Here is a 72,089-nt window from a genome sequence, read left to right as displayed (position 1 = left end):
CTTCTGTTCTAGTCCTCATGAAAATAACAAATTTGATAAAAAACAAATTATTAGATGCAACAAGAAATAATGAAAAAATGTTACTAATGGCGCACCAGAGGAGGGTGCGCCATTGCTGTCAGAAAAAAAGTTACTGATGGCGCACCAGAGGAGAGTGCGCCATTGCTATCAGAAAAAAAAACTTACTTATGGCGCACCGCTAGGTGGTGCGCCATTGCTATACCTCCCCCGACTAAAATCTCGGACCCAATCCCCGGCCGATCCCATCTCACATCTCTCAGCCCCTGCGCGCCAGTGCCCCGACGACCCACGACGCCGCCGCCCCTACGTGCGCCGCCGCCCCCGCGCCCCCACCACTGCAGCTCTTCCGCCGCCCAACCGACAGCAAGCCGCCACGGCCCCCAACCATCCCACCACCGGCGACCGCACGGGGTGCAGGACGACGACCGCCGCCGACCCGCAACCATCTCGCCGCCGCCCGTAAGCCCCCTCCTCCTCCGCTCGTCCTCCTCCGCCCGTAAGCTCCCTCCCCCTAGACTCTCTTATCTGTCTCCACCTTCTGTTCTTGCCTGTGAGGTGTTTGATTGAGTGCCAATTCAAACGATTGATGCAGCCGCGTCCACTGGAGCACCACGACCGTGTCTGTGACCTTGTCTCTGCTCCGCCGCCGTCTACGACCTCGTCTGCGACCGCATCCATCGAGGTGAGTTCTAGTCTGAAACTCTCAATGCTCAAGTCTGGAAGCATCATGGATTCAAGTGTTAGCTAGCTAGATGATAAGAGGGATGCATGAGAAGCTAGCTACACTGCCATGAACTTTGTTTTTCCTTTTGACAAACACTCTTGTTAACATCAGGAATTAAAAATGCAACATAGAACAAGATATATAGATAGCTGAAACAAAGAGGTGTGCTTTGAAAGAAAAAAATGTGCACGTGCAAGTGAGACTTGACATGTGCCAAGCTAGTAAACAAAATCTGTATATGTACATACTCTCATAAGGTTCTAAGAGATTTTATTATAAGCTTGATGTTCCTTGTCGTTGACTTATCACTGTTAAACAGAGACCTCTGAGCTGATACTCTGCATGTATGCACACAAACAATAATCCTATAGACAAAAAAATGCCATGATCCATACAGTATAAATTCCATGATGCATAGGCTATATTTGCCATGGGAGATGGCAATTTTGTTAGATCATGATCCAGAGATTAAAAAAAATGCATAGACTATAATTTCCTGGCATGATCAATAGAATAAAAATGTAGAATAAAAAATGCCATGATCCATACACTATAATTTTCATGATGCATAGACTATATTTGCCATGGCCCGGTGCAAAAGAAATTTGCCATGTTGCAAAAAGAAAAGAAATTTGCCATCGTGCATATAGTAAAAACAATGCCATGATCTGTAAAATACATTTGTCATTCTTTCTGTGTTTGTACAGACTTGCTAAACTATTGATGATTTTTTGTTGGGAGACATATTATATCTGGAATGGAAGCTCACATAAGTTGAGCTGATTTTTGTCCATATGAAAGCAAAGGACCATATGGTCTGTGGCTGGGTTTTGTCTCCGACCATTGTGTCGTGATGAATTTGCAGGTACCTTGAGAGGCCCTTGAGTTTGCCGGAATATCGATTAACTTCTGTTCCGGCAAATTTGGGTACTCCATATGTCCTATTTTCAGCAAAGGTCATGCTGAAATTTTCCGTGAATTCTAGCATGACTCTGCTAAAAATAGGACATATGGGGTACTTGCGACTAATGCATGGGCCGGGGTATCTTAGTACTTAGTTAAGTTGGATCAACTGCCCCGCCATTCTTGCTGCATTAAACCATAGGTGGCAATAGAGCCAAGTGATTAGTGCCAAAACCCTAAATGATGAAAACTTAACTTGGCTGCCCCGGATGCCTCGGTGTCGATGAGAACCTAAATGATGTACGCTTAGGCTTTTAGGGTGCCTCGGCATCGACAAACCCTAAATGATGAAAGCTTAGGCTTTTAGGGTGCCTCGGTGTCGACAAACCCTAAATGATGAGACCATGATCTTGTTCCTTGACAATAACCAACTTTTTGACCAAACTTTTTTCCTATTTAGAGCGAAACATGGCCCACAACGATGAGGCCGGTGGTTCGGGCGGCAAGCAATTCTGGGAGCTGTCCCAGGATATGTCGTCATCATCATCGGACGACGAAAGTCTCTCGGCGGAGTGCGACTGGTGCCACGACAATCGAGGTCTGTGCGACATGCCTCACCTGGACGATGATCGGGGCTTCAGCATTAAGCTCGAGGAGACCTTCGAAGTTGAAACGGTACACAACGACGACAAGTGTTATTTTCATAATTAAGCATGACTTCAACTATTTCAACATGTAATTTTCATCTTTTACAATTCGAGTATAGCTTATCCCATGCCATGCAAGACGCTATGTCTTGGAGAGGATGGATTTTGAAGAACATGAAATTTCTGAAACAAAGAAAATTCACCTAAGGACTCATCACGATGTGGACTTTGAAGTAAATCTATATAATTCTGAGAGCGTAACCCATTTTGGTTGCAAAAATTGGGAAGCATTTTGCAAGATGTATGGTTTTGATGAGGGTATGCTTATCACCATGGATCTTGGTAATCCTGACATCAACCAAGACAATATGGACATTTGGGTCCTTGTTGATACGCCTCCAGTTCTACCGCTATGTGAGTTTCTCAAACATAGTTATTAGCTAATTTATATTGTTTATTTCAAAATAGTTGACAGCTTATTTCCATTGACAGCTTATTTTTATTGTTCAAAGAATGTGCGGGAGATGGTAGACAAAACCCACTACACCGATGGCTCTGAATTAACAACTTACAAGGAGAAAAATTATCTGGTCGGATTTTGTACTAACATTGAAAATTACATTATCCACAAACAAACTCCTCAACATTATGGTAAATACGTGCCACTAGTGCATGTGTTCAACTACGGTAACTACCATGGAGATACCCTGGTAAGATTTTTACTATTACGACATCCGTGCATCTTTTGCATACTTCTAAAACTAGTACATCATTGCTAACTATGAAGTTATTACTATGTTTTTCAACAGATAATCCCAGAGAATTGTGTGCCTCATATGATGTATCTGAAAGTTAGTGTTAATGTTTTGAACATACAGCCAGGTCGTCCTACGAATCTCAACTGTCCATATGAGATTTCTAAAAGAAGTGGAGACATGAAAATCAAAGGATGGAAAAAATGTATGGACAGTCGTAAGGAGCTTCTTGGAAGCAAAAGGAAGCGAAGCGCAAGAATTGGAGACAGGATGTTCTCCATTCTCCATAATGGAGAGTCAGGGTCTATATTGTTTTATGCTATTTTAGCTTAAATAGGGTATTTAGGTCCTGCCTAATACTGATGATCATGTGCTGATGAACAATTAAGTAGGGTTGGTTCGAAGACTATCAAGATGATGATCGTATGACTTGTTATGAATAACGAGTAGAAGTTGTATGATGATGATTAGTAGGACTTGTTAGGATTAGTATTACTTCCGACAAACTCGATACTCGCGGTCTTGAGACTTGTAATGCTTTATCTTTGTTCGGTTTTTTGAATTCGGAGACTAATATGATGAATTGTATTCAGAGACTAATCTTCTATTGTATTCGATGAATCTGATGTTGCTGTGTGCTGCTGTCTATATTCTGTCTAATAATATATTTTGTAACCTGCGCAAAATCAGAAAAGAAAAAAAAACCAAATATTCATACTAATGGCGCATCACCACCAGGTGCGCCATTAGTATGCCAAAGGATACTAATGGCGCATCAACAGAGAATGCGCCATTAGTATGACAAAGCCATGCTTACGTATGGCCCCCCGCGAGGCACACTAATGGCGCATGCTGTTACATACTAATGGCGCACTAGTTGGTGCGCCATTAGTAAGATATACTAGTAGCGTGCTACTAATGGCGCACTGGTAATGCGCCATTAGTAGGCAAAACCAGTGCGCCATTAGTAGGCCTTTTCCTAGTAGTGATCGGCCGTCGACATAGCTACGGGCCCGGCGACCACGCCCGTGACAGGCGGCTAACGACGTCAGATCTATGCCGACGGCATATATATATATATGCTTTTTTTCATAGCTATATTTTATGTTTTCTTACATATTATTATTTGACTAACTTACATATAGCATGTGCTAATATAAGCATACATACATTATTTTCGGTTCTATACGGAAGGGTGTGACCCCCCACGGACGGCGCCGCCGCCGGCCGGCACCTGGAGTGGGGAACAGCCGCATCGGGTCTATAGGAAGGGGACTTTGCTCCCAAGTGTTTATATATATCAGATGACCTACCACAATCGGGTGGTGTTGTGGCATGTCCGAAGAAGCGGCACGCATCTCCGGGACGTGGCCCCCCTCACGGACGGTGCCGCTGCCGGCACCTGGATGGGGGAAACGGACGCGTCGGGTCTACACGAGGGAATGTAGCCGTGGGTTTGGCCCGGATGTTGCTCCCATGTGTCCCTCTGTGCTGACCTCACACAACCGGGTGGAGAGGTCCACTATTCAAAGCCCGTCCGTGGGAAGTCAAAGGACTAGATATCATGGTCAACCGCTCCAGGGTTAGGCGGAACGGGGGCCCTGGGGGTAGCAATGCCATCGGAGCGTCGCACCGGCCCCTCATACATGCTGGGTGGTTGAGGGAGTCCTGGATTAGGGGGTGTCCGGATGGCCGGACTATACCTTCGACCGGACTCCTGGACTATGAAGATACAAGATTGAAGACTTCGTCCCGTGTCCGGAAGGGACTTTCCTTGGCGTGGAAGGCAAGTTTGGCGATACGGATATGTAGATCTCCTACCATTGTAACAGACTCTGTGTAACCCTAGCCCTCTCCGGTGTCTATATAAACCGGAGAGTTTTAGTCCGTAGGACGAACAACAATCATACCATAGGCTAGCTTATAGGGTTTAGCCTCTCTGATCTCGTGGTAGATCTACTCTTGTACTACCCATATCATCAATATTAATCAAGCAGGACGTAGGGTTTTACCTCCATCAAGAGGGCCCGAACCTGGGTAAAACATCGTGTCCCCTGCCTCATGTTACCATCCGACCTAGACGCACAGTTCGGGACCCCCTACCCGAGATCCGCCGGTTTTGACACCGACAGTGGTGTTGTGGCATGTCCGAAGAGGCGGCACGCGTCTCCGGGACGTGGCCCCCCGCACGGACGGCGCCGCCGCCCGCACCTGGAGGGGGGGCAACGGACGCGTCGGGTCTACACGGAGGGGATGTAGTTGTGGGTTTGGCCCGGATGTTGCTCCCAGGTGTCCCTCTGTGCTACCTGACACAACCAGGTCGACAGGTCCATTGTTCAAAGCCTGTCCGTGGGAAGTCAAAGGGCAAGATATCATGGTCAACCGCTCCAGGTTAGGCGGGACGGGGACTCTAGAGGTAGCAATGCCACCGGAGCATCGCACCGGCCCCTCATACATCCGGGGTGGTGTTGTGGCATGTACGAAGAGGCGGCACGCGTCTCTGGGACATGGCCCCCCTCACGGACGGTGCTGCCACCGGCACTTGGAGGGGGGAAACGGACGCGTCGGGTCCACACGGAGGGGATGTAGCTGTGGGTTTTGGCCCGGATGTTACTCCCAGGTGTCCCTCTGTGCTGACCTGACACAATCGGGTGGAGAGGTCCACTTTTCAAAGCCCGTCCGTGGAAAGTCAAAGGGCTAGATCTTGTGGTCAACCGCTCTAGGGTTAGGAGGGACGGGGGCCCTGGTGGAAGCAATGCCACCGGAGCGTCGCACCGGCCCCTCATACATGCGGGGTGGTGTTGTGGCATGTCCGAAGAGGCGGCACGCGTCTCTGGGGCATGGCCCCCCTCACGGACGGTGCCACCGCCGGCACTTGGAGGGGTAATCGGACGCGCCGGGTCTACACGCAGGGGATGTAGCTGTGGGTTTCGCCCGGATGTTGCTCCCAGGTGTTCCTCTGTGCTGACCTGACACAACAAGGTGGAGAGGTCCACTGTTCAAAGCCCGTCAGTGGAAAGTCAAAGGGCTAGATATCATGGTCAACCGCTCCAGGGTTAGGCGGGACGGGGGCCCTAGGGGGTAGCAATGCCACCGGAGCGTCGCACCGGCCCCTCATACATGCGGGGTGGTGTTGTGGCATGTCCGAAGAGGCGACACGTGTCTCCGTGGCATGGTCCCCCTCATGGATGGTGCCGTCGCCGGCACCTGGAGGGGGCAAACTGACGCGTCGGGTCTACACGGAGGGGATGTAGCTGTGGGTTTGGCCCGGATGTTGTTCCTAGGTGTCCCTCTGTGCTGACCTGACACAACCGGGTGGAGAGGTCCACTGTTCAAAGCCCGTCCGTGGAAAGCTAAAGGGCTAGATCTCGTGGTCAACCGCTTCAGGGTTAGGCGGGACAGGGGCCCTGGGGGGGGGGGGTTAGCAATGCCACCGGAGCATTGCACCGGCCCCTCATACATGCGGGGTGGTATTGTGGCATGTCCAAAGAGGCGACACGCGTCTCCGGGGTGTGCCCCCCCTCACGGACGGTGCCGCCGCCGGCACCTGGAGGGGGGAAATGGACGCGTCGGTTCTACACGGAGGCGATGTAGCTAAGGGTTTGGCCCGGATGTTGCTCCCAGGTGTCCCTCTATGCTGACCTGACACAACCAGGAGGAGAGGTCCACTGTTCAAAGCCCGTCCGTGGAAAGTCAAAGGGATAGATCTCGTGGTCAAGCGCTCCAGGGTTAGGCGGGACGGGGGCCCTGGGGGAAGCAATGCCACCGGAGCGTCGCACCGGCCCCTCATACATGCGGGGTGGTGTTGTGGCATGTCCGAAGAGGCGGCACGCGTCTCTGGGGCATGGCCCCCCTCACGGACGGCGCTGCCACCGGCACTTGGAGGGGTAATCGGCCGCGCCGGGTCTACACGGAGGGGATGTAGCTGTGGGTTTGGCCCGGATGTTGCTCCCAGGTGTTCCTCTGTGCTGACCTGACACAACAAGGTGGAGAGGTCCACTGTTCAAAGCCTGTCCGTGGAAAGTCAAAGGGCTAGATATCATGGTCAACCGCTGCAGGGTTAGGCGGGACGGGGGCCCTAGGGGGGTAGCAATGCCACCGGAGCGTCGCACCGGCCCCTCATACATGCGGGGTGGTGTTGTGGCATGTCCGAAGAGGCGGCACGTGTCTCCGTGGCATGGTCCCCCTCACCGATGGTGCCGTCGCCGGCACCTGTTGGGGGCAAACTGACGCGTCGGGTCTACACGGAGGGGATGTAGCTGTGTGTTTCGCCCGGATGTTGCTCCCAGGTGTTCCTCTGTGCTGACCTGACACAACCAGGTGGGGAGGTCCACTGTTCAAAGCCCGTCCGTGGAAAGTCAAAGGGCTAGATATCACGGTCAACCGCTCCAGGGTTAGGCGGGACGGGGGCCCTAGGAGGGTAGCAATGCCACCGGAGCGTCGCACCGGCCCCTCATACATGCGGGGTGGTGTTGTGGCATGTCCGAAGAGGCGGCACGTGTCTCCGTGGCATGGTCCCCCTCACGGATGGTGCCGTCGCCGGCACCTGGAGGGGGCAAACGGACGCGTCGGGTCGACACGGAGGGGATGTAGCTGTGGGTTTGGCCCGGATGTTGCTCCTAGGTGTGCCTCTGTGCTGACCTGACACAACCGGGTGGAGAGGTCCACTGTTCAAAGCCCGTCCATGGAAAGTTAAAGGGCTAGATCTCGTGGTCAACCGCTCCAGGGTTAGGCGGGACGGGGGCCCTGGGGGAAGCAATGCCACCAGAGCGTCGCACCGGCGCCTCATACATGCGGGATGGTGTTGTGGCATGTCCAACGAGGCAGCACACGTCTCCGGGGCATGGCCCCCCTCATTGACGGCATCGCCGCCGCCACCTAGAGTGGGGAGACGGACGCGTCGGGTCTACACGGAGGGGACGGAGCTGTGTGGTTTGGTCCAGATGTGTCTCCCAGATGTCTGGGAGCGCCAACCATCTCCCTCCGACTGACTTGGATCCGCCGCCGCCCCCACCCCACCACCACGATCGACGACCCCTCCCCCTTCACTCACCTGACCAACTAAGCTCCAGATCGAGCACGCGAGGCGACGGTCATGGCGCTCCCGTACCCGCGACCAGGCCACGGCCTTGGCGGGCGAAGCTGCTCAAGTTCGGCGCCTCCCCTCCCCTCCCCTCCCCTCTGTGTTGTTCCGGGAGAGGATAAGCCGTCGGCATATCTCACCTTATCCATCCCGGGGCACACCCCGTCCACTCGTTTCCCTCTTCTCTCCCCGACCCCGATCCAGCTCGCCCGACCCCTGCTGTCGTCGCCGCCTCTACATTCAGCCCCGCCCCTGCCGCCGCTCACTCCACCCTGCCTCCCCCACCGCCGTCTCCACCTGCCGTCGCCACCGCCGTCTCCACCCCCGATCTCCCTGCCGTCCCCGCCGTCTGCACCCCTTCCTCCCCCGCCGCCGTCTCCACCCGCCGCCGCCCCCGGCCTCCCCGACCCCACCGCCTCCCCGGCCTGCCCCCGACCACGGCTCCTACCGGCCCGCGCGCCTGGTCCTCCCGTCCCTGGCCGCCCCTGCCTCAGCAGGCCATCCACAGCCGCCCCCTGCTCGCCCGCTGCACCGGCCGCCCCTGCCTCACCGTTCGCGGGCGCCTCGGTGAGCTTTTTTTCTTCATTTTTTTAATTTATTTACTGCTTGTTATGTGATAGATGCATGTTGTCTGGATGAATGGATGGATTGATGTATATTTGTTAGTTATAGCTTTGGTCAAGTTAGTGATGTTGTCAAATTTGAAAAACAAAATTGGTATATTTGAGATGTTGTCAAATAGCTCACTAGTAGAAAACAGGGCTATGGTCCAGGCCGGCTCAGCCCATTAGTCCTGGTTCAGCGTAGAACTGGGACTAATGTGGGCATTGGTCCCGGTTCGTGAGCCCAGGGGGCCGGCCGGGCCACGTGGGCCATTGGTCCCGGTTCGTCTGGACCTTTTGGTCCCGGTTGGTGGGACGAACCGGGACCAATGGGCCTCGCTCCTGGCCCACCACCATTGGTCCCGGTTGGTGGCCTGAACCGGGACCAAAGGCTCCCCTTTAGTCCCGGTTCTTGCCACAAACCGGGACCAATGAGGTGCCTATATATACCCTCGCCCGCGAGCAGAGCACTCCAGTGCTCTGTTTTTCTCTGGCCGGCGAGGGAAGGGGTTTGTGGTGCTCTAGCTCACCTCCTATGCACATGAGGTGTTCGATGGAATGCCCGAGCCACACTACTTTAACTTTCTCCTCTCGAAGCTCGACCTCCAAGCTCCATTTTCCTCGAGATTTGTCTAGATTTAGCAGTCCGTCACGCCCCGTCCCCGTCTTCACCGCCGTCGATCACCCGCGCTAATCTCATCACCGACACCACCGTGGTGAGCCTCTTGTTCTTATCTTCTTTCTGAAAGGAAAAATATTCTTACTTGTCTGTTTAGATAGATACTTGTATCATTTTCTTACATTTATTATTGCATCTTATATAGTGCGATGGTTTTGGTATCCGCCCCCGTCGGCCCTCGTCCTGTCTATGATTCGGATTTGGTATGTATATTATCTTCATAACTATTGGTTCATTTATTGTTTATGAAAATTATGCCGACCAACGTGACATGGATTTTATTTGTCTAGGATGTATGTGAATCGGAAATGCCAACAGACCCTATTGTCGAGAGGTTAAATTTAGTTGAAGAAGAAAACAATTTGTTGAAGGAAAAAATAAAAAAAAATGAGGAGGAGAAGATGATATTGGAGTTGCATGTTGCGGATGTCGTCGATGATCACAAGATCAAGATGGATGCAATGCGCTTGAAGATTAGAAAGATTAGAAAATATGCCATTCATACCGAGGCTTGGTATCATTATGCCGTTGGATCAGTTGTTACCTTGGTTGCGATTATGATCACATTTGTTTTCGCATTGAAATGTTTTACATAGTTTCAATGTATGGTTTAATTAATTAGATGCTCTGGAGAGCTATATCTTGTTAGATGAGAACTATGTATGCACTTTGGTTTTAATGTGATGATGAACTTCTATTAATTTGGACACTTAATTATATATAATGCACGCAGATGAACCGGCAATGGATGTACGGTGACAGACACACCCGCGAGTACATTAAGGGCGTGCATGAGTTTCTCGATGCGGCTGAGGCAAACAAGCAGAATGGTTTTATGTGTTGTCCATGCACTGAATGTGGGAATACGAGATCTAAGTCTAACCGGAAAATCCTTCACTCCCACCTGCTTTACAAGGGTTTCATGCCACACTATAATGTTTGGACGAGGCACGGAGAAATAGGGGTTATGATGGAAGACGGCGAAGAAGAAGAGTACGATGACAACTATGTGCCCCCTGAATACGGTGATGCTGCAACGGAGGGAGCTGGTGAAGATCAAGAGGAACCAGACGATGTGCCCAATGATGCTGCCACGGGTGAAGCTGCTGAATATCAAGAGGAACTGGACGATGTGCCCGATGATGATGATCTCCGCCGGGTCATTGTCGATGCAAGGACGCAATGCATTAGTCAAAAGGAGAAGCTGAAGTTCGATCGCATGTTAGAGGATCACAAAAAACGGTTATACCCCAATTGCGAAGATGGCAACACAAAGCTCGGTACCGTACTGGAATTGCTGCAGTGGAAGGCAGAGAATGCTGTGGCTGACAAAGGATTTGAGAAGCTACTGAAAATATTGAAGAAGAAGCTTCCAAACGATAACGAATTGCCTGACAGTACATACGCAGCAAAGAAGGTCGTATGCCCTCTAGGATTGGAGGTGGAGAAGATACATGCATGCCCTAATGACTGCATCCTCTACCGCGGTGCATACAAGGATCTGAACGCATGCCCGGTATGCGGTGCGTTGCGGTATAAGATCAGACGAGATGACCCTGGTGATGTTGACGGCGAGCCCCTCAGGAAGAGGGTTCCTGCGAAGGTGATGTGGTATGCTCCTATAATACCACGGTTGAAACGTCTGTTCAGAAACGAAGAGCATGCCAAGTTGATGCGATGGCACAGTGAGAACCGAAAGAAAGATGGGAAGTTGAGAGCACCCGCTGACGGGTCGCAGTGGAGAAAAATCGAGAGAAAGTACTGGGATGAGTTTGCAAAGGACCCAAGGAATGTATGGTTTGCTTTAAGCGCGGATGGCATTAATCCTTTCGGGGAGCAGAGCAGCAATCACAGCACCTGGCCCGTGACTCTATGTATGTATAACCTTCCTCCTTGGATGTGCATGAAGCGGAAGTTCATTATGATGCCAGTTCTCATCCAAGGCCCTAAGCAACCCGGCAACGAAATTGATGTGTACCTAAGGCCATTAGTTGAAGAACTTTTACAGCTGTGGAATGGAAATGGTGTACATACGTGGGATGAGCACAGACAGGAGGAATTTAACCTTAAGGCGTTGCTGTTCGTGACCATCAACGATTGGCCCGCTCTCAGTAACCTTTCAGACAGACAAACAAAGGATACCACGCATGCACGCACTGTTTAGATGACACTGAAAGTATATACCTGGACAAATGCAGGAAGAATGTGTACCTGGGCCATCGTCGATTTCTTCCGACCAACCATCAATGTCAAAAGAAAGGCAAGCATTTCAAAGGCGAGGCAGATCACCGGAAGAAGACCGCCATGCGCACCGGTGCTCACGTGCTTGCTATGGTCAATGATTTACACTACGTAATCTTTGGAAAGGGTCCTGGTGGACTAGCTGTTCTGAATGACGCTGAGGGACACGCACCCATGTGGAAGAAGAAATCTATATTTTGGGACCTACCCTACTGGAAAGACCTAGAGGTCCGCTCCTCAATCGACGTGATGCACGTGACGAAGAACCTTTGCGTGAACCTGCTAGGCTTCTTGGGCATGTATGGGAAGACAAAAGATACACCTGAGGCACGAGAGGACCTGCAACGTTTGCACGAAAAAGACGGCATGCCTTCGAAGCAGTATAAAGGTCCTGCCAGCTATGCTCTTACGAAAGAAGAGAAAGAAATCTTCTTTGAATGCCTGCTCAGTATGAAGGTCACGACTGGCTTCTCGTCGAATATAAAGGGAATAATAAATATGCCAGAGAAAAAGTTTCAGAACCTAAAGTCTCATGACTGCCACGTGATTATGACACAACTACTTCCGGTTGCATTGAGGGGGCTTCTACCGGAAAACGTTCGATTAGCCATTGTGAAGCTATGTGCATTCCTCAATGGAATCTCTCAGAAGGTGATCGATCCAGAAATCGTACCAAGGCTAAGGAGAGATGTGGCGCAATGTCTTGTCAGTTTCGAGCTGGTGTTCCCACCATCCTTCTTCAATATCATGACGCACGTCCTAGTTCATCTAGTCGACGAGATTGTCATCCTGGGGCCCGTATTTCTACACAATATGTTCCCTTTTGAGAGGCTCATGGGAGTCCTAAAGAAATATGTCCGTAACCGTGCTAGGCCAGAAGGAAGCATCTCCATGGGCCATCAAACAGAGGATGTTATCGGGTTTTGTGTTGACTTCATTCCTGGCCTTAACAAGATAGGTCTCCCTAAATCGCGGTATGAGGGGAGACTGACTGGAAAAGGCACTCTGGGAAGAGACTCAATAATATGCAGGGACGGATATTCTTGGTCTCAAGCACACTACACAGTTCTACAGAACTCTACCTTGGTGACCCCGTATGTCGATGAACACAAGAACAGTCTGCGCTCCAAACACCCGGAGCAGTGCGATGACTGGATTACATGTGAACACATCAGGACTTTCAGCAGTTGGTTGGAAACACGTCTCAGAGGTGACAACGCTGTTTGTGATGAGTTGTACTTGTTGTCCAGGGGACCATCTTTGACTGTGTTGACTTACAAAGGATACGAGATAAATGGGAATACATTTTACACGATCGCCCAAGATCAAAAGAGCACCAACCAAAACAGCGGTGTCCGCTTTGATGCAGCAACCGAGAGCGGAAAGGACACATATTATGGTTACATAGTGGACATATGGGTACTTGACTACGGACCTGATTTTAAGGTCCCTTTGTTTAAGTGCAAATGGGACAATCTGTTAGGCGGCGGGGTACAGGTAGACCCACAGTACGGAATGACGACAGTGGATCTGAAAAATCTTGGGTACACTGACGAACCGGTCGTCCTAGCCAATGATGTGGCACAGGTTATCTATGTGAAGGACATGTCTACCAAACCGAGAAAAAGAAAAGATAAGGAAGCGAATACATCATACGATGAGCCAAAGCGCCACACAGTTCTTTCAAGAAAAAGGGACATCCTGGGAGTGGACGGCAAGACAGACATGTCTGAAGATTATGAAAAGTTTCATGAAATTCCTCCCTTCAATGTCAAGGCTGACCCAAGCATCCTGATAAACAATGAAGATTATCCATGGTTACGGCGCAATAAGCAAATGACACAAGCGAAGAAAAAGTGAAGACTTTCTCCCACAATAAGCAAATGCTATGTGGGTGAAATTATGATACCATCCCAACTTTCAACTTTTTCAGAGTTCATTTGAAATACTTTCATGTCTTATGGTTCGAAACTTTGATACTTCGAAAGTGATTGTCCATTTTGTACACGAAGTGCATCAAGTTTTTGTCGTAACCCTCTCTACTTTTTGGAACATGCTATGTGGGTGAAATGATGATACCATGCCAACTTTCAACCTTTTCAGAGTTCATTTTGAAATGCTTTCCAATTTCAGAGTCATTTAGCTCAAAGAATGAATTAATAGCAAACAAAATGAACTACAAAACTTTTATGAAAATAAAAACAATCAATTAAAATATTATGTTATGATCAACTAAAATAAAAATATAATATTCTTCAATAGCAAAGAGAATATAATTTGTGTGACCTAAAATCAATAGTAAAGTTATTCTAATTTTAAATAGAAATAAACTAGTGATTCACAAACTAGTGAGTCATAAAAATAAATAGCAAAGAAGAAAAAATCACTAAAAAACTGTAAGTATTTAGTTTTAAGTATAAATAAAAAATAAATAGAAAAAAATTCTAATTTTATAGTAAAGTTATTCATAAACTAGTGATTCACACAAATTTTTAAAAATTCAAATTTAAACAATTTAAAATTTAAAACTAATGGCACTAACAGAAAATTTATAATTTTTGTGACCTAAAAGCAAAAAGAAATCACTAAAAAACTGTAAGTATTTAGTTTTAAGTAGAAATAAAAAAATAAAAACCAAAAAAATATAGAAATAAAAAAGAAAGAACCAAAAAAAATGCCACCTACTGGGCCTCCACGGCCTGAATACGACTAGAAACCCTACATGGGCCAGGATTCAGGCCCGCTGAAGGCCCAATAGGCCCACAGGCAATGCAGTGTCAAATTAGGCCCATAGGCCTGCTATTCAGAGGAGTTCGAGAGGGAGGAGGCAGCAGAGCTTATAAACCAGTGCCGGGCGCTGTCAACTGGCGATGTGGGACTAAACTTATGGGCGCGGGCAGCACAAGAGCATTGGTCCCGGTTGGCGGCAACAACCGGGACTAAAGGGAGCATTGGTCCCGGTTCGTGGCACCAACCGTGACCATTGCCCCCCTTTAGTCCCGGTTGGTGCCACCAACCGGGACCAAAAGGCCGCCGCTTCCCGCCCTTTGGGCTGCCGAAAATTGGCCTTTGGTACCGGTTGGTGGCACCAACCGGGACTAAAGGGGGGTAATGGTCCCGGTTTGTGCCACGAACCGGGACCACAGCCTTTTCTATATAAGCAGAGACTTAGCGTTTTTTCAGATTTCATCGCCAGTTCCCCGCCCCGACGACGCCGCCAGGCTGCCCGAGCTCGCCCCGACGACGCCGTCAGGCTGCCCCGCCGTCGCCGTCGCTTCGCCCGCGCCCTCGCCGTCGCCCGCGCCCTCGCCTTCGCCCGGGCCCCTGCCACGGCCCGCCCCTGCCCCGACGCGGCCGCCCCGGCCCGCCCCCGTCGCCGTCGCCCGCGCGCCGCCCCGGCCCGCCCTCGCCGTCGCCCGCGCCCCTGCCCCGACGCCATCCTCGCCGCCGACCTCTCCTTAGCTTGGTCCGGCCGCCGGCGCCATCCCCTTTGCAAATTTTTGTTCATATATAGATGATAGAGATCAAATGATGATTTTTTTGTTCATAGATGCATGACAGAAGATCAAATGATGATTTTTTTGTTCATAGATGATCATATGATTTTTTTTAGGTTATTTTCATTTGTAGAATTTTTTTATGTATCTAGGAATATTTTTGTTTATAGATGATAGATGATCAAATGATGAATATTTTTGTTCATAGATGATAGATGATCAAATGATGATTTTTTTTGTTCATAGATGATAGATGATCAAATGATGTTTTTTTTGTTCATAGATGATCATATGATTTTTTTTTGGTTATTTTCATTTGTAGAAATTTTTTATGTATCAAGGAATATTTTCGTTCATAGATGATAGATGATATATATGATGATGTTTTTTTTTCATATATGCATTTTTTCATATATATGATGATGTTAGTGGAGAGGAAAAAGTAAAATAAGGAAAAGGAAAATAAGTAGAGAAATAAGGAAAAGTAAAATGATGAATATTCTCCTCTTCTTTTTCTTCTTTTTTTTCTTCTTTTTTTTCTTCGACACATGGGGGGGGGGTCGAGAACGTCGGACATTCATGAGAGAGGCGAGGAAGAAGGGGAAGAAGAGGGAGAAGAAGAGGAGAGGAAGAACAGGAAGTCTTCTCCTCTATTCTTTCTTTTCTTCTTTTTTCTTCTTCATCTTCCTCTTTATTTTATCGGGAACGAGGGTTGTCGAGAGGTCGAGGAGCGGTAGAGGAGAAACCCTAAATAGAAAGTATCGTCGGTGTGAGATACATGTACCGTCGGTGTCGGACACTACACCCACATCCCACAAGTGGCGCGGGCTTCGACGCCCACGTCACTTGTGGGACGTGGATGTAGTGTCCGACACCGAAGGCCACATGTATCTCACACCCACGATACTTGCTAGCTATTTAGGGTTTCCTCTACCGAAAAGAAGAGGAGAAATAAATAAGAAGAAGAAAAAAGAAGAAAAAGAAGAGGAGAAGAAGAAAGGAATAGTGGAGAAGAAGAGAAAATAGAATATATTCCATTTTCTCTTTTCTCCACTATTCCTTTCTTCTTCTCCTCTTTTTTTCTTCTTTTCTTCTTCTTATTCTTCTTCTTCTTCTTATTCTTATTAGCCGGAAGTAGAGAGAGGTTTCCTAGTGTCAAAGTATTGAAGAAATCCATGCCTTCATCATTAGCCGGAAGTAACCAGGGCATGTTGGTACGATGTTCTGCAAAGTTGTTTTGGAATGGAGTCCCGGATAGAATAATCCGCATTTTGGTACCAATTCAGCAAAGGCCTTCCAAATAGCGATATTCGGAAGGCTCTTGCTGAACTTTGTACCAAAAGGCGGATTATCCTATCTGGGAGTCGGTTCCAGAACAACATTGAAGAGCTTCATACCATCATGCACATGTTACTTTCGCCTAATGATGAAGACATGGTTTTGTTGAATCCTGAGACACTAGGCAACCTCCCGACCCCTCGGCGATCCTATCGAACATGAGAGGAAGAAGAGGATAAAAAAAGAAGAGGAAGAAGAAAAAAAGAGGAGAAGAAAGAATAGAGGAGATATTCTCCTCTATTCTTTCTTCTCCTCTTATATTTCTTCTTCTTCCTCTTTTTTTTATCGGGAACGAGGGTCGTCGAGGGACAGAGATGTAGTGTCGTCGTTGTCGATATATACCCCCTCCCGATAGCTTACTATGATTAGGTAGCTAGTTCTACGTTTGTCACTAATATATCCATCTGTCATGTTTGAATAATAATTGCCATGTTGTAAATATTTGTAGAAACTATGGACGCCGCCCTAGACGAAGCAACAAAAGAAGCGTTGTTGAGGGACATAATCGCAGAAGGAAGTGATGGCATCTCGTTTTTTCTCAACGAAACTGATGGTCTGGAAGGAGAGGGTGAACAAGCTGGCTACGGTGACCTAATGCCGGTGCAAGAAGAAGAACATGAGGACGGCTCCGGTGACCCAATGCCGGTGCAAGAAGGAGACCGTGATGACGGCTCCGGTGATCGAACCGAGTCCGGCCAGGTATATATATTAGTTAAGCCTATGCTGACTAGCTGATTGATGCATTCATTGTTTTGGTATGTACACATATTAATTAAGTCTTTGTTCTTTTTTCTAGCCCTCCGAATCGAGCACAACTTCGGTAAAGAGACGAGGCCCGAAGAAAAAGTTGAGCTCGGATGAAAAGTTTGAGATCATAGCAATCGCGCCCGACGGCCAACCTATTGAACCCCTCCGGACAAAGAGCACATTTGTTGCTCAGTGCGGGGTTCTGGTTAGGGACAAGATCCCGATAAGCATCCAGCAATGGTTTAAGCCAGCTACAGAAGACCCTGAGGTGTCTTATGTCAATGATATGCAGAAAAATGATCTTTGGACTGAGCTGAAGTCAAATTTCACCCTACCGCCAGAGGATAATCCAGAGAACCCAGTTAAAGAGAAATTAATCAAGTCTTTTGCTCTGAAGAGGATGGCAGAACTATTCAAGAGGTGGAAGAAAGAGCTGAATAAGTTTGTCGAAAAAAATGAGACACCAGAATTCAAGGGCAGATATGAGAAGATCAGAGATCACTGGCCCGCATTTGTGGCCCACAAGACATCAGAAAAGAGTAAGAAGATGTCGGCGACAAACAAGCAAAATGCTGTGAAGAAGAAGCTTCACCATCGCACGGGGTCAGGTGGCTACCTCGTAGCCCGGCCTAAGTGGTCCAAGAGTGAGAATGATCTGGTTCATAAAGGGATCGAACCAGAGACAAATAACTGGCCAGACCGTTGCCGGACTTGGTTCTTCGGGGCTGGCGGAACCCTGGACCCTGAAACACGGAAGTGCATTTGGATGAACGATCAAATGGACGTACCAGTCAGTAAGCTTAAGCAGTATATCGAAGGAGCACAGGAAGGGACGTTCTTTCCAGACAGAGAGAACGACGAGCTCACAATGGCCCTCTGGAATCCTGAGCACCCTGGACGGACACGAGGCACGCCAGGCTCCGTTCCGTGGATAGTTGGGTTTCCGGACGCAGGCGGTTACAAATCCCATGAGAGGAGGAAAAAAGTGCAGCAGACCCAAATGCAGGCGCTGCAAGCAAGGGTGGACGCGATAGAGGAACGAGAAGCAAATCGCAGCAAACGTACTGCCGAAGCCTCCCCCGAAGCTACCCCGCCATCTCAGCGCAGAAGCAGCGTGGCTTGCACCGAGCTGCTTCAGCCGGAGCATGCCTTGACGGCTCCTGCCAGCTATCCCGTGGATGCTATCACGGAGTCTCAAAATTGCCACCTTATGACGCAACGGATGAATTTGAAGGTCAAGGCGGCTGTTGGCTCTGTTTTTCCTACTGAACCCGGCGCAACTTTTCACTGCCGGCCGATTCCAGAAGGATATGCTAGGGTGATGGTGGATGAGATAACGGAGGGATTTGAGGACCTCCAGCTTGACCACCCTACCGGTGAAGGGGAGACTCGGCTGGGGTCTGCTCTGAAGACTCCATGCCTATGGCGGAAGGAGCTCATCAACCTTCCGAACTGGACTCCACCGCCTCCTCCTCCGGCGAGTCAGGGCACTCCGCCTCCACCGCCTCCTCCTCCGGCGAGTGACGATCAGGGCCCTCGGCCGGCTCCTTCTCCGGCGCGCGGCGGCACTCCGCCTCCTTCTCCGCCTGCGCCGACGCGCCCGAGCAGCCAGCCTCCTCCTTATCCGCCTCGTCAGCAAGGGCGGAAGAGACCTGCCGCCGCTCCAGCTGCTCCGGCGCGTCGTTGTCCTTCTCCTCCGCCTCTTAAGCAAGTAAATAAGACAACCGCTACGTCTGCTCGGTCGGCGTCTAGCAGTATAACCAGAGGCGGGAGGACATACAGATTCGGTCCTTCTCTGATGACTCCAGAGAAGTTACCATACGAGAGGACCTAGGAGGAGAACGCCGAGATCGCGCGAGAAGAAGTGAAGAAATTCTTTGAAGGGGTGAAAGCAAAGAAACATCCACCTCCGGAGGAGAAGGTAGATCGGGTGAATGTGAAGCGCACTCTGGCTGCCCTGACAAAACCACCGAAGTATGATTCGCCGAAAGGAAACTATGACCGCATTATTGGAAAGGAATTTGCCGAAGCGGAGCGGTCGGGAAGTACTGTCAGTGATCAAAGGCTGAAAGAACGACGAGCTGGGAAACAAATTGCCCAGCTCGGCGAACAAGCGAAGCAATCGTGCCCCCCGCTCAAGGTGCCTAGCCACAACGTCGATAATGATCCGAGGATGGTGCCCGGTTATAGCAATCTTGCAGATTACCTGCCCGACGAAGTACATTATGAACCCATGGACGTGCAGATACAAAGATACGAGTACGGGAAGCCTCTCGTCAAAGATGAAAGATCTCTATCAACGATGATGCGAAGATTGCATGATTGGTACTTGAAAATCTGCAGAGACTCTGGGGGAGGAGTACTTTGTATGCGAGAGTTAAACCGGAGCATGACCTCGTTGGAATTGATCTGTTGCCTGTTCCATTTGAGGAGTTCTATCAGTTCTTCAATCAATTGGCCCTCGATAAAACAACGGTCGCTTGCTACTGTCTGTAAGTAGTACTACTTCTTTCATTAAGTTTCTCTATATAGCTTAGCTCTTTCATTGCATGTATTTATAATCATCCTCACTATATTATGCAGATTGAAGATCGTCGAATTGAAGAAAAGACAAGTCGGTGATATTGGGATCATTAACACATATCTCATAGATGCAACTCAGGTTAAACTTCATGCCGCAGATACCGAGGCCAACTTGCTACGATCGTTGGTAATAAATGAAAACAAAGATATAATACTCTTTCCTTACAACTTCAAGTGAGTGTTACTCTCTTGTGCGTATTCGGTTTCCCTTATATATATATTAGTCAAGGTTATAGTAATGTAAGTGATGAGTTATGCATGTGTGTGCAGTTACCACTATATTCTCCTAGAGATTAAGCTTGAGCTGGGACTAGTAATTGTCTTAGACTCAAAACGAAAAGATCCCCAGGACTATGCGGACATGACTCAAATGCTCGAGAAGTAAGTTAAATCGATCATTATCCACCATATCGACAACTTTGTTCATTTCCTGATATATCAAGTAATTGTTTTCTTTGTCTGGCAGGGTTTGGAAAAAATTCTCCAAAAAAGCTCCAAGACTCCCGAAGAAGCTGCAATTTAGACACCCGAAAGTAAGTACTATAGTAGCATGTTCCGCGCATCTCCTAGTGATTCAGGCGCTAGTTTCATCAATACCATTTAGTAATGTAATTGATGAGTTATGCATGTGTGTGCAGTTACCACTATATTCTCCTAGAGATTAAGCTTGAGCAGGGAGTAGTAACCGTCTTGGACTCTAAACGAAAAGATCCCAAGGAGTATGCGGACATGACTGAAATCCTCAAGAAGTAAGTTAAATCGATCATTATCCACCATATCAGCAACTTTGTTCATTTCCCGATATCAAGTAATTGTTTTCTTTATCCGGCAGGGTTTGGAGAAAATTCACCAAAACAGTTCCGGGACTGCCGAAGGAGCTGGAATTTAGACACCCGAAAGTAAGTACTATAGTAGCATGTTCCGCGCATCTCCTAGTGATTCAGGCGCTAGTTTCATCAATACCATTTAGCATTCTTGCTTATCAGTTTGATTGACCTCTATTTCTTGTAAAGTGGTTGTGGCAGGAACAAGGGAATGATTTCTGTGGATACTACATCTGCGAGTCCATCCGCCACACGACCTGTGAGCGGGGCGGGTACTCTAACGAACAATATGAAGTACGTAAGTAACAACATTCACAATTTTATTTTATTACCATCATTTGTGTTGAGTTTCATTCATTCATATATATATGTATTGACCCCTTCTTCAAATTAGATGTTTCGGAAGCGGGATGAACTCCTAGCACCAGCTCATGCGAGCAATTCAAGAGGAATTGGCGGCATTCTTTCTTGACCACGTGATCCCTAAAGACGGAGAATTCTATGTGGACCCTGAGTCCGTATGATTACATTTGTAGGAGATAATTATTGTATATATGTAGCCGGTAGTGTCAGATAGATATACGAGAACTTGTTGTTCGACCAATCTCTCGGAGAAGGAGAGGTGGTCGATATCACTTCTCTCTGTATATATGCATATATGTTCATGACGATCTTCTGTTTCTTTCGTTTGCTTACTAGCTAGCTAGCGTGTCTAGTCCTCTCTATATACGTATGTATAGTACGTAGCGTCGACCAAGCACGGACATAAGAGAGGACACTTCTCTCTATTAATTATAACTAGCTAACACAATATATGAAACACCTAAATTAACCCCGCAAAACCCCCAACCCCCCCCCTCCCTTTCAAAAAAAAACAAAAACCCCAGCCACAGAAGTGCTGACGCGTGGATGCCTATTGGTCCCGGTTGGTGCCACCATCCGGGACCAAAGGGTCTCCTGACTGGGCTCTGCGCAATGCCCACATGGAGGGCCTTTAGTCCCGGTTCTGGATTGAACCGGGACTAAAGGGGGGAGGTATTAGTACCGACACTTTAGTCCCGGTTCCGGAACCGGGACTAAAGGCCCTTACGAACCGGGACTATAGGCCCTTTTTCTACCAGTGGCTATAGTTTCATTTTGTGATGTTGACAAAATTGGTATCTGATGAGTAGTTATTTTATCATGATGATCTTGCTAAAAAATTGAAGAACGAAATTTGACACTTGATGGATTTGAAGTATCATGATGATCTAAAACCTTGACTAGATGTCATTAGCAATATGATTTTTTCATAGTTTGAAGTGTCGATGCTTTATGTGATGTGATGCCGTCAAATTTTTTGACTCGGTAAAATTTACAGGCTTTGTGGTTTTTCATCTCCCAGGAGCCTTCGTCGTCTGGGTTTGGTCCATGATCCTGTCGCTGCTCGACTACTTCCTCTACAGCGGAGGGTGAGCTACGAATCCACCTTCACCTCCTAGCCTCTTTTAACTAGATTAAATTTTCACGTCAAGTCGCGTAATCTAGGTCTCCCGTCCGAAAGGGTTGCATCGATAAATATGCATTCAACTGCATATTTATCACCGCAGCTCTTTCGGATTGTCCAGCGCTTTCCACGGACAGCCCGAGGATGTGTAGATTGGGTAAGTTGTTCATGCTCTACCCCGTTCCGAGAAAGGATTTCGGCGGCACCTCCCAGTTGTTCTCCGGATGCACATTCTCTCGGCATTTTGCCAAGACGTGTATTTGGAGAACAACGGGGAGGTGCTGCCGAAATTTTGTCCCAGAATGGGGTAGAGCATGGACAACGTACTCAATCTACACATTCTCGGGTGGGATTAGGACCCATCTTTACCTATTAGAGATGTAGGTGGACGTTTCTCGTCAACACTCTAAAAAACTAAAATATTGATGTGAGTAATTTAAATGAATCCTTAATTTTGTTGTGTGGCTTCCAATAAAGCAGAGATGGAAGATAATCAGTGGATGTATAATGGGTTTTTCCGTCGAAATCAAGTAACAACAGAGTGGGTCGAGAAAACTGATGTGTTTTTGAAAGAGATATTCCGTAGTCCAATGAGGATGGTGCCAGAATGCCCGTGTGCCAAATGTAAGAGACGTATCCGCAGAGATAAGAGTGAGATGACTAAGCACCTTCGCACGCATGAATTTATGCCCAACTTTAATATGCCGATAAACTTTGCCCAGTGGGACCGTGGTAGAGAGGAGGTGATACGACAACACGTCGCTGGTTATGAGGACGATGGGGTTAGAGACATGCTAGATGATGTCTTTGCTGCACAGCCGACACCTCCGTCAAATTCAGCGAATGAACCGGAGGAGCCGGAGGAAACCGCAAAGGCCTTCCTGGATATCTTGGCCTCTTCAAAGAAACCTCTCTATGAGGGTGCCAAGCTGTCTATGCTGGATGCCATCTCACAACTGATGGCAGTCAAGACTGAGTATGGTTGTAGCCGAGGTTGCTTCGAAGCATTTCTAGGAGTATGGGCTAACAGCCTGTCTGAGGGCCATGAACTGCCGAAAATCATGTACGCTACGAAGAAAATCATGAAGGCGCTCTTCATGGATTATGAGAAAATACATGTTTGTCCAAAGAAATGCCTTTTGTTTAGGCATGAGTACGCGGATGACAACTACTGTTGAAAGTGCGGTTCCTCTCGCTATATTGAGGTGGTCGATAAGCATGGTCAGAAGCAGCAGGCCATTAAATGCTTTTACATTTATTTGGGTTCTCTATGTTTGCTTTTGGTTATTGTTATCCATTGCACCCTCGTCGTTTTTTCTTTTTGATTGTCGGGAATAGTGTTTGGCGCATGGTGGCCAAAGATTATCGGCCAAAAACGTTTTTATTTGGTGGGAACACAATCGGAAAGCCATTACGGAGATCTGCGTGCGTCCACCGTTGTGCTATTTTCGTGACCATACTCATCTGAAGCATCACAGAGATCAGAGATCCGGATGGTTCACACATGGAGAAACACACCTAGGTTCACGCCCTCGGATCGAGATAATATTATACTTCCTGCTTTTCTGGATTGATTACTCTAGTCTTATACACTCTTCGTCCGAAAATACTTATCATGAAAATGGATACAAATGAATGCATTTAAATTAAAATATGTCTAGATACATCTATTTCTCGGACAAGTATTTCCGGGCAGACGGAGTATGAGAACTAAGGTTTGTGCCTAATACAGTAGACAATGGAGTCCCTGTCGTCTGCCACAAGCTGGCGATGCATTCCCCCGAGGACTCTGACGAGCAGGCCTGGGGCACCCCGTCGTTGATAGCCCTCTTATATCCTCTTTGCCTATATAACCAGGGGGCATGCCATCGCCCGTAGTGCCCGAGCACTTCAAGTATCTGCTTGTCTTTGATTTCTTCCCCCAAACAAGCTGTGGTTTATAACCGCGACCTTGTCGTTAACCGGCAGATTGGCCTTGATGAGATCCAGACTTTCCTGAAATAGGATATTTAAAACATGTATTAAGGTCTAAATGACCTCTAGCCTGGTGGGCAAAGTGGTCGCAACCGTTATGTGAGTGACGAGTAAGCTTAGGTGATATCTGACTTTATTTCTACCTAGGACATGAATTTATTTTGTTACTAGACAAAGCCCATTGAAGGGATGCCTCGAGAGTTATATTCTGTACCAGAACTAAACTCAAAGTGCTTCTGTACCGAACTTACATCCCATCTTTTTCGCCTGTGGTGGGAGCTCGCGCAATGGTTTCCCTTCGCATTACGGCCCTCATGATAGAAGATGAGCCGGGGGTGGGGGGAGTTACCAATGAGGGTTATATTTTACAGATAGAATTGTCTTGGTACTTCTAGAGTTCTGCTCTGGAACTCATGCCACTGTTGGTGTGACACTCCAATGATTAGGTTACCATTAGGGTGATGCCCTGATATCGGCTACGTTGTCAGAGCCATGATCCACCTTTCCCAATTTTTCAAAACTGTTGTTTTTGGACGATTTACGGCCGTCGGGGTGATACCACGACACATGCTACTTTCTCAGAGTTGTGCTCTGACTTCCGCAACTCGTCAATCTCTATCTGACGGATTGTTGCCATCAAGGTGATACCCCGACACTTGCAGATATATTCGAGTTGTACTCCGAGGTCTACGTTTACCAGAGTTGTTTCTCTGGTGCCTTATTACCATCACGGTTATGCCTGACATTCGAGGTCCCGTCAGAGGCGTGCTCCGTTACTGCAGGCCATTAGAGGTGTTTTGTGCCATATTTGCCTAGAGCAGATGAAAATCCCCAAGTGTAAAAAAATGTCATATCATTTTCCAATATGGAGGTGGTAAGTATGTATTGTCGATATCCGAGAAGATCTGAAGGTATGAATCATATTCTCTCAGGTTCCATTTGCCACTAATACATCCCTATGTACTCCAAACCTTTGCTTTACTGAGATTTACTAGTAAAAATTAATGTCCAAGTTTAAGAGAGAGAAAGGGTAGAGTAGTGGTGGTAGGTGTTGAGGAATTGTCCGTAGGAAATTGGCTTACTATACCGATAATCATGCATTGAAGTTTTGTATGTGGGTGAGGCATACGCTAGCATGCAGAAAATTCCGTTGACTAAGATGTCCTTATGAATGAAACCCTTAGTTAGCATAAAAAAATAATAAATAAATTATTAAGGTAAACCCAACCACAACCTTAAAGGTTATGGGTCTTCTTTACCCATATGCATTGACTCCTATACACGGGCTCTGTAATATATCTTACTCTAGCCATCTTAAGAAGATCATTGCAACATATTACTATAACATCTTAATATTTTAAAATTTGTATCGTCAATTATTTAAAAAGTATTAACTAAAATTTCCATGTGGTACTTGATCTTATCTAGTATTGACTACGATGAGAACCTTTTTGTAGTTTATTAACTATTAAATGAGAGGGAACAAAATGACTTTCTGAAATATTAATTTTGGATCTTATTTGAATTTTTAAATCGAAACAATTCCAACTCAAAATAAATAAAACGAGTGAATGTAATACAACTCCTTCAATATAAAAAATATGGAAGATGCTCTAAATATTATTTGGATTTTCATTTGCATTCAAATATATTTTGGGAATTATTTAGAACCCTAAATTAACTCTTAGGGAATATCTATAAAGCACATAATTATTTCTTGTATAAGAGAATAATTAACAGCCACAATTGACTGTTCACTTGGGCTGACCACTAAGAAACCAACAGGGCAGCGTCACTTGGTGGGTCAAGGTTTTCTCCTCTGGCTAGGGAGAGAGCCCCTCTGATATTGAATATCTCCTAGGCACTATTTTTCTGGATCATGTTTCCTCATTTTCATCATCGTTTTATTCCGCAAAGGAGATCCATAACTCCGAAATATCCACAAAAGAGAAGGGCTATTCAGAAACTTCTAGAGCAAGTTTGCGGCCAAAGGGCACCTCGAACCGAGCTCCTCAACTCCCACGCGGGGGAACTTGCGGCAGGGACGTGGCCTTATGCGTGGTGGCATTGTGGGGACCCTCCAGGTAGGCTTCTATCCCATGGGAACCTCTTCTGCATGGATCTCCATCCAACAGTGAGAAAGGAAGAGAGAAAAGAGGGAATAAGGAGAGAAGGAGAGTAGACGGCATGGATGTCGCATCTGGGACCATCCAACAGCCACAGAGTGTCATCCATGGGAGCCTTGTGTTGACAAACTAGAATGAGGCACACAGATAGCTCAGTAGGTTTACCGAGTGTCAAATTGGAGGTACTCAGCAAACAAATGGTTTTGCAGAGTGTATTTCATAAAACACTCCACGAACATGTTTTTTCTATTTTTTTCTTTCTATTATGACTTGAACAAATACCCTTTTTTTACCTTGCATAGCTCAATGCATTTTTTCTTGTAATATGGCACATATAAATTTTTAGGTGTTTCTGTAATTTTTGAATTGATTTAACATTTTTAATGATAAAATGCCTAATAATGCACTTAATGGCTTCAATATAGCAAACCATTCTGAAAAATGCCAAATTTTGACACGTCAAATGTCATGGCGAATGTTGCGTGTGGAAAAAATTTCAATGCCAACTGAAGAAACAATGGTCGCTTTCCACACATGGATGGTCCGTTCCTTCTCGAAAGCTAGTTTCTTCCTTATAGATGGTCTATTGTGTAAGCAGTCTATGCGACACCTTTTGTGAAACATCCTAAAATTTTGTACACAACCTCTACCAGTCATATCATGACACTATGTCAAGTTTGTGATATTAAAATGTCAACAAAAACCATGTTATTGCCCGAGTCTCGGCCACCTAGTGCTTAGGACTCCTCTTATTTGATTACATAAGTTCTAAACATACACTGAAGATCACGAATAAGATTTTTTAGCCAACTTTTGAGGATTATTGCATATACATGTGGTTTAAATTGTAATTAAATCAAATAAATGCCTAGAAATGCACTTGATGGCCTAAATATAGAAAACGGATCCTAGAAAATGACAAATTTTGACATGTCACATGTATTGGTGTGTGACGAGTCTGAAAATAATTCAAGGCCAACGGATGAAGCAGCAATCACTTCCCGTGTAAACTTGATCGGCTCCCTTGTGAACACTAGTTTCTTCACATGAGGTGGTCTGGCTTGTAAGAGCAGCTACATGAGATTTTTCTTCAAAATATGCCCACTTTTTATCACAACCTCTAGGGGTCATATTCTGATACCATTCCATGTAAAAATGATGTTCTCACTTCATTTGATTTTTTCAGAATTAAATAACCACTATGCCCCATGTTGGTGCCCGAGTCTCCGCCTCGCCCCCCCCCCCCCCCCCCCCCCCCCCCCCCCTATCGATTAGGGCTACCTTTATTTCCTTTCATAAGGCCTAAACACATAGATTAAGTACCACAAAAAAGATTTTAACCCATTTCTTGCTTATTTCATGTAGTTGTAACTGCAATTTGAATTATGTCCATTAAATATCTAGAAATAGACTTATGGCTGAAATATACCCAATGGACCTTGGAAAAATGCAAATGTTGACATCTTACATGCAATGGTTTGTCTTGAGTGTGGAAAATGTTTTAAAATCAACGGATGAAGTGCAACTGTTTGTATGGAAACTTGACCCGTTATGTAACGAAACCTTAGTTTATTCCTTGCAAATGGTCTAGTTTGTTGAATGTATACGTGAAAACTTTTTCCAAGCATTCTTGTTTTTCCCACAGCCTCTAGAGGCCAAATCATTGCACCATGTCAAGTTTCTTGATTTAAGGCTTCGTTCGAATTTTTGAGAATTAAACAACCACTAAGGTCTATGTTGGTTGTCAAATCTCATCCCCTTGATGATTGACACTCCGTTTCTTTCTTTATATAAAGCCTAAACATAGGCTAACTACAACCAATAGGAATTTTCAACACATTTATAAGTGTAGAAAGCCCAACGGATAAAGCAGCGGTCACTTTGCCTCCAAACCTAATAGAACAAGAAAGAAAGAAAAAAAGAAGGAAAGAAAGAAAGAAAAGAAAAGAAAAGAAAACTAAAAGAAAAGGAAGAAAGGAATAAAAATAGAGAATAAACAAAGAAAACATAAGATAAGAAAAGAAAGAAAGGAAAAGAAAAAGAGAAGAAAGCAATGAAGGGAAAGAAAAGAAAATAAAATGCTTTGCCGAGTGCTATTTGTCAGGCAGTTGCAAAGGGACGAGACTTGTCTGCTTCCCGCACGTGCGCCCACCCGTGCTCCCGTGTACGTGGTTTGATTTGATTGGAACAAAATAAGCCCCGGCCCCACCCCCTTAAAATCAGGGGGGAGATGATTAGATTAGAAAAAAAAAAGAAAAAAAGACAACCGTAGGATGAAGTGGGAGCACGGATGGGAGCATGGAGAGGGAGCAGGCAAGCCAGATCCGTCACAAAGGTGACCGCCCCGTGATCCTATCGTCAACCGCAAGGACACGTGTCAATCCTTGTCTTTGCACAGTGTCTTTTTTTTTCTACACTCAGTTCAGAATGGTCTTGCCGAATGTACATATTTTATCAAGTGTTTTTTATTAGCACTCTGATCAGGTGGTTGTTTGCCGCCGAATACTCAGTGATGGAACTCGCCTTACAAGGAGATTTGGTTTGTACAATTGTGGCATGCTAGGCTTTTCGTGCATGTTAAATGGGCAAACACCCGGTCTTACAAGAAGATGGAAATCACCTTACAAGGAGATTGGGTTTGGAGTGGTCCAATAATACTTCCTTTTCTTTTTCCCTTTCTGGGAAGACACTTTGCTTGTTAAATGGGCAAACACCCGGTCGTTTCCTTAAACTTTGGGGAAAAGGAATGGTGGGTTTTTTCTGGTAAGTGGATCACATACCTATGGTAGGTGCACCCCACAGTATCTAGCTACCACGCACAGTGTGCATGCTAGGATGCCGTACCAACCATGCACGTACCAACTTTATGATTGATGTCCCTCACAAAAAAACTTTATGATTGATGTGTTACAAATGCAATCAAAAAATCGATCTGATAGAAAAGACTAGGCAATACATTTATATGTCAACACTGCCCCTAACGTGTGGCTCCTCCCAGACCTAAACATGGAGCGAAAGTGGGCTGCAATTTAATTACGCCAGCCAGATATTGAACTCAAAAGTCTGTATAAAACTATATGCTTTGATCAACTCATCAAAGCGTATATTCCAACTCCTAGATGCTTGCACCAGTCCATAGATGGATCGCTGGAGCTTGCACACTTTGTTAGCACCTTTAGTATTGACAAAACCTTCTGGTTGCATCATATACAACTCTTCTTTAATAATTTCATTAAGGAATGTAGTTTTGATATCCATTTGCCAGATTTCATAAAATGCGGCAACTGGTAACATGATTCGGACAGACTTTTAAACATCGATACGAGTGAGAAATTCTCATCATAGTCAACACCTTGAACTTGTTGAAAACCATTTTCGACAATTCGAGCTTTGTAGATAGTAACACTACTATCAGCGTCCGTCTTCCTCTTGAAGATCCATTTATTCTGAATGGCTCATCGATCATCGGTCAAGTCAATCAAAGTCCATACTTTATTCTCATACATGGATCCCATCTCAGATTTCATGGTCTTAAGCCATTTCGCAGAAGCTGGGCTCATCATCACTTCCTCATAGTTCGTAGGTTCATCATGGTCTAATAAAATGACTTCCAGAACAGGATTACCGTACCACTCTGGTGCGGAATGTACTCTGGTTGACCTACGAGGTTTGGTAGTAACTTGATCTGAAGTTTCATGATCGTCATCATTAACTTCCTCACTAATTGGTCTAGGCATCACTGGAACTGATTTCAGTGATGAGCTACTTTCCAATTCGAGAGAAGGTACAATTACCTAATCAAGTTCTACTTTCCTCCCACTCACTTCTTTCGAGAGAAACTCCTTCTCTAGAAAGGATCCACTCTTAGCAACAAAGATCTTGCCTTCAGATCTGTGACAGAAGGTGTACCCAACAGTTTCTTTTAGGTATCCTATGAAGATGCACCCCTCCGATTTGGGTTTGAGCTTATCAAGTGAAACTTTTTCACATAAGCATCGCAACCCCAAACTTTAAGAAATGACAGCTTAGGTTTCTTGCCAAACCATAGTTCATACGGTGTCATCTCAACGGATTTAGATGGTGCCCTATTTAACGTGAATGCAGTTGTCTCTAATGCGTAACCCCAAAACGATAGTGGTAAATCGGTAAGAGACATCATAGATCGCACCATATCTAGTGAAGTACGGTTACAACGTTCAGACACACCATTATGCTGTGGTGTTCCAGGTGGCGTGAGTTGCGAAATATTCCACATTGTTTCAAATGAAGACCAAACTCATAATTCAAATATTCACCTCCACAATCAGATCGTAGAAACTTTATTTTCTTGTTACGATGATTTTCCACTTCACTCTCAAATTCTTTGAACTTTTCAAATGTTTCGGACATATATTTCATCAAGCAGATATACACATATCTTCTGAAATAATCTGTGAAGGTCAGAAAATAACGATACCCGTCGCGAGTCTCAACACTCATCGGACGCATACATCGGTATGTATTATTTCCAATAAGTCAGTTGCTCGCTCCATTGTTCCGGAGAACGGAGTCTTAGTCATCTTGCCCATGAGGCATGGTTCGCAAGCATCAAGTGATTCATAATCAAGTGATTCCAAAAGCCCATCAGCATGGAGTTTCTTCATGCGCTTTTATACCAATATGACCTAAACGGTGGTGCCATAAATAAGTTGCACTATAATTATTAACTTTGCATATTTTGGTTTCAATATTATGAATATGTTTATCACTGTGATCAAGATTCAGTAAACCATTCACATTGGATTTAAGACCATAGAAGGTTTTATTCATGTAAACAGAACAACAATTATTCTTTGACTTAAATGAATAATCGTATCGCAATAAACATGATCCAATCATATTTATGCTGAACGCAAATACCAAATAACATTTATTTAGTTCCAATACTAATCCTGAAGGTAGAGGGAGTATGCGATGGTGATCTTATCAATGTTGGAATCACTTCCAACACACATCGTCACCTCGCCCTCAACTAGTCTCTGTTCATTTTGTAACTCCTGTTTCAAGTTATTAATCATAGCAACTGAACCAGTATCAAATACCCAGGGGCTACTATGAACACTAGTAAAGTACACATCAATAACATGTATATCATATATACTTTTGTTCACTTTTCCATCCTTTTTATCCGCCAAGTATTTGGGGCAGTTCCGCTTCCAATGACCGTTTCCTTTGCAGTAGAAGCACTCAGTTTCAGACTTGGGTCTAGCTTTGGGCTTCTTCATGGGAGTGGCAACTTGTTTTCCATTCGTCTTGAATTTCCCTTTCTTTCCCTTGCCCTTTTACTTGAAACTAGTGGTCTTGTCAACCATCAACATTTGATGCTCTTCTTGATTTCTACCTTCGTCGATTTCAGCATCACGAAGAGCTCGGGAATCGTTTTCGTCATCCCATGCTTATTATAGTTCATCACGAAGTTCCGGTAACTTGGTGATAGTGACTAGAGAACTCTGTCAATCACTATCTTATCTCGAAGATAAACTCCCACTTGATTCAAGCAATTGTAGTACTCAGACATTCTGAGCACATGCTCACTGGAAGACATACTGATCCAAGGCCGGCGTGGACGCGATCACCTTGTAGCTCGAACGAGGCCGGCGCCCGTGGTCGAAGCAGGGGGCCGTCGGAAGCCATGCGCTGTGCGTTGGAGCGGTCGGGGAAGACGAGGCGCTCGCGAACGGGGCGGACCGCACCGGCCTTGCCCAGGCGATCATGCATCGAGCCATCCCCTCTCCATTTCCGCTGGTTTTAAGGGCACTCCCAGCCGTAGTGGCCGGGCCTTCTACAGATGATGCAGTGGAGCGGATCATGGCAGTCTAAACAGTGATGGTGGGTGCTCAAGCAGCGGAAGCAGAGGCCCTTAAATCTGCTGAGGAAGGCCTCACTCCCCGGGGGGAAGCCACGGCCGGACCGCGGTTCAGAGGCAGGCCCGCGACGGGGCGATGCTCGGACCGCAGCAGCCCGGGTTTCCCTTTTGCTCTTGCGGGAAAGGTGCATCTCCTAGACCCCTTGAATGTGGTCGGAGGCCTCTTGAATGTCGTCGGTGGCCAGATCTGGCGATGGGGACGGGGCCACTATGATGAATAGAAGGCGGGGATGCTAGAACGGTGTGTGTGTGTGTGTGTGTGTGTGTGTGCAGGCGTGGCCTTCCGGTCCGAGCGAGGGCGCGCCCTCGGGCCAGCATCCCGCCGCGGGATTTGCTGCGGCGTTTCCTCCACCTGCGCAGCAGGGGAGAGGGGCGTGGCAGGCACCTGGGACGGACCGGTGGATAGATCCAGTCCCGTGGCGGAGATGCATTGAAGGCTGGCCGGTGGCGACCCGGGATCCCGGGGAGAGACAGGGAGGGGCATGGTGAGGAGCGGCCGCCCCGGGGATGGGCAGTGGCTGGGGCGAGTGGCCGGTGCGGCTGGAGGGAGAGCGTGCGGCTGGAGGGAGCCAAAACCAATACTCGTGTTCGACGAGTAAGATAACAGTTGGTTGTTCCGGGCGGCATGGCGAAATCAGCGACTGGGAGACCCATTTATCGGCAGAGATGGCGGAGAGGATAGACGCCATCATTGAGTCCAGGTTTTCAGAGGTTCCAGTCTCCGTGTATAGATAGCGAGAGCAAGACGATGTAAGTTTGAAGGATTGGCGTGTGTGTTTTGGTCATGCATGCCTAGTTGTGTGTACAGAACTACTGATATCATATATCACTTACTAGATATTTCCATGTGGAGCTCTGGTAGACGATCAAGTATGTTTCTGCTATTTATTTAGATAGAAAAATACCAATACAGACGGAGATAGAAAAACACCAATACAGACGGAAACAGCCACATACAATACAGTCCCTCACTGAATTCACATGCATAACTATTCCAGGTTACATATCTAGCACAGCACGCACAATGATTGAGTAACAATATTACACCATGACCGGCTATACACGGAGGCCAGAACCCTTGAACCTGGCCTCGGTAATGGCGTCTATCCTCCCTGCCGTCTCTCGCGACAGATAGTTCTCCCAGTCCCCAACCTGGCCACGCCGGAAGAACCAACTATTCTCCGCCATGCTGACAACGAGCTCTGTCTTGCCATGCTTGGCCACGTCGAGCCCAGTCATGTGCTCAAACGAGCACAACCTTACGATGGCTTCTACCGCGCCAGCCTCTTCCTCCTCCATGCAGAACGGGCGGCCAACGAATTGCGCCAGCTTCCGCACGTGTGCCGCAGGGTCCCCAATCATCTCTTCGTACCTGAAGAAGAGAACCTTCTGAGGGTGCGCCTGATGAGCCCGCCAGTATCCGAGGACATGGTCCCAGTACGGCCCGAACAACGTCACACCATCACAGAAAAAATCGGCGGCGGTCTCAACTGAGAGCGCCTCCAACCCGTCCCTGGCCCTGAACTTGTTCACGAAGTTCCAGTGTGAGATCAAGGCGTCCTTGGGGTCACGGCACACGTACACGATTTTGCAGCCCATCGTCAGGACAGACCTTGGCAGCGACACCAACGGGGCATGCGCAGCGAAGAGCCTAGGGTCAGGAAGCCCGTCGAGGTTCGGGATCCTGTTCCGTATGTAGAGCTGGTACTCCAGGAGCTTGACGCACTCATGTGGGCCGAGTGAGTTGAGCGGGTGGTCGGGGCCGTCTGCGGGGTGCTCCCTTCTGTGCACCGTGGAGTAAAGCATTGCTTTTATCCACGTTGTGCCGGACTTCGGCATTGTGGCAATGACGATGTCCGAGGGACGCGCCGAGAAGCATGCGTCTGCGACCATTGTGGAGACCATTGGTGCCAGGGGGGCATACCAGCCACTGTCATGGCGGTAGAGCGGGTGCCTGGTGAGAGCCGGGGAGCACGGAAAGGAGGACACCATGTTGGTGAACTTGTGGTAGAGCTCCTGGTTGATTTTGGCACCGCTTTCTTGCAGCGTGCACAAGGAGGAAGAAGACATTGTGAGGCAGATTGTGTGGTAAAGGTGGGAGAGGTGTAGGATATGGTTGATAGTTCTTTGCAGACACATACAGCACATTTTATAATAGAAGGGGAACCAATGTGTGACACATACTCCCACCGTTTCTAAATATAAACCTTTTTAGAGATTCCAATACAGACTACAAACGGAGCAAAATGAATTAATATACACTCTAAAATGCGTTTATATATATCCATATATAGTCCACATTGAAATCTCTAAAACGACTCATATTTAGAAACAGAGGGAGTACTACTCTTGGCAGGACTGTACTTGTGGTGTGACACACTGGCTGTAACCCATCAGGTATGAGAGATTCGACAAACATTACTATTTGCATTAAAACATTACTGTTTGCATTATCATACCTGTTAAATAATTGTTTGAATGATTGCAACATATGGCTTGTACCAATAATTCTGGCACGTCAGCATCATATCCGCTATCTAAGGGCATCAACTAGTCGGAATTTGCTTTTGGAGGCCGAGCTCCATGGAGGCCTACATTTGTAGTTTTCAAAATCCATTAAAATTCTTATTTCTACGTTTCAAAACATTCTGAAAAAGATACAGATATACATGGATGCATAATATACATGTGTGTAAATTTTCAGAATGAAATAGATTGAAATGAGGGCTATGCAGAAAAAAAAATCTAGGGCTTCTTGGCAGATGATAATATTCATCCTCAAAGTCCATGAATTTGTATTTTTGTACAGATCACATTTGAAGGTATTTCATCCTAAATTTTTACACACATATACATTTGAGATAAGCCCATATTACAACGTCGAACTACCTCCGAAGTCTAAAAAACACAACCCCCTACGAAACCGTCTAATATACAACACTCGACATTCAAAACCAATCAAAAAACAACCATGGGTTCGTTTTTGACTGATTTTAACCGGTTTTTACCAGTCAACAGCCTAGTCAGTGCCAAGTCGTACGCCATGTCACCATCTCCTGAATTTAAAATTTTCTTCTATTTTTTATCCAGTGGTCAAAACTTCTTGAAACTTCCACATATTGAATCTAAGGGTAGTGTGCACTTTTGAGAATTTTTTCAATTGTTTTTCTGTTAACTTTTTCTTGGCCAAAATATGAAACAAAAAGGATCCGGATTTGATTTTTTACTCTAGTTATTATTATACTAGGAAAATTTTGAGATTTTCCTAGATTGATTATAATGGTTGTGTAGATTTTTGAGATTTTTTTCATTTTTTAGCCAAAAAATTACCCAAAATTGACTTGGCACTGACTAGGAGGTTGACTTGTCAAAACCAGTCAAAATCAGCCAAAAACCAACTGAGGGTTGTTTTTTTGTCCAGTTTTGAAAGTCCGGGATTGTAAATTGGACAGTTTTGTAGTTCAGGGTTGTATTTTAGATTTTGGGTTGTAATATTAACTCATCTCTATACATTTCCTTGTAAACTTGCATCTTTTTTTAGATTATTTTGAAATCAAAAGGTTCGAATTTTGCTTGTTTCAAAATTCCGTGGGCCATGAAGCCGGTCACTAGAACGCCAGTCGCATCGACTAGGAGATTATATCATGTTTGTCTTTTTGCAGAAAATCTTAACTTTCAAGCAGAGAGCTGGAAATATTCTTTGTCCTGTCTCTAGTGGTCATAGCAATTATTAGCCAATCCTTGTGCAATGTCAGAGGCATGGTTTGTTAGTAGATTAATTTGGTGCAATTGTTGTTGATTTTACCAACAGTTGAAAACAACTGGAGTAGTCTACTTGAACACCGCTTCAACTTTTCTGTAAATTGTTAATGGTACTACTCCCTCGTTCAATAATAAGTGGCGTGGTTTTAGTTCAAATTATTGTCAAGAACCGTCTTATATTAATTTACAGTGGTACTCCATCTGTAACTTTTTATAAGACATTTTTAGAGTCCATGATGAGAGTGTCAAAGAATGTCTTATGTTACAAAGGGAGTAGGAATATTTAACAAAGCATGATACTCCCTTCGTTTCATAATGTAGTGCGTATAATTTATGGGGTGGGCTACGCGTCTGCTGGCTGATTTTTCTAAAAGATCGGCCGGGTCGCTAGCCGCTAGATTTGCCTCATCAAGCAGTGACGGGCATCCTAACTTTTGCAACATAGATTATGTTGCAGAACTTTTTGCAACTGAGATTATGTTGCGGAACCGTCTGTAGAATTTTTTTGGAATAGAGTTTATGTTGCAGAATATTTTTTTCAACAATATCATGTTGCGGAAACATCTGTAGAGGTTTTTACCAGAAAGATTATATTGAAGAATTTTTTGCAACAAAGATCATGTTGGGGAAACTTCTATAGATTTTTTCTGTAGATTGTTTTTGCAACAGAGGTCATATTGTAGATTGTTTTTGCAATAGAAAGCATATTGCAGAAGATGAACGAAGAAAAAAGAAAATGAATGGCACTCAATCATTGGCGAATATGATAAGAAGGAACAGCGATTGGCCCCACATGTGAAGCTTGGTTTGCACCTCAGGCAGCGGACGAGGCGCTGTAAATCGGCCGGCTGATGAAAATCTTTTCCGATAATTTATGTGAAAAGTCAAACTTTAAAAACATTGAACAAATTATTAGGGGCAATGCTACGCGTCTGTTGGGTGATAAACCGATAAGATCAGCCATCTCGGCAACCATCGAATGTCACCCGAAACAGCCATCCGAATTACCGCCCCAGCCAACTGGGGGCCTTTACTACAGCTAGCTTGTTGTGTGCATGGCTTTTCAACAAGGACCTTGTTGCAAAGGTCCACTGTGACAGTGGTGTTGTGTGCATGGCTTTTCAACAAGGACCTTGTTGCAAAGGTCCACTGTGACAGCACCACTGCCCCGCCATGGCCCGAGTGCCTCGGCCATGGAGCGTCGCCGGCTCCCGGAGTTGTCGTGCCTCCTCCGAACCAGCACCCCAAGCAGCTGCCACTACTCCAGCATGACAACGACGAGCTCTTGTGCCAGGCACTCCTCTGGCAATTTGTGCAACCAAAGCTATGTTTCTGAAACATGTGAGGTCTCGCACTCTGATTGATCATTTCATACTCATCATTGACGACAAGGAAGTCATATGCTACACCCATCCTAGAACCTTGCAGGTGAGACACACATCGACATTGCTTCGTTCTTAGCTAGCTACAAGAATATTATCCGAACCGTACTTGCTATATTTGTTGGAATGTATACTTGTGCAGACATGAGATTGGTTTGGATATTTGATACGTCATATCTTTTGATTTGTTAAATTGAAAAGAACACTGAAGTGTAACAAAATGATGGTTAGTTACTGCATCGGATAATCGCTTGAGCATGTGTGACAATATACGACGTGTGGAAGCAATTCTTCTTCCGTCCATCTATGGCGTACATCATTGGAACGATGAAGCGCCACAAGATGCAAACAGAATATAACGTAAACATAGTGTGGAACAAGACCGGAATAGCCATTCACTGAAATCCATTGGCCAACTGATTGGCCGAAGGAAGATCCTTGTGCTCTACATCAGGTCTGTTGACAAGTGGGAGAAGACCAAGTGTGTGATACACGGGTACCACCTCGGCACCATCGAGAAGGAGGAGGGAGAGCATGATCTACTACCAGACGGAGGATTCAAAGATAATGTTGGTATCAAGGAAGAAGCATTATCCCTAAGTGGAAATGGCCTCCTTTAAAACTTGGATACTTACGTAATATGGAGTCAGTCCTCGTAGTCCAAGATGATGTATATATCTGGGATGTTGCTAGAATGATGTATATGGGTGAGAGTAGGGTGGCAACCCGGAATCGTGCTGCTGGCAACTTTGCCAAAATGTTGCAGTAGGTTAGCGTTTGGTAGGCTGCCATTTGTTACTTTGTTCTTATGTAAAAATACATGCTACCTTCACAATCCATGTAGTTTCTGCAAACGTAGTCAGAAAAATAATATATACAATGTATATCCGAAACCAAAGCGACATCCTTACAAGGTACAATGCTTTACAAAGGACGCGCCTAGCTCTGGTTTCCTTCTGCAGCAAATATTGAAAGCTAAAGCACCGCGCCCCACGGAGAGCACCGGCCGACATAGAAGGTGTATGAACAGGCACAGAAAGGAAGCACCACCCTCACCAACCAAAACCCCTTCCGGCGTACCACAAGAGCATCCGGACTTGGCGCCCAAACACCCCCGCATGCTGCTTGACCGTTGATACAATCGTTGGTACTAGTTTTTTTTTTAGAAAAACATCGCTGCACTTTATTCATTGACGATGTTCATACGGACCATTACAAAGATCATGTTCTCGGAGTACACATCACCTCCGTCCTCGATGGTAGAGAAGGCCGGATCCGGCAACATATGGGTGAGACCCCACAACGTCCAACAACCGGGTGGATGGAGAGAAAGAGGAGAAACAGGAGGATCTGAGTAATAAGTAGTTGAGCATTAAAAAAAATAGAAAAGAGAAGGAAGGTCATGTCCCCCACTCGTGACAGTAGTAGCTTTCAGATACAGTTTCATATGGTTGCCCTCACTTGGAGGCTGCATTTGGGTTTTGCTTCATGCGCACAACAGGTCATATATAGTATTACAAAGGACATCTGAGGCGGGGTGTGGGCACCGCGCAGAGCCGTGTGGCGCGCGACACGGTCGAACCGATCGTGTCGCTCATGTCGAGCTCCATTGGATTCATGTCATCGGGTAGCTTCCAGTTAAACCCGTGCACGAGCTGTGCTATGGCAAACTCCACCGCATGCTGGCCGAGCCCTTGCCCCGGGCATGAGCGTGTTCCAGAACCAAATGACAAGAACTCATAGCAACCGCCCTTGAGATCTAGCCTGATGGCGTCCCCGTTGAGCATGAACCTTGATGGCCGGAAAGTGTCAGGGTCCTTCCATGCCTCACCGTCCCGGTTGATTGCCCATGTGTTGATGAATACACGAGAGCCCCTGGGCACCGAGTATCCACCAAGGACACAATCTTTGGTTGTCCCGCGGAGGATAACCGGGATCGGCGGATGCATCCGAAGCGTCTCCTTGACGACACACTTAAGGAAGGGGAGCTTGGCAAGATCTGATTCGTAGACCATCCGCTCAAACCCCACAATGTTTGCGAGCTCCCGATGCAGCTGCAGAAGGATGTTAGGGCAATGAATCATCTCTGCCATTGCCCACTCAATGGTGAAGCCGACATTATCCGGCCCGCCAAACAACATGTCCTGCGTTCAACATCCACACATTTTGTAATCAAGTGCAACTTCATTGACTTAAAATTAGTAAATTCAAAAGAAAGTAGTTTTACAACTACTATATATACACACGGCAAGATTGGGGCAAGTGTGTGTCGTATCGTATAGTACTGCTGTTACCGTACTTACCATGATCAAGGCCTTGACGTTGTCGCGGGTGAGGCGCAGGTCCTTGGCGCTGGCTTGGCCGGCATCACCGAGGAACGCGAGTAGGTCGTCTACCATGTCAGCGTCGGCTTCGGTGGGATTCTTGCCCCTCCTCATGTGATCGTCAATGATCTTGTCTGCAAACTTGCCGAGAACGCCGCGCACAGCGCCGAGGCGGCTGTCGAAGCCCCGCCGGCCCATCCAGCTAAGCCAAGGGAACAAGTCACCGATGTGGAACGCTTCCAAGAGCTTGGAGAACTCCCTCAACATGGGGATGAGCTCCTCCAGTCCTTGGACGTCGCGGACGCTGAAGGCGGCCCGGCAGATGACCCTCACGGTGTGCTTGAAGATGACCTCGCCGAGGTTCACGGCCTCCCCGCTGGACCTGCCGATGTCCCGGACGAGCTCCCCATACCCGTCGTGCACGGCCAGCCAGGTCTCGGCGCGCCGGCGGCTGAAGAGCTTCGTGACGCACAGCTTGCGCATCTGCCGCCAGTAGCGCGCGTCGTGCGCGAACGCCATGTCGGAGCAGCCGTAGGTGAGGTAGAGGATGGCGATGGAGGCAGGGCGGTCCCAGAAGTCATCGTTGTCCTGCGCGTGGAGCACCTCGCGCGCGTACTCAGGGGTCGACACCACGAAGATCCGGAGCCAGCCCATGCGGAGGTGCAGCAACCCGCCGTACTGCTTTGCCAGCGCCGCCAGGCCACGGTGAGTCAACTGGTCCGCCATCATCATGTTGCCGATGACCGGCAGCGGCTTCGGGCCTGGAGCTGGAGGGAGCGGCCGCCGTCTTGGCACTGGCTGGATGACCAAGGCCACGGACGCGATTGCAAGAAATAGCCAGATCAGGGGATCTTGTAGGCACTCCATGCCGATCTTTGCAAAGGACGCCATTGACAATACTGCCTTCAGAGTCGAAGAAGCAGCAGCTTAATAAGGTGTTAATCCGTGAGGCTGCCCTATCATATTAGGGGTTTGGGATAGTCTTACTTATATACTAGTTGTTGGGGCGCCACCTGATGGCTCCTCTTGAGGCGTTATTGAGCGCACTAATCAAGCTTCCGTAGTTGTTAACGCGTTGACAGTGTAGACAAGCGACAATGGTTAAAGATATATCACAACTTTACCGATAGCTGCAAACAATAGCACTAATCAAACATTTTTTGGTATTTTTTAAACCACATTCATACACCTCTTATCAAGAGACCAACACATTATTCATTGCCAAACCAGAAAGTGTCATTCATGTACATCAGGAAAAAACATTAATAACTAAGATAGCACTTACATTAAGATCAGTGAACTGATAATCTAAAAACTCGGGGTACGAGTTTGGCGGTTGCCAAGCCACTTTCCTGAACACAAGAAAAGCAAACATACATTATCATCACATCAAGCTGATTTGTTAACTCCAGAATTAGACATACCTAGCAACAAGCAAGAGGAGCGCACCATCAATTCATTTATGGCAGGTTGTGCATGTGAAGAATAATTTACCCAAACCTAAAAACCGATGCATAAAACCTACAATTAGTTAGATAAAGTGGAAATGGAAACAACATTTTTCAAAAGGAAAATCATCTCAATTTCTAATAAATCATCGTTATTCAGGAAATAAATATATACAATGTATATATACCTACTTGATAAATATTTGAGCAAATGCAATACACTCGATTTGTGGTGCTTTGAAATGGACTGGTATGCTCGGAAGAAACTTGGTAGTTAACAATTAGTAAAATTGCCGAGACTGGAGATAGATGCAACAAAGTAAGACTTATATAGGTGGGAGTAACAAACAAACATAGATAATATGTAGTCACGAACAACTCCGTCCATTCCAAGATGACTTATGGTACGTAGAAATTACGCATTTGTTCAAACAGATACAAAATAATGAAAGCAGAACATGAGGTGATGATTGCGGAACTTAACTAGGTTTACTCTGGGAATGAGGATGTTGGAGTTGTGTCGAATATAGTGTACAAGGTAGGTTACAGTTGGACTTGTACTAATATTGTGTTTAGATAGAATATGGAGTCGTGTCCTAATAGGACACTTGTAATCTAGGCCTCTCATATATAGTGAGGGTAGACACACGATGTAACCTATGCCAACATAATAGCACTGGAACACGGGGAAGCCGGCGGCATGTGTCGGCGTCCAGGGCGACCGGGTACGGTATTGTAGCGGTATCATGGAGGAGCGCCCACAGTCAGGCCCCGGGGATGTAGCCATATCGGTGAACCTCGTTAAAAAATCTCTGTGTCATGCTTGTGTGATTGCTTGATCCTTAAATGATCGACGGTATACCTCGGATTTATTCTAACCAGTGGTATCATGCGCTAGGTTTATTTGGAGGCCACAGGTGATCTTGAGGTTATGATTGAAGGCATCGGTGTGGGTGAAGCGATGACAGATCAGTAGGAAAACTGATCGGATGTTTAGGCGAGTTCATCCGCAGATGCAATCAACGACGAGAACAGCGGAATCCGCGAGTTGCAGCTGGCGTCGGACAGCGGAAGGCATGTGCGTTGGAGCTGCAGAGACGTGTGGCGGTTGACGTGAGCGTCAGGCGGCGGCGCGCGTAAGTGCTGTGGTCCACGGCGTCTAGTGGCCCATGCCAGGAGGCCCATCTCAGGGCGCACGAAGGAGGCCCATCCTGTTTGACTAGCGGTAGGCAGAAGCGCAGGGAAGGGCCAGGGGGCACTGTGGCTGGTTCGCTGGAGATTGATGTGTGTGAGCTGCGTACAAGCGAGTTTTGTTTGATCCAAAAGTGGACGAGTCCACGTATGACACGGAGATTGGCAGGCATTACCGAAAAAGGCTTTTGCCCCGCTTTATATATAAAGCAACGATCCACAATAAACCGGTACAAACGCACGCCATCACAACACATGCACACACCCAAGATAGGATACATAGGCCCTGAGCACAGCAACACCACCCTTATCACTACAAGAGTAATTGGGGACTCCCCCGTGAACATCACTACAAGGATTCCGGTCTATTGCAACAAAAATTATTGCTACAACTATCTTTTGTTGCAATAAAATGCTATATTTTCACAAAATTCCAGTCCGTGGTAATAGGATCTACATATTGCCACAATTTTGTTTCATCGCGTTAAGTACTCGTTTTGTTGCAATAGAAGCCATGTATTGCCACAAGCTGCATCGTCGTTGTAATATGGTAGTGATATTGCGACAGCCTTGTCCCGTTGCGTGAATTGGTCATCTTGTTGCAATAAAGGCTAGGTATTGCAACAAAGAGATGAAGCCGCGTACGACGAACCGTGGTCTCCAAGACGGCGCCTTCAGAAAGGTTACGACACCGGAGCGCCGCCACCGCCCGATCTGAGGATCAGAGTTTCCCCTGGAGCAACACGACTGGCAATGAGAGCCGCGGCGACGCCTTCAAGACACTACTAGAAAAAGGCCTACTAATGATGCACCAGTTTTGCCTACTAATGGCGCATCACTGGTGCGCCATTAGTATCACGCCACTAGTATTTTTTACTAATGGCGCACCATCCAGTGCGCCATTAGTATATAACACCATGCGCCATTAGTATGCTTCCCAGGGGCCATATTTAACCATGTGCTTTGGCACACTAATGGCGCATTGCGGATAGATGCGCCATTAGTATACTTGGCATACTAATGGCGCACTCTGTCTTGATGCGCCATTAGTATCCTTTGGCATACTAATGACGCACCTTGTGGTGATGCGCCATTAGTATGAATATTTGGTTTTTTTTACTTTTTTGATTTTTGCACAGGTTACAAAATATATTATTTGACAGAATATAGACAGTAGCACACAACAACAGCAGATTCATCGAATACAATAGAAGATTAGTCTCCGAATACAATTCATCATATTAGTATCTGAATTCAAAAGACCGAACAAAGATAAAACATTACAAGTCTCGAGACCGCGGGTATCGAGTTTGTCTTCACATTACAAGTCGATATCAATCATCTAAACTACCATCACATAGAAGAGAGCTGCAGTCATCATGATGAGCATCATCGCGATCAAACTGGTCTTCATCCGGTTCCTCCAACGCTCCCTCCTCTCTCCCGCTAGATAGCGGGCGTATCTAGATTCGGCCTCCGCCCTAGTGGTGTACCCTTTGTAACTGTTATCGCTGAAACGGTGAACCTGTCTCCGACACTCTTCCCAGTCGTCGTAGACTCCGGGAACCTTACCCTTGTACACGACATACGACGACATCTCTATGCACAAGCCAAACAACAGACTATACATACATAAGCAATATATAAGTATGCAACAAAAGGATCGGAAGAGAAAAGAAAGACATTAATAGCACGATTCATGGTCCTACTAATAAATAGTATCGATTACATCTAAGTTGAACGACTGTCCAAACCAAAGAGACATACAATTCATTAAAGTTTAATTGCAACATGAGCCAATCAATGTTTCAGAACTACACATCACTACTTTTGACTCGACTCATGGACAGGAGCGTGGATGAAGCCGCCGTCTGTCGTGATGGTCATGAAATCGCGGGCGTTGTCAGCCTGCATTTGTAGCATTCCGTCTATCTCAATGTTGGACGGTTGATATCTGAGGAAGAACTGCCTGAGGTATGAAGGACATCTTGATGGATGATGTCCGCAAACTCCGACTGGATGCGAAAGAATTCTTGTCTGATGTCCGCGTCCTGGATTGCCAACAAGCTCGCGGCCCAATCTTTGAGATTATTTGGTAGCAGAAGGTGATGATGGTCCCTTACGATCACCCGCATGTGATGGAGGGCGTAGTAGGCATCCTTCTGACCGCCAGGAGGCTGCTTGACGCAGCAGAACGTCGTATTATGGGCGAACACGTGCTTGCCATACTTACGAACTGCCCCGATGAAGGTGCCTCCAGATTTGGCGTAGCCAGGGAGAACATCATCAAGAACTTTCTTGATATTTGTGTAGTCTATCTTGGAGTTACGGTTCGGGTCGAAATACGTGGCCATGGAATATTTCGGGCTTAAAAGGATGAGTGTGCAATGTGTGTCACTGCACAGAACACAGAATGTTAGAAAAAAAAGAACGATCGAAATCTAAGAAATCATATGCTACGGGTCGGTTAAGGGATGACTTACTCGGGAAAGTAAGGCACAAGGAAGTTATCCTTATCTGGGTTTGCCAGAGTGACGTCTTCGAGATGTGAACTCGCGACTTGGCGGTCTCCAGCGCTGCTCAAGAGCTTGGCACGCATGTAGAAGGGGTCGACGATCACGATGTCCGGGGTCTTGTCTCTAATGATCCGCATCTCCATACTCAACGAAAACAGCCGAACGAAGGTGTAGTGCAGCGGATGAAGGTTGAACATAGCAAAGATGTCATCAAACCGCATGACGATCGTACCCCCGATGGCGCCATCCACAAAGCCCTTGCCCTCTGGCACCTTGGCCACGAAAATCGGGTATGCCACATCATTCTCTCTTAGACGCCGCTTCTCCAAAGAAAGAACACTGTCGTGCAGACTCCGCATAGCACCGGTTGCAGCATTGAGCATATTTGTCGGTAGCATCGCCCTACCCGCCACATGCACCTTCCTCGAGATATCCTTAGGTGAAGGTGGCCCATCCTGAGCACGGATCGTACTCGGTGCCGGCTGGCTCGCACCGGCGGCCTTTTTAGTCGGCCGTTTCCGGCCCTTCTTCTTGATCTGCTGTAATGGGACCGAGTTTTGCTCACAGACCACCTTCTTGAGTGTGTTGGGGCTGATAATATCTGGCACCTCCGCTATCTGAGGCTCGGTGAAGGCGGCAGCTGGAGGCGTCTCCTGAGAACTGAACGCCAGACGACGCCTGTTGCAATTGGGTTTCTCCGCCGTACCAGCTAGATCGCGGTCGTCTTGTTTGGGTTCTTGAGAAGGAGGCCCGCAGAACTCGTCACCGTACCCATGTTCGGCAAAGTACTTATCGACGTTGGTAAATGTACCACCGTCGTTGTCGTCGTCGTCCGGATCCTGTGCCATAGGGATGTCCGGCATGTCCGGTAGAGTTGCGGCGTTCTTGCCATGGCTTGGCGCCGGCACGACTGGCGGTCTTGTCTGTGGGGTGGTGTCCCCCGCCCCAAGCGAATCTGGCTCTTCGGCCAAAGCAGGGGCCAGCTTACGCAGGCGCTGAGGGTCATCTCATCTTCTTCGTCGGCCCCAGCGGGTCGAATCGGAGGTAACAGCTCGTCGCAGCCTGGCAGCACCCGAACCACTTCAACCCTATACATTATGGGTGGCATCGGATTACCGTGGAACACGGGGTTGCCCGGTTGAACAATTCTGCCCTTGGCGACATCGACCAACTCGCCGCCCACGAAGTGCAGGAGAGTGCAAGGAACGTTGGCGGCCCCCTGCGAAAACATGTAGGGCGTCAGGGATGCCCAGTCAAAGGCAAGGAGATGAAGTCCTCGGCCGAGAGGCTTAGTTACCATGATGCCGTCGAGCTCGGCTAATTTCGAGGCACCTCCAACGGCGGGCATGCAACTGACGGAGGGGCTGCTTGCTGGCGAGGTGCCAGCCGACGTACACCCGGGTGCATTAAGCTCCAATGCCGGCGTTGGAGACACCAATACCGCCGCCGCCGGAGACACCAATGGCGCCGCCGCCGTAGACACCAATACCGCCGCTGTCGGAGACACCAATGGCGCCGCCTGCGCGTTGTGTGAGTTGCTGGCCGTGAAGCTGGGAATCGGGGGCGGCCCCTGTTGGCCACCCGCAATCCACGTCGTTATCCCATGAATCAAGGTAGGCATAATGCCGGTAAGCGTCGATCCCAGTTGTTGTTGCACTTGCTCTTGGACCATCTCCAGAATCCGCATCACTTGCGCCTTGAGTGCTTCAACCTCGCGCGACTGGCTTTCCGAACTGGTCTTTTTCTCCTTTTGCCCACCAGCGCCATAGTATGACGACCATTTTGTGGACAAGCCTTTGCCGGCCACACGACCAGCTGACGTCGGCTTATTGAGCTTATCCCTGTTTTTCATTACGTTCAATGCCCTATTCAAAGGGGTGTCGAAAGGGGAGCTCTGAGACGACCCCGCGCTACTGCTTTCTTTGTCCTGCGGAAGGAACGTGAACCATTTAGAAATATTGGGGATTAATTAGAATGCAACCATATGGAGCTAATTACGCGGGGGTGTATTCCTTACCAGAACAAGCTCAAGCTCCTTGGTCTTCGGATCCGTGGTAAGCTCCTTTGTTACCGGGTCCTCCTTGTACCGGGCCCTGAGAAAGTTCCTGGTCTGCTTGTCACTGTATTTCTCGAAGCGGGGCGGTAGGACTTGCTCGGCACGCTCCGTGTCCTCCTTGTCCCATACAGGCTCCGCCACTCTGTAATCGCCGGGACCGAGTTGGTGGACCCCTATGTTCAACTGCCGCATTTCTTCCCTCCACCGACTTGATTCGGAGGTTGCGGGGCTCTCGCACTTGATCTTGAACTCCTTGTAGTCATCTTCGCTCATCAAAGGATATTTCGCCTTGATCTTCTCATAACTATCACCTTTGTCAATCATTGCCTTCACCGTGCTTTTCCAAGTAGACAGGGCCGTGCTCATCGTCGTGAGGGCGGCACCGTTCACTTTATTACCCGAGAGGCGTGTGTTTGCGAACTCAGCGGGGAACTTGTATCGTTCGTGCAGCTTCGTGAAGAGGAGGCTGCGCAAATTCCCTCGGTCCTTATGCCTTAGGTTCTCGGTGTTGATCGAGGCTGTGCTCCGGAGAATGCACCCGAGCTAAATCGAGTACCCCTTGACTACGTGTTTGGGCGCCGTCGGATGCCCGTCGGAGTTCACTTCAGTAAATTCCTCCCTGACGGTGCCGAGCACGTTCGGGCGCCGGTCCTTCCTTTGCCTCTTCGGTTGGCTGCCATCTGTGCGTGCGCCGCCATCATCAGTGGTGGCATCCGCGGCGCCATCATTAGTGGTGTCATCCCCGACGCCACTAGGGGTTGTGTAGTCAGGATCGGTGTCTTCCGCGGCGTCCTTATAGCGGTGAGGTTCTTCCTCCAACTCCTGGGACAGCTCCAAAATTGCTTGCCGCCCGAACCGCCGGCCTCATCGTTGTGGGCCATGTTTCGCTCTAAATAGGAAAATAGTTTGGTCAAAAAGTTGGTTATTGTCAAGGAACAAGATCATGGTCTCATCATTTAGGGTTTGTCGACACCGAGGCATCCTAAAAGCTAAGCTTTTATCATTTAGGGTTTGTCGATGCCGAGGCACCCTAAAAGCCTAAGTGTACATCATTTAGGTTCTCATCGACACCGAGGCACCCTAAAAGCCAAGGTTTCATCATTTAGGGTTTGTCGATGCCGAGGCACCCTAAATGCTAAGTTTTCATCATTTAGGACTTATCGATGCCGAGGCACCCTAGGTTGGGCCTAATCAATTGGCACTAATCAGTTGGCTCTATTGCCACCTATGTTGGGTTTATCATCTAGGGTTTATCGATGCTGAGGAGAATTTCTAAGTTGGCCTAATCACTTGGCTCTATTGCCACCTATAGTTTAATGCAGCAAGAATAAAGGGGCAGTTGATCCTACTTAATTAAGTACTAAGATACCTCGGCCCATGCATTAGTAGCAAGTACCTCATATGTCCGATTTTTAGCAAAGTCATGCTAAAATTCATGGAAAATTTCAGCATGACCTTTGCTGAAAATAGGACATATAGAGTACCCGAATTTGCCGGAACGGAAGTTAATCGACATTCCGGCAAACTCAAGGGCCTCTCGGGGTACCTGCAAAATCATCACGACACGAAGGGCCTCTCAAGGGCCTCAAGCAGCAGCGGCGTCTCCCAGGACCCCATTTTTTTGCTAAATTTCTTTGAGCAACAATCAGAGCAGAAAATTCAGCATATTTCTATACAATTTTTTTGGTATATATCAGGTTTTGGCTGCATTTGCAAATGCATTCCATGTACTGCAACCCTCGAGAATTCCTAGCATGAGGTTTGTCCATCACTTTTGGCTCACTTATTAATCTACTCATCCTATGTCAATATCCACATGCTATGTCATCTGATGTTCCTGAATCATTATAGTTTAGGCACCATACAAGATTGTTAGTTCAATGTGCTTTATATCCTAGTTATACTACTGCAGGAAAGGAGGATCATCATACACATATATATGTATAGAAATTGACAGGAGCTTCATCATTTTTAGTAACAACAATACATATATAGCAATCGGAAGCAAACAGATGTACACATAAGATAGAAATGTAGTGCTGAAAGTTTAATGCTTACAAAAGACTTGCTGAAATAGTGAAAAATATGGAGTCACCAAGCTGGCTAAGAAACTCCCAAAGTCCACTAGCAAATCCAAGATCTAATCCTGTTACACACATCATAACAATTTAAGATAATTAGGATAAGGATAGTAGGAAATGAAAAAGAAAGAGCTCAAAAAACAATCACAACAGAAAAATAATAAAAACCTAGTCCTAGAAGAAAATAAATCCTAAAATCTGGAGCAAGTCCTAGCAGTAGTAGTCCAACTAGATGGCCACCACTACTACTCCTATCTCTGTTTAGCATCATCAATACAGGCTATGTACACACATGCAAACAAAGTCCATACGGCTTTGTACACACACGCACACAAAGCACACGGCCATGGCCATGGCCATGACCGCCAGTAGCTGCAACGCTAGCAACATTAGCAAGCAGCGGCCGCGGTGCAGCTAGCAACAGGCGGCGGCAATAGCGCAGCAGTGGTGACGGGCGCAGGTGACTGCAGGAGGACGCAGGCGAAGCGGACAGAGGGCGCGGGGGCGGAGCGAGCTCGGGTCAGGCGGGCAGCAACGTCTACGGCGATGGATCCACGCGAAGGAAGAAGGGGATCGACGGATGGGCTCACGGGGGGGGGGGGGGGGGGCGGGGGGGGGGGGGGGGCGTAGGCGAACTCGGCAAGGTCGGGGGCGGTCGAGGCGGCGCGGATCGAGGCGAAATCGACGACGGCAGAAGGAAGAAGACAATCTCGATCCCGTCGTTCGGCGGTGCCCTGGCTCGATCTGGACTTGTAGACAACGTGGAAGATGACGGTGAAGCCGGGGGACACACTATCTTGGCGTGGGGACGACGGTGGCCGCGACAATGACGACGGCGAGCGCGGTCACCGCACGAGCTCTCGTGCTCGAGTACAAGCCGAGGAGGAGGCGGCTCGATGGGGAAAGAGGGGGAATCGGGCGAGGGGTGGTCTCTCTGGAGGCGGCGGGGGTGTGGAGTACGGCGAGGGTCGGGGTGGCGGGGGTGGGGGCGCGGGGGCGGCGGGGGTGGAGTCCGGTGAGGGTCGGGGCGGCGGCGTCATGGGTCGGGGCAGCGCGCGGGTGGATCTGGTGGTGAGGGAGAGAGGGTCGAAGGGGATCTGGTGAGGGAGAGGGAGGATAGCTAGGGGGAAGCTTACTAATGGCGCACCACACCTCGATGCGCCATTAGAAATCTTTTTTTTAGATAGCAATGGCGCACCCCGCAGCGGTGCGCCATTAGAATGTTTTTTTATTACAGTTCGAGCACAGGTTATATTGCACCTAAACCAATCCACATCAGAACCTGCCCACTAGCCTGATTGGTTAGCACGCAACACACACACCAGGAGGTCTTGGGTTCGATTCCCAGGCTCCACAATATTTTTTTTGCATTTTAAATGCTGTTTGATATTTATTTGTGTTTAAATATGTTCAAACTTGTTTAAATCATAACAGTAATATTTTTTTATAAAAAAGTAACAATTTTTTAAAAAATATGTTCAAATTTGTTACTTGAAAATATCATCGGCGGCGGCGGTGGAGCGGGGGAGGGTGCGGGGGGTGCCCGTTGGCGGCGGTGGGGCGGGGGAGGGTGCGGGGGGCCGGGTGCTCGTCGGCGGCGGTGGAGGGGGATCGAGATCGAGTGTCCTCATGAATTCAAAAAGTGCCCGTGAAATTTAAAAATATTCATGATATCAAAAAGTGCCCATGAAATACAATCGAGAAATGAAGACTACGATTTAAATACAATCGATCTTAGCTAGCTATCTGTTCACAATCTTCTTGCCCTTCTTTTTCGCAAATGGAGTTCTTCTGTGGAACGGACGTCCTTTAGGTAGGGTGGTCCTGCTTCTTCTTGTGGTGTGTGCTGCTACTTCATCGTCGTCGTCATGTTCGATCTTCGGGTCGCCGTACTTGTCGAAGTCTTGCTCATTGGCTACTCCATCCATTCCGATGATCTTCCTTTTGCCTCTCCTCACGACAACACGACTGGGCTTTGACGGGTCTGTAATGAAGAAGCATTGGTCCACTTGGGAAGCCAGTACCCATGGCTCATTTTTCGCGATGACGTTTGTGCCCGCGGTCATGGATTTGGCTTCGGGTATAACCATGGTGGTGAAATACCGGTCTTCTTTTAGGACGCTCTTGGCCCATCTGACACGGAACATCGGGACCTTCTCTCCAGCGTAGCTCAGCTCCCAGATCTCATCGATCCTTCCGTAATATCTGTCCTTGTCGTTACCGGTGTAGGATTCCACCGTTACCCCGGAGTTCTGATAACCATCGCTCTTCATGTCCTTGTTCTCGGTGTAGAATGTGTAGCCGTTGATATTGTACGCCTCATAGGTCATCAGGTTGTGCTCGGCGCCCTGTGACAAGGCGAATATGAGTTGTTCTTCCGCGGAAGAATCCTCATGTAAAGGGTACAACAGAAGCTTCTGCTTGAACCAACACGTGAAACATGAGTTGTGCTCTTTGATTATATCTTCTTCCGTCCTCTGTTGGCCTCGGTCATTGTACGTCTTCTCAATAAAGGTTTTGTGCTCTACCACCCAAGGATCGACCACATCTATGTGTTGTAGCGTGACTAGGTTTGCTCTTTCAAAGTCGGCGAGTCAACCCTCAAAGTCGACATGCATTTCGCGGCGACCCTCACGGTGACCCCATCCAGCGAGCCTGCCGAGGTGCCTGTTGACGAGCAGACCAACGGGGTTCTCGGTGCCTACATAATTCGTGCAGTAGGAGATGCACTCTTCGGTGAGAAAGCCCCTGGCTATACTTCCCTCTGGACGTGACATGGTGCGAACGTATCCTTTGATGACACCATTCATCCTTTCGAATGGCATCATGCTGTGCAGGAACGTCAGCCCAAGTTGGATGATATCCTCCACGATATGGACCAGCGGATGCACCATAACGTCGAAGAATGCGGGCGGGAAGTACATCTCAAGCTCGCATAGTATCACCACGATCTCTTCCTGTAGCCTTCTGAGTTGCCTCACGCCAATCGACTTCCGAGAGATGACGTCGAAAAAGTTGCATAGGCCAAATAGCGTTTCACGGATGTGCGCGTCCATGATCCCACGGATTGCAACTGGAAGTATCTGCGTCATCAGCACGTGACAGTCGTGAGACTTCATCCTGCTGAACTTCTGCTTCGCTGGGTCTAGGTATCTGCTTATCTTCCCCGCGTAACCGTAAGGAAGTTTTACTCCTACGAGGCAGGTGAAAAACTGCTCGATCTCCTCCTGACTTAGAGTGAAGCACGCGGGAGGGTAGTCACTTCCGGTCTTCTTGGCCTTTTTGCCTTTGCGACGAGTTTCTGTGTCCTGCTACGCCTCATCATCATCATCATCATTAGCGTGAAGCTCCTGCCTGATGCCCATTGATTTCAAGTCTGCCCTTGCTTTCAGCCCATCTTTGGTCCTCTCTGGCATGTTGAGCAGGGTACCAAGCAGACTCTCGCACACGTTCTTCGTGATATGCATGGCATCAAGGCTGTGAGGCACACGGTGAATCTTCCAGTACGGCAAGTCCTAGAAAACAGACCTCGTTTTCCATACCTTCAGCAGCGGCTCTAGCGCCTTTCGCCTCTTTCCCGGCTCTGGCGCCTTTTGCTTCTTTCCCGGCAGTGGGTAATCTTTCCAATTTTTCAAATCTCGTCTATTTCCTCGCCGCTCCTCATACGCGGGCATTTTCGGGGTTCAGTTTCACCATCGAACAGATCCTTGCGTTTCCTCCATGGGTCATCATCGCGAAGCCACCTTCGATGTCCCATGAACATGGGTTTCGAAGACCCGGGATCTCTATCTAGCTGGCGATACGTTGTGTCATCCATGCACCTTACGCATCCAGAAAATCCATGGATTACCTGCCCCGCGAGATATCCGTAACCGAGATAGTCGTGCACCGTCGTGAGTAGTGCGGCTCTCATAGGAAAATATTCTTTCTCTGGGCGTCCCACGTATTGGCTGGCGTTTTCCACAGTGTGTCTAGCTCCTCTTTCAGCAGCCCCAGATACAGATTGATGTCGTTCCCTGGTTGTTTCGGCCCTTCAATTAGCACTCATGTGAATGTACTTCCTCTTCATGCACAACCAGGGGGGAAGGTTGTACATCCACACAAACACAGGCCAGGTGCTATGTGTGCTTCTCTGGCTGCCAAACGGATTGACTCCATCGGTGCTTGCGCCCAGCACGATGTTCCTTGGATGCTTCCCAAATTATGGGTATTCGAAGTTCAACGCTTGCCACTGGCTCGCATCCTTAGGGTGACTCAGCATCTTGTCTTTTTTATTTATCTCCGGATCATTTCCGTCATCTTCCCGCTTCTTCTCCTCCCTATCCGCGTGCCAATGCAGGAGCTTTGCTACCTTAGGGTCCGCGAAATACCGCTGCAGACGAGGAGTGATCGGAAAGTACCACACCGATTTTCGAGGAGCTTTCTTCCTCTTCTTGTATCGAGTGACGCCGCACACCGGACATATGGTAGACTCCGCGTGCTCGTACCGATAAATGATGCAATTGTTCATGCACACATGGTATTTCACGTGTGGTAAATCCAGAGGACACACGATTTTCTTCGCCTCCTCGAAACTGGTCGGGCACTTGTTCCCCTTGGGAAGACGTTCGTGCCAGAATGACATGTTCTCGTCAAAGCATGCGTCGGTCATTTTGTGTTTTACCTTGATCTCCAGAGCCATGAGCGTTACTTTCAGGCGGGTATCCTCGGGCCTGCGTCCTTCATACAATGGAGTAACCGCGTCTATCTCCAGTTGATCCAGCTTGGCTTTCTCTCGGGCGGCAGCTCTTGCGTTATCTGTCTGCTTGAGAAGCGGCTCTTGAATATGAGGGTCCTGCGCCCAGCCTCCATCGTCGTCTGCTCCGGCATCTTCATCTTCATGATCATGCCCTTCGTCTTGATCTTCCTCATCATCATGTACGACATCTTCTACATGATGACTGTGTACAGCATCACCGTCATGATCATGTCCTGGAGATTCTTCGTCTTCTCGCCCGCCCTCGCCGCGGTGGTACTTGTCTTGTTGCCCTTCCTCATTTCTTGCCCGGCCCCCATGGACGACTTCATAGTCATCTTCATCACCTTGCCACCGATAGCCATCCATGAAACCACGCAGAGCAGGTGGTCTCGCACCTGCCCGGAATCCGGGTCCGCAATAAGGCTCTTCAGCTTGCATCTTCGACACGGACATCTTATCTCCGTCTCGTTCTTTTGAAGCATATCGGCCTTCGCGGAGCTCAAAAACCTATTCACGATGCCTTCGGTGATCGTGCGGACCTTGGTCGCCTGCGGGGTAGAGCAAAACGATATTTTAGAACCAAGAAAAAATTTGGCATGACCTTCCCTAAAAATAGGACCAAAAACAATGCATAGTGCCAAAATTCTCGCCGAAGAAATGAATCAACATTCCGGCAAAATATTGGCAACTATCGCATTTCAAATACCGGTACCTGCAAACACAAACATATATGCAACACCACAAACACATGCAACACCACAAACATACATAGATCTAGCTAGGCCACAAAAAGTGCATGTGCACGTTGTTACGTTGGAGCGAGCTAGGGAGAAAAAAGTAGATCTACATCATGAAGATAGCTTTCCCCTTAATTACCTATCAAAAAAAGGTAATTTCACCACTTAATTTTGATGAATCTATGGTGTAAATGAGGTGAGGTGGAGGAGGCAGCCGAAAGCTTGGAGAAGGAGGTGGAGGGAATGAAGTGGGGAAAGTGAGTGGGTAGGTGTGGCTGTCCAAAATATCTTGTTGGGGTCCCAGGTTACTAATGGCGCACCACCTGCAAATGCGCCATTAGTAACCCTGGTTACTAATGGCGCACCTGCAGGTGCTGCACCATTAGTAATTTTGCAGAAAAGTAAAAATAAATAAATATATATATATACTAATGGAGCACTTTTACAGGGTGCGCCATTAGTAGTTTAAACTAGTAATGGCGCACTGTGAGGCAGTGCGCCATTAGTAGTTTTGCAAAAAAAAGAATAAAAAAAATTCAGTACTGGCGCACTCCCTGTCTGGTGCGCCATTACTAGTTAGAACTAGTAATGGCGCACTTCGGTAGGATGCGCCATTAGTATGTATGTAAAAATGAAAAAAAATATCACTAGTGGCGCACCTATTTTCTGGTGCGCCATTAGTGTCTTCCATACTAATGGCGCATCACCAACTGATGCGCCATTAGTATATAGTAGTGGCGAACTACTTTCTTGGTGCGCCATTAGTGTCAATCCTATCTATAGCCCTTTTCCTAGTAGTGAGAAGGGAACGAGTTTCGCCGCCGCCGGTCTGGCCGAAGATAGAGCAGGTTTTCACCCCAGCCAACACTCACCACCATCGAACGCCACACCCCAGCTGCCAAGCCGCCCATATAGCCATGGCCACCGGGCAGCACCAAACCACGGGCTCTGCCCAAGAGCGCCACACTACCACCACTAGGGCCGCCGCCCCGGCATCCAAGACCTTGACACCTCCACACCCAAGACCCGTCGCTACCCCAACCAAAGAGAAGAGCGGAAAGGCCCCGCCTTTCGCACCCCTGGACGGCCCCCAGCGCCGAGACCCAAAAGGTCGGCCAAAATTGGCCACCATCGACCCGTCCTGCTGCATCGGGCGCAAGACGAGCACGGTCCTGCAGCCGGGCGCGAACCGAGCATGGTCCTGCAGCCGGGCACGAGACAAGCACAGTCCTACTGCCGGGCGCGAGACGAGATCGATCCAACAGCCGGGCACAGGACGAGCTCGATTCTGCTGCACCGGGCGCGAGACAGGCGATGGACTGCAACTGGGAGATGGCCAGCCCTTCGACGAAAGTAGTGCCCGAGCGCCGAGGGGAGGGATCGACGGCCGAAACAGTCCACCTGCAAACGAGCCGACGCCGACAAAGAAGCCAGCCGTCGCTGCAGCCGGGACCGCCAAGCTGTCGTGTAGACACGAGGCATCAGGGAGGCCACACCATACCTCCGAGCGCCGTCGTATCCCGCGACAAGAGCAGCCCCCATGCCGGGCCGCTGCCCTACTCCGCGTCGCTTGCTGGGACCAAGCGGAAGGCCCGACAGAGCACGCAACCACCGGCCACACCTCAGCCCGCCAACGCCGCCGCCAAAAGACGTGCCGCCGGGAGGTGCAGCCCAACGGGACCTGCCTGAAGCCCACACGCCGCCACCATGCCTGCACCAGTGCCTGGCCAAGGGCAGGCAACCGCAGCCAACCCCGCCCAGCCAGAGTGCCAGCCCAAGGACGGCCGCGTACGACGCAGACCACGCCCCCCGCCACCTGCGCCCAGCCGCATCGCAGACGCCGCCGCCACCAGATCCGCCTGCCGCCGCCGCCCGAAGACCCCTGCACCTGCTGCTCGCAGCCCCGCCGCTCCACAACAGGTCGGGCCAGCACAGCCGCCGCAGCGCCCCCGGCCGCCCGCGCCGCCGGCACGGCCGTCCGCAGCGCCGCCGCCGCCCCCCGCGCGAGCGCCACGTCACATGGAGGTCGTCACATCCCACGCTACAGGACCACCGGTTGAGGAAATAGATCCCCGCCGCCGCCTACGCCGACCGGGCTTTGCCCGGCAGCGCGCTCCGGCGGCGGCGAGGGAGGAGGCGCGAGGAGGAGGATGGCGGTGGCGCGATTTAGGGTTCGCCCCTCCCGCTCGCAGGAGCGGGATGGGATGAGGCTGTCCAGGCAAATCAATTGGTGAAAGAAATCCATCAAGGATACGTATCCATCGAGAGGAGAGGCTTTGGCAGGAAAGCAAATAGCTTAGCATATGGAAGTTGAACCAAGAGAGCACTTCCCGTGAAGACCAACTAGCTAGATTGCTAGTAGTAGACAGATATTCTGTTCTTGTACTTGGGGATCACTGGAAGACTGCTCGGTTATTTTTCACAAGGTTAGCTGCACAAAGAACTATGGCGCTGTCAGGTATCAGGTTTGAGGTGGAGAAGTTCAATGGAACTGGAAGCTTTGGGTTGGCAGACAAGGGTGAAAGATTTGTTGGCACAACAAGGATGCTTGAAGGCGTTGTTGCAGGAAGCCAAGCCAGCTAAGATGGAAGTATCATGTGATGGATGAGAATTCGCGGAAGATGATTTTGGAGCCTCGAGCGTGTCATACAGTCGAACTCGTTCAACTGGGTCGGACTAGGCAGTCTGACGGATCGACGCGAATTGGTTGATACAGAAGACGGTGATGGGATCGGCGTTGACGACATAGGAGCGTGATGCTGATGGTGACCGACTTCTGGGCCGCGGAAACACAATGCGCAGGCCCCGAGGGCTTGTGCGGCTTCGACAAGACTATGGCGCGGGGTTGATTCAAGATGGTGCACATGAGAGCTTGGAGTCAACGAGGTGCGGGGTGGCAAGTACAACCACCATGGAGTCATGTTGAAGGTGGAGCTGGATTGACGGGCTACGATGTAAGAATCCAGGGAATCGAAGCCTATTCAGCAAGGGGAAAAAGCGAGCGACACGTAATTCGGACTGGAGCCCAGTGGTCTGATCGAAGCATGAAATTCGTCATCGGTCGGTGATGATCGGTGGTACTCTGCAGTGGGGGTTGAGTGGTGTGCGTTTTCGACCCTTGAGACTCGACCAGGACAGCGGAGGTTCGACGCAGTAATAGCGGCGAGGTGTGCGGCACGCACGGGACATGGAGATAGGCCAGGGCTCTGGTGGTCATACATGTGATGAGACAACTGCGAATTTGACTCAGAAGACTGCAAGCAACGGTGAAATTCCTTCAAGTTTCAGACAGGCGGTCGAGAAAGGAGCGGTGATGTTGAGTTCAGGTAACTCTTAGGTGTGACACCCAATATGTGAGTTGTTCACTTTCACGCAGGTCAATGATCAGTGTGTGATGGCGTTGGACGGATACTCTGGAAGTTGGGAGCACAAACTAGAGCAACAAGGAGCTTAATTTTGGTCGAGTGTTGACTGTGGTCAATAAAAGAAGGGACTACAAGCTGCAGGTGGAGTCATATGGAGTCTTTGGAGTAGAGCGGTACTCATGGGATAATCTCAAGTCCAATGTACATGGAAGTTTGACGCATTGACGAATTCAAGATGGTGGAGAATATTCGCCAAGGCGGAGTTTGTTGGAGTTGTGTCGAATATAGTGTACAAGATAGGTTACAGTTGGACCTGTATCAGTATTGTGTTTAGACAGGATATGGAGTCGTGTCCTAATAGGACACTTGTATTCTAGGCCTCTCATATATAGTGGGGGTAGACACACGATGTAACCTATGCCAACATAATAGCACCGGAACGAGGGGGAAGCCGGCGGCATGTGCCGGCGTCTAGGGCAACCGGGTGCGGTATTGTAGGGGTGTCATGGGGAGGAGCGCCCATAGTCAGGCCCCGGGGATGTAGCCATATCGGTGAACCTCGTTAACAAATCTCGGTGTTGTGCTCGTGTGATTGCTTGGTCCTCGAATGATCGATGGTATGTCTCGGATTTATTCTAACCGAGGAGAGCAACACAGAGATCTCTTCTGAATAAGTGAATCTAACATGTCATACATTACACTACATTATGTAATAACTCACACTACCATATGGTAGTCTCCAACGAATTAGAATTGGGGTGCCATACCAAGAGGCCTTGTAGACAAAGCATATATATTGTTGAAAGCAAAGCATGGTGTAACATATTACTACCCAGCAGTCATCACACTCAGGCACATGATTGAGAAAATCAATAAACTGTGGGGTGACTCATACCTTGATGAAGCCAATGTCCTTGGTGATGCTGCGGAAGCAATCCCTGCAGCACACCCGTACTTCCAGATCAGGCCATGCGAGTTGCCGCAGACACGGGATACTCATTCATCAGATCCCATCCATGGAAATTTGACAGTATATGAGAAGAACAATAATACAAAGTAGGGCAGCGGATCCACAGGAGGGCGACGGGGATGGGCATACCTGGCCATGGCAGATCCCACAGTGGCTGAAGGTGTCAGCCATAACACCAACGCATTACAGTCATAATAGTAACCATTTTTCATTTGCAAGTCGATCCACCATTGTCATGTTGACAGTGTTGACGTGCTCGCACTTGTCGATCCATTTGTTGTATCTGCAGGAAAAATAATTCAATCTTCGGTTCCAGGTCTGGATAAACCTAATGTATTTGTAACAACTCTATAGAGTAAATAGTGCTTTGTTGCATTCAACTTACATATCAATAGGCTTAGTCACCTCTATAGCACTGTATTTCCTTTAAACGATATTTTTATACAGGTTCAGTTTTGAACTTCTGATGATGCAAGTTTGTTTGAAGCAGTCCAGTTAACTCAAGACTTGAACATGAAAAAATAGGGAGCCACATAGCCTATCTTACAAACATGAAGGTGTGATGTAATGGAAACCAAGCAAGCATATAACGGTACATAATTACTACCTCGGCTCTGCTCCATTATGACCTAGTTGATTAGAGTGACTAAACACCCAAGAGTATATAAGAACGGGCATGGCTGTAGGAAAATTATGGATAAGCTACACCCTGTTCCTAGAACTGTAAGCATTAGGTTGAGAAGAAATAAAACCAATGAGATGTCTGGTGTGGAATTTCTAGCTGAGACATCTGCATTACAATGGTACTGAAGCTTTCCTGGCAAAGGCCGTCTCTCATAAACTCATGTGATGAGCTGAACGCAGTGATTCCTACTAAACATAAAGAACCCTGCTGCCTACCAGTAAAAATATGTTCTGCTACACGTGCGGATTTTTTTTGCAAGATTACACGTGCATAATTTTTAGTCATGCTTAGTTAGTGCATAAAGTTCTCACGTAAACCATATTAAGTCTGGTGAATGAAAAACAAAAATCAAGAGGATCTTTTTTTTAGTCTCCAAAGTATCTGAAAGAACGGAAGTAATGCCTCATCTAGAACTGTATTGCTTCCATAGGTTGTGTTCTTTATATGAATAATATCATTTTTGCAAGGCAAATGAGAGCTGTTGTTAGAAGATTCATTTTGAAAGAAACACATGAGGATCTTAAGCTATCCTTGATCAAGATGCAATTGAAGAGGCAAAATCTCAAGGCACAATCTTAAAAGATTAGGTGCAAGAGAAGACTGCCAGTCATCATACTGGGTGCGCATATAAGGTGTCGGAAGGAAGCGATCGGTAACAGACAACACTTAATTCAATGATACTTGGAAATTATAGCTCAGCGCTCAAATACCGCACATACACAAAATTAGTCTTAATGAGTAAGGCCAACAGCAACAGTATTGTCACCAGTGTGCGAAGCGGAAAACGTCTTGCCTCTTAGAGGGGACGCCGTACATGTTATATGCAGGGGTGCGAGGCCCTGGTAGCGCGTACAGTTTGGATCTCGTACAGGAGAGAGGTTACAACTAGGAGATCAAGCTAGCTAGAGATAGAATTATGAGCTAGAGATAAACCTCCTATCGTAACTACCAAGATACGTACAACTCCTGTTAAGATACGTTACATATGGCGCACAATGAAGGTTGACACATACGACTTGTTTAACACCCTCCCTTAATAACAACTTCATCAAGTTGAGATTATACTTGAAGTCTTCAAAGCTTCTTGTAGGCAAAGGCTTTGTGAATCCATCTGCAAGTTGATCTTTGGAGTGCACAAAGCGTATATCAAGTTGCTTCTGAGCAACTCTCTCTCTCTCTCTGACAAAATGAAAATCTATCTCTATGTGTTTTGTTCTAGCATGGAACACTAGATTTGCAGAGAGATACGTAGCTCCAAGATTGTCACACCATAAACAAGGTGCCTGTTTACTTCGTATGCCGAGTTCCTTCAGCATGGATTGAACCCATATGATCTCCGCTGTGGCATTTGCCAATGCCTTGTATTCTTCCTCTGTGCTCGACCTGGATACAGTTGCCTGTTTATGTGCACATCATGATATCAAGTTAGGTCCAAAAAATACTGCAAAACCACCAGTGGAACATCTGTCATCAAGACAACCTGCCCAATCAGAGTCAGAGAATGCACTGACTAAAGTAAATGGTGATTTGCTGAAGTTCAGTCCTAAGTTCAGACTGTGCTTAACATATCGAACTATGTGTTTTGCAGCTGTCAGATGAACATTGGTAGGTGCATGGAGGAACTGGCAGACTTTATTAACAGCAAAAGAAATATCAGGCCTTGTAAGTGTGAGATACTGAAGGGCTCCTACCAGACTCCTGTATTTGGTGCTGTCTTCTTGATTTAAGGGCTCGCCTTTTGCAAGGGATAGCTTTTCTAAGCTGGATAATGGAGTAAGAGAGGGTTTGCATCCTTGTAGCCCAGCTTTCTTGACCAAGTCAGTGGCATACTTTTCTTGAGAGAGAACAAGTCCATCCTTGTGCTTTTTTATCTCAATCCCAAGAAAATAATGCAAGTCACCAAGATCTTTTAGAGCAAAGTCTGCACTCAAGTCCTTAAGAAGTCCTGTGATTGCTTCATCAGATGAGCTAGTCACGATGATATCATCAACATATATGAGAACAAATATGCATGTGTTGGACTTGTTGTAGATAAACAATGACGTGTTAGACTTAGATGGAACAAAACCAAGTGCTTGCATTTTGTGACACAGACGAGCATACCATGCCCTTGGAGCTTGCTTTAGCCCATACAGTGCTTTATCAAGCTTGCACACATAAGAAGGAGCATTCTTACTCTCAAACCCAGGAGGTTGTTTCATGTACACTTCCTCTTCCAGAACACCATGGAGAAACGCGTTCTGAACATCGAGCTGTCTGAGAATCCACCCTCTAGAGACAGCAATAGATAAGACAAGGCGAATAGTGGCAGCCTTTACTACTGGACTGAAGGTGTCCTCGTAGTCTATACCATACCTCTGTTTGAAGCCTTTTGCAACCAATCTAGCCTTGTAACGATCAATGGTTCCATCAGCTTTCCTCTTGATCCTGAAAACCCACTTGCAATCAATTAAATTTTTACCTTGCTGTGGGGGAACCAAGTGCCATGTTTTGTTTCTCATCAATGCCATGTACTCTTCATGCATGGCTTTCTTCCACTTTTCATCACACAATGCTGCTTCAAGGGTGTTAGGCTCATCTGGTTCACCTGTGGAACAAACCATACCATACTTGGTTATATGCTTGTAATTAACGGGTTGAATTACCCCTTGTTGCAGCCGCGTACGTCGCGGTTGAGAAGCATCAGGATCGGTGGCCTCAGAGGATCCAAATGAAGATGCTGTTGGATTTTCTGCGGCTGACTATTGAAGCAAGGCACGTGAATTTCCCGCAGAAGATCCCGCCGGTGCATGTGCATGTGCATGCAGATCGTCATTGCGTGGCACATCTGCCTGGATCGCCGCGCCGGTCTGGCCCTCCCTGCGTCGCACGTCGCTTCGCCGCGTGTATGTCACCGGGTTGGTGGCGTACCTCGTACCGTAGGCTTATGGAGACCGGTGCGGGGCTGCGTCCGCCCGACCGCACGGAGACCGGTGCGAGGCCGCATCTGCCCGACCGCGCGTGTCACGTGGATGTGGGGAAAACGCGGCGTGCGCGCCCGCGCCTACGTCTGCTCCCGCGACTGCAGCTGCCCCGTCAGCAGGGAAGGATCCCGAGGCGTCTGCTCCTGCCTCATTCGCAGGAACCGATCCCGAGGAGGATCCGATTAGCTGCAGCTAGGCAGATCCCGAGGCGGATCTATCTCCCTCGGGGAGGCACATAAAATATGGCTCGATATGAGCCGTTTTTTCTGCATTTTCTGCGTCTACTTCTGTAGTTTCCGTACTGCTTCATTCTGTTGCATCAACACAAAACTCATGCACATCATTAGATTGGTTAGTCAATAGGTCATCAATATTTGGTCCCCTTGATGAAAACTAGTGAGATGAGTGGGCAAAAGAAGAATTTCTTTGCGAAGGAGTGCACCAGCATTGGGATGGAGGTCAGCAAACGGAAATTTTGTTTCATCAAAGACCACATCTCGTGAGATGTAGACACGGCCAGTGGAGACATCTAAACACTTGACCCCTTTATGCTGGGCACTATACCCTAGGAAGACGCACTGTTTTGAGCGAAACATGAGTTTGCGGTTGTTGTAGGGACGAAGATTGGGCCAACATGCACACCCAAAAACACGGAGGGACTTATAGTCTGGTTTAGTGTGAAGAAGTCGTTCTACTGGAGTTTCATTGTTAATGACACGACTAGGTAGCATGTTGATAATGTGAATGACTATGAGAAAAGCTTCGTCCCAAAACTTGAGAGGCATGGATGCGGCTGCCAAAAGGGCAAGACCAACCTCGACAATGTGCCTATGCTTGCGTTCGGCGGAACCGTTTTGTTGATGAGCATGCGGGCATGACACGTGGTGTGAGATGCCAAGATTTTGGAAGAAGGAATTTAATTTTTCGTATTCCCCTCCCCAATCGGATTGGACAGCGACTATCTTGCTATCAAACTTTCGTTCAACAAGCGCTTGAGAGTTTTGGAAAACTTGAAACACATCGGATCTCCTTTTGAGGAGATAGATCCACGAGAATTTGCTATAGTCATCAATAAAACTGACGTAATACGTGTGTCTACCAACGGTTGTAGGGGCTGGACCCCAAACATCAGAAAAAATGAGTTGCAAAGGTTTGGTAGAAATACTAGTTGAGATGGGATACAGCAATTGATGACTTTTAGCTCGTTGACAGGAATCACAAATAGTTTCAACATGACGCTCACCAACAAACGGGAGCTTATTTTTCCTAAGCAACTTTTCTACTAAAGAAAAAGAGGCATGTCCTAGACGATCGTGCCATCGTGTGGACGAAAGTTTGATAGCACCACAAGCTTGTTTATTGTATCTTCTAAACTCCGGAGTCGACGGGTAGAGCCCTCGAACACATCTACCTCGATAGAGGATTTTCCTCGTGACCTGATCCTTAATCAAGAAGGAAAAGGATGAATTTCGAGAAAAAACATTATTATCAAGGGCAATTCTGTGAACCGAAAGAAGATTTTTGTGTGCACTAGGGACATGCAAGATTTTCTTAATGTGTAATTTTTGACTAGGGGTACGAAATATAGAGTGACCAATATGACTTATACCCATACCTTCTTCGCTAGCAGTATGGATTTGATCTTTGCCACGGTATTTTTCCTTCATGGTGACCTTCTCAAGCTCGTTCGTGATGTGGTTTGTGGCACCGCTATCGACGTACCAATTGGTGTCAATACCGTAGGAACCATCAGCGGCAGCAGCTACCTTGTCATCGTCTTGAGAGTCCTCATCCTCATCATAACGGCACCAGCAATCCTTTGCTGTGTGACCGGGCTTCCCGCAGATTTGGCACCGCGGAGTCTCTGGACGTGTTCTGGTTCCACCACTGCGCCCGCGCCCGCGACCTCGGCCATCCGAGCGCTGAGGAGAGTGGTCACGACCGTTGCAGCCGCCACCAGGATCGCCCTTTGTAGCGCGGGGAGCCACGTTAGCGGGAGCCACCACCCCTGCCGCGCGACGCCAGGTTTGCGGAAGATTTGAAACCGCCGCCGGATCCATGGAACTGTGCAATGCGCTGGTCGAAGTTCGACAGCATGGCGAAGAGCTCGTCGAGGGTTGCAGGAGTAACACGAGCGTCGAGGGCCGACACCAGTGGCTGATAGTCCGCCTCCAACCCATGGATGATGTACGAGAGGAGCTCATCGTCCTGGATGGTCTTGCCCGCCGCGGCCAGCGCATCGGTATAGCCACGCATGGCGGCGAAGTAGGAGGCAACCGAGAGGTTACCCTTCTGCGCGTTGATGAGGGAGGTGCGTATGTTGTTGATGCGACTCGCCGATTGTGACGAGAACATGGCCGCGAGCGTCGTCCAGAGCGTGCCCGCCGTGGTGACCGTGGTCACCGTGACCAGCACCTCTTTTGTGAGGTTATTCAGCAAGTAGCCAAGGACCCGCAGGTCCTCCCGTACCCATATAGGGTGGAGAGGGTTGGGCGATGAAGTCTCCTTGCCCTCCTTGACGGTGACGAGGAGCTTGGCCGGCTCCGGGTTGGTGCCGTCGACGTAGCCGAAGACGCCGGCACCGCGCAGCTGAGGTGTGATCTGCGTGCGCCATAGCACGTAGTTCGTGTGTGACAGCTTCTCTGTGACCTGATTGTCGAGGTTTGGTGAGGAGGCGCCGGAGGAAGACATTGCTAGGCTAGATGGGTTTGACAGAAGCTCTAGATGGGAAAAGGAAGGCTCTGACTACCATGTGCGAAGCGGAAAATGTCTTGCCTCTTAGAGGGGACTCCGTACATGTTATATGTAGGGGTGCGAGGCCCTGGTAGCGCGTACAGTTTGGATCTCGTACAGGAGAGAGGTTACAACTTGGAGATCAAGCTAGCTAGAGATAGAATTATGAGCTAGAGATAAACCCCCTATCCTAACTACCAAGATACGTACAACTCCTGTTAAGATACGTTACATATGGCGCACAATGAAGGTTGACACATACGGCTTGTTTAACAACCAGCAACCATATATGCATGAATTTCGAATTCAGGTAAGCCATCACGAATGTGTTTTGCGTCTACAACTCAATATTGTCAAAAAGCAACTTAAAGCCAGTCATCGCGCTAACTTTTGGACCTTATGGTGTAATTGAGTTGTCCACATTACGTACAAAATATTATTTTCATAAATTTCCATAACTAACACACATGAAGCAACCTCAATACTGGATTGTACAAAAAAAGACACCAGATTAGATCCATTTACTACATAAAGTGTCTCTCTACTATTTAGCTGTGAGACTCACCATCTTCCATTTTTAGCCAGAAATATGTACCGACCGACAACAACCTGACTGTGTGTAATCTAACAATTCGAGTTATCAAATTCACCATGATGTTTGATTAGGGAACCTAGATCGCCTCGAAAGTAAACTAAAAAAATCAGCCAGCCCAAAAGAAATGTGATTCAGGTGAGACGAGACGAGCTGAGATGGTGGAGGACTCAACTGGAGACGGCGTAGACGAGGTGGGGGGTGTCGGCGAGACGCGAGAGGTGCGCTAGCACCCAGCAGAAGGCGTTCCTGCAGTTTGGGCCGAAGTCGACCACGACGAGGAGGTCCCTACCGTGGCGCCGCTCCCTGGTCTCGGGCTCGAGCTCCGGCGTGGCATGGGGCACCACCAGGATGAGGCGCAGCAGCACCACCTCCCTCCAGCTATACTCCACCACGTCCTCCTCCATCGTCTCCATTGGCGCTCAGTAGTTGGTGCCAGGACCGCAATACTGGCAATGCACATTCGTAAAATAAATCAGAGATAAGGTCCCATCACACAAATCCACAGAAATATAAAACCTACAGAAAGATAAAAAAGAATTGGCACACAACAGTTATGATCTATCTTCTTGAAAACTAAAATACATGGCTCATCTTATTACCTCATATTTAGTACAGAATATGATGAAAAGAAATTCAGAATTCATATACTGCAAAGTGCAAACTAATGCTAAAACCAGCTTTACTTTTGATATATAGATCAATCACGTAAACTGCTGTCAATGACGAGGGGACACTGGTGACGTTGTCGGAACCCCATGAGCACGGGGACGTCAATGTCGAAGCAACAACGACAACCACATAATATGTTGCAAATGTCAACATTCAGCAAGCTGGGCAATAAGAATCAGCCATCCCAACCATATCTGTGTCAACCACTCAAACTGAAAGATGTAAAATTGAGCATCACATGTACAAATTAAAATCTATAAGTTTTGACCTCAAGACGCTGTTCTGGCTCTACATTTAGTTTTATAAGCATGAGCTCTACATCTACTTGTGGTTACTTTCACAAATCATCAACATGTACAAATGATATACAAAACTATGAATATCAGATACTATGTTGACTTGATCAGGCACAAAAACTGAATGGTGTGGTTCCACTGATTACATGTTACTATTAGGTAACAAATCTTTTCAACATCACGGAACTGGAAGAAGAAATGCTGATCTGTATAACATTAACAAGTTTGTAGAACTGCTCCACGACCTGTGTGAGTATTTTCTCCGTTCCTGTACTACCATGGTGAACAACGCCTTCCCTACAACCCTAACATACATACATATAGATCAATGATGGTTCAAAACTGGTCCACGGAAAGAGAGAAGGCTTACGAGAGCTTGGGGTGGGGTGGCACCGGCTTGCCGGTGGCTGGATTAGCGGCTGCCGCGGCAACGGACACGTGCCCTTGGTGTCGCCAAGATGGACATTGACGGATGATGCGGCGGCTGATGGTGATGACCGAATCCAGTCCGGAACACTGCGCCAAATTCCAAACAGTAGGTAGCAGTAGGCAAGTAGCACCATGCCGAAGCTTCTCACCTCCAGTTCTCCTTGGGCTTACACCCAGATACGAGGTAGGCGACGAGGTCTTCCTTGGTGAGCGTCTCTGTCAACTCCACCACCTCCTCCGTCAGGGGGCTGGGCGCCATGACTCTGCCGTGCCGCCTCCCCCTCCTCGCCGCCGTGGCCCGTCTCCACCCTCAGCTCGTCCCCGTCCACGGCGGGCTTCAGATCGACATAGAGGGCGTCGTGGGGCGGGGCAGTGAGACGTTGTGCTGGGACTGTAGGAGCAGGGCGACCTGGTCCTCGTCGTCCCGGGCGAGATCCACGGGCATCGGTGCTCTCTTCCAGCGAGGCCACCCTGTAGCCGGCCGCTGCACGACGACTGACGAGGAGAGAAGATGAGAAGCAGGCCGGCGGCGGCTCAGAGCAGGGGGGTCGTGCGGAGACCCCGGGCCAGGTGTTGCGAAAGGGCTCGGAGCAGGGGGGCATGAGGAGAAGAGAGGAGGCGGCGGCGGCGAAAGAAGGGGGTCGTGCGGAGAGCCGGAGACCCGGGCCAGGTCTTTCGATCTCCTATCACTCTCATTTTTTCTATCGCTTACAGTAAAGGACACGTGGACATCACGGTAACTCGCCCTTGCCGCGACCGTTAATGTGTTTAATTGTTTGTTTGGTGTTTCCCTATGCATAGGTGGTCGTTATCACCAAACGGTCAAACGTGTTTGAAGAAATTGAAACCACCCTCATTTTTAGTATCGGTAAAAACAAATATATCAACCTCATATGAATAGTAGAATCCCTAATGCCAGCAACCAAACACCTTTACATTTATTTCCTTTGGGTGCTGGATGTTTGATTTTCATTATTGTAGCAAAACTGTTTTACCTCTTGACAAGAATAGTGTATGGTAGCCAAAGGGTACCGGCCAAAAACGTTCCTATTTGGTGGGAACACAAGCCGAGTGCCATTACGGAAGTCTGCGTGCGTTCACTGCCGTGCTATTTTCGCGACAATACTCATCTGAGGTGTCGCACGGATCAGAGATCCGGATGGTGCACACAAGGAGAGACATATACCTAGCTTGGTTCAAGTCCTCGGATCGAGATAATATCCTACTTTCTGCTTGTCTAGATTAATTACTCTAGTCTCGTACTAGTACCTAGGTTTAGTGTCACACCAAGAGGTATGGTTTTGTTGGTTGTGAGGTGTTGTAGTGTCGGTTTGGACATGCCTAATATAGTAGACAGGGCTCGATGCCGACGGCCACCGTTGGCCTATTCTAGACTATGCCGACAGCTGGCCCCAGGCCGTCGGCGTACAACGGCCGTCGGGCTATCCCAGTATATGCCGACGGCCCCGTCGGCAAAGAACGACCGTCGGCGTAGAAGAATCTACGCATACAGCTGCCGTCGGCATATATCCACTACTAGGAAAAGGGCTATAGATAGGATTGATACTAATGGCGCACCAGGGAAGCAGTGCGCCACTACTATATACTAATAGCGCACCTGTTGGTGATGCGCCATTAGTGTGGAAGACACTAATGGCTCACCAGAAACAGGGTGCGCCACTAGTATTAATTTTTTTTCCATTTTTCCATACATATTAATGGCGCATCAGGTAGACAATGCGCCATTACTAGTTCTAACTAGTAATGGCGCACCTGGCAGAGAGTGCGCCATTACTGTAATTTTTTTCTTATTCTTTTTTTTTGCAAAACTACTAATGGCGCACCGTTTCACAGTGCGTCATTACTAGTTTAAACTAGTAATGGCGCACTATCAAACGGTGCGCATTAGTATATATATTTATATTTTTTTACTTTTTTGCAAAACTTCTAATGGCGCACCACCTGCAGGTGCGCCATTAGTAACCAGGGCGCATTTCCTTGTGGTGCTCTATTAGTAACCTGGGACCCCAACAAGATATTTTGGACAGCCCCACACCTACCCACTCACTATCCCCACTTCATTACCTCCACCTCTTTCTCCAAGCTTTCGGCTGCCTCCTCCTCACCTCATTTGCACCATAGATTCATCAAAATTAAGTGGTGAAATTACCTTTTTTTTTGATAGGTAAGTAAGGGGAAAGCTATCTTCATGATGTAGATCTACTTTTTTTCTCCCTAGCTCGCTCCAACAACGTGCACATGCACTTTTTGTGGCCTAGCTAGATCTATGTATGTTTGTGGTGTTGCATGTGTTTGTGGTGTTGCATATATGTTTGTGTTTGCAGGTACCGGTATTTGAAATGCGATAGTTGCCAATATTTTGCCGGAATGTTGATTCATTTCTTCGGCGAGAATTTTGGCACTATGCATTCTTTTTGGTCCTATTTTTAGGGAAGGTCATGCCAAATTTTTTCTTGGTTCTAAAATATCGTTTTGCTCTACCCCGCACGCGACCATGGTCCGCACGATCATCGAAGGCATCGTGAATAGGTTTTTGAGCTCCGCGAAGGACGAGATGCTTCAAAAGAACGAGACGGAGATAAGATGTCCGTGTCGAAGATGCAAGCTGAAGAGCCTTATTGCGGACCCGGATTTCGGGCAGGTGCGGGACCACCTGCTCTTGCGTGGTTTCATGGATGGCTATCGGTGGCAAGGTGATGAAGATGACTATGAAGTCGTCCATGGCCGGGGCCGGGCAAGAAATGAGGAAGGGCAACAAGACAAGTACCACCGCGGCGAGGGCGGGCGAGAAGACGAAGAATCTCCAGGACATGATCACGACGGTGATGTTGTACACAGTCATCATGTAGAAGATGTCGTACATGATGATGAGGAAGATCAAGGCGAAGGGCATGATCATGAAGATGAAGATGCCGGAGCAGACGACGATGGAGGCTGGGTGCAGGACCCTCATATTCAAGAGCTGCTTCTCAAGCAGACGGATAACGCAAGAGTTGCCGCCCGAGAGAAAGCCAAGCTGGGTCAACTGGAGATAGACGCGGTTACCCCATTGTATGAAGGATGCAGGCCCGAGGATACCCGCCTGAAAGTAACGCTCATGGCTCTGGAGATGAAGGTAAAACAAAAAATGACCGACGCATGCTTCGACGAGAACATGTCATTCTAGCACGAACGTCTTCCCAAGGGGAACAAGTGCCCGACCAGCTTCGAGGAGGCGAAGAAAATCGTGTGTCCTCTGGATTTACCACACTAGAAATACCATGTGTGCATGAACAATTGTATCATTTATCGGGACGAGCATGCGGAGTCTACCATATGTCCAGTGTGCGGCATCACTCGATACAAGAAGAGGAAGAAAGCTCTTTGAAAATCGGTGTGGTACTTTCCGGTCACTCCTCGTCTGCAGCGGTATTTCGCGGACCCTAAGGTAGCAAAGCTCCTGCGTTGGCACGCGGATAGGGAGGAGAAGAAGCGGGAAGATGACAGAAATGATCCGGAGATAAATAAAAAAGACAAGATGCTGAGTCACCCTAAGGATGCGAGCCAGTGGCAAGTGTTGAACTTCGAATACCCAGAAATTGGGAAGGATCCAAGGAACATCGTGCTGGGCGCGAGCACCGATGGAGTCAATCCGTTTGGTAGCCAGAGAAGCACACATAGCACCTGGCCTGTGTTTTTTTGGATGTACAACCTTCTCCCCTGGTTGTGCATGAAGAGGAAGTACATTCACATGAGTATGCTAATTGAAGGGCCGAAACAACCAGGGAACGACATCAATCTGTATCTGGGGCTGCTGAAGGAGGAGCTAGACACGCTGTGGAAAACGCCAGCCAATACGTGGGACGCCGCAGAGAAAGAATATTTCCCTATGAGAGCCGCACTGCTCACGACGGTGCACGACTATCTCGGTTACGGATAACTCGCGGGGCAGGTAGTCCATGGATTTTCTGGATGCGTAAGGTGCATGGATGAAACAACGTATCGCCAGCTAGATAGAGATCCCGGGTCTTCGAAAACCGTGTTCATGGGACATCGAAGGTGGCTTCGCGATGATGACCCATGGAGGAAAGCAAGGATCTGTTCGATGGTGAAACCGAACCCCGAAAACGCCCGTGTACGAGGAGCAGCGAGGAAATAGACGAGCTGTTGAAAAATTGGAAATACTGCCCACTGCCGAGAAAGAAGCAAAAGGCGCCAGAGCCGGGAAAGAAGCGAAAGGCTCTAGAGCCGCTGCTGAAGGTATGGAAAACGAGGTCTGTTTTCTGGGACTTGCCGTACTGGAAGATCCACCGTGTGCCTCACAGCCTTGATGTCATGCATATCACGAAGAACGTGTGCGAGAGTCTGCTTGGTACCCTGCTCAACATGCCAGAGAGGACCAAAGATGGGCTGAAAGCAAGGGCAGACTTGAAATCAATGGGCATCAGGCAGGAGCTTCACGCTAATGATGATGATGATGATGATGATGATGATGATGATGATGATGATGATGATGATGATGATGATGATGATGATGAGGCGAAGCAGGACACAGAAAGTCGTCGCAAAGGCAAAAAGGCCAAGAAGACCGGAAATGACTACCCTCCCGCGTGCTTCACTCTAAGTCAGGAGGAGATCGAGCAGTTTTTCACCTGCCTCCTAGGAGTAAAACTTCCTTACGGTTACGCGGGGAAGATAAGTAGATACCTAGACCCAGCGAAGCAGAAGTTCAGCGGAATGAAGTCTCACGACTGTCGCCGCGAAATGCATGTCGACTTCGAGGGTCGACTCGCCGACTTTGAAAGAGCAAACCTAGTCACGCTACAACACATAGATGTGGTCGATCCTTGGGTGGTAGAGCACAAAACCTTTATTGAGAAGACATACAATGACCGAGGCCAACAGAGGACGGACGGAGATATACTCAAAGAGCACAACTCATGTTTCACGCGTTGGTTCAAGAAGAAGCTTCTGTCGTACCCTTTACATGAGGATTCTTCCGCGGAAGAACAAC

General features: G+C 47.9%; 2 protein-coding genes across 2 annotated transcripts; both read right to left on the bottom strand.

Annotated features, from left to right (window-relative positions):
- Positions 1-32,994: 32,994 nt before the first annotated feature.
- Positions 32,995-34,239, bottom strand: LOC125540593 (cytosolic sulfotransferase 5-like). Its single transcript, XM_048704200.1, has one exon. It carries the CDS (start codon positions 34,203-34,205, stop codon positions 33,192-33,194), a length of 1,014 nt encoding a protein of 337 aa, XP_048560157.1. The 5' UTR covers positions 34,206-34,239; the 3' UTR covers positions 32,995-33,191.
- Positions 34,240-38,657: 4,418 nt separating this feature from the next.
- Positions 38,658-40,545, bottom strand: LOC125540592 (cytochrome P450 84A1-like). The gene is made up of 2 exons (XM_048704199.1): positions 39,583-40,545; positions 38,658-39,423 (listed from the first exon to the last, which is right to left on the bottom strand). Exons 1-2 carry the CDS (start codon positions 40,492-40,494, stop codon positions 38,794-38,796), a joined length of 1,542 nt encoding a protein of 513 aa, XP_048560156.1. The 5' UTR covers positions 40,495-40,545; the 3' UTR covers positions 38,658-38,793.
- Between the last annotated feature and the right edge of the window lie 31,544 nt (positions 40,546-72,089).

The sequence above is a fragment of the Triticum urartu genome, chromosome 2 (genome assembly GCF_003073215.2).
Source record: "Triticum urartu cultivar G1812 chromosome 2, Tu2.1, whole genome shotgun sequence".
In the NCBI taxonomy this organism is placed as follows: Eukaryota; Viridiplantae; Streptophyta; class Magnoliopsida; order Poales; family Poaceae; genus Triticum; species Triticum urartu.
The sequence above is the reverse complement of the archived record's forward strand: the minus strand, read 5'-3'. Positions and strand labels throughout refer to the sequence as shown.

Excerpts from the sequence above, each read along its gene's own strand:
- LOC125540593 (XM_048704200.1), bottom strand. The coding sequence starts at position 34,205 with ATGTCTTCTTCCTCCTTGTGCACGCTGCAAGAAAGCGGTGCCAAAATC.
- LOC125540592 (XM_048704199.1), bottom strand. The coding sequence starts at position 40,494 with ATGGCGTCCTTTGCAAAGATCGGCATGGAGTGCCTACAAGATCCCCTG. Across the intron at positions 39,424-39,582 it reads ACGTCAAGGCCTTGATCATG|GACATGTTGTTTGGCGGGCC; the intron begins GTAAGTACGGTA and ends TGTTGAACGCAG.